General features: G+C 42.0%; 1 protein-coding gene across 1 annotated transcript; it reads right to left on the reverse strand.

Moving 5' to 3' along the window:
- Nucleotides 1-1,603: 1,603 nt before the first annotated feature.
- Nucleotides 1,604-55,073, reverse strand: LOC140738147 (transmembrane protease serine 9-like). Its single transcript, XM_073065291.1, has 11 exons — nt 54,980-55,073; nt 52,253-52,412; nt 51,344-51,497; nt 50,062-50,319; nt 48,545-48,712; nt 28,468-28,540; nt 8,318-8,389; nt 5,493-5,652; nt 4,585-4,738; nt 3,280-3,537; nt 1,604-1,927 (listed from the first exon to the last, which is right to left on the reverse strand). Exons 1-11 carry the CDS (start codon nt 55,005-55,007, stop codon nt 1,748-1,750), a joined length of 1,665 nt encoding a protein of 554 aa, XP_072921392.1. The 5' UTR covers nt 55,008-55,073; the 3' UTR covers nt 1,604-1,747.
- Nucleotides 55,074-72,089: the final 17,016 nt, after the last annotated feature.

Consider the following 72,089-nt stretch of genomic DNA (forward strand, 5'->3'; position numbering starts at 1 on the left):
AGTGGTGCATGAGAGCTCCATTTCAACGTTTCAGAGAAGATTGGATAAGTACAGGGATGGTAGGGGTATGGAGGACTATGGTCACAGTTCAGCGCAATGAGACTAGGTAGCTTAAATGGTTTCTGCATGGACTAGATTGGCCAAAGGCCTTGTTTCTGTGTTGTACTTCTCTATGACTCTACCACAGCAACTAGACTCTCCTCCATGGACTCTCCATACTTCTCGCTACCTCAGTAAACCAGCCAGCATAATTAAAGTTCCCATCAGACAGAGGTTTAATAAGGCTGATAGCATGTAGCACCAGGCTCAAGGACATTTTCTACCCTGACGTTATAAGGCTATTAAATGTTTCTCTAGTACAAGGAGACAGACTCTTGACCTCAGAGTCTACTTTGTTACGATCTTGCACCTTCTATCTTTACCTACACTGCCTTTCCCTGTAATTGTTTCACTTTATTCTGCATTCTGTTCTTGCTTTACCATGTTCTATCGCAATGCCGTGTGTAATGATTTGATCTGTATGAACAGTATGCAGTACAAGCTTTTCACTGCACCTCAGTACATTTGACAACAATAAACCAATCCAAATCCAATTAAATGAACAGTCTGACTGTCAGATGTTAACAGGATTATGAATATTACAGGTGAGGTAGCAAGAAATGAGCGTAATTTCCTCCTGACAAAAATAGAGCCAGATAAATGAATTTGAATTATCATTGTACAATTCAGCACGGATTGGTTTGTCATTATAGAATCATGAAATCCAGTAATTAGGTTCCGCAAATAAGATATTTGCAGCTTGGGAATTGGAATAGCAGCTGCTCCATCTCACAGTGCAGAGGTTCTCATTGAGTTAACCGTCCCATGGGAGGAAGGAGTGGAGGCTGCCCATGAGCAGAACAGGCTGAAGTACTCAGTCCTAGCAGCTGAGTGTAAGACATGAGGCAATCATCTACCCTGACAAGGTTACCCTGTGATAGGGCAGTGACAGGAATGAGGCTCAGGAGGGCCACCAGAGAGCTGGCTGAAGAGGCAGAAAAGGGCAGCTTTTGGCTGTGGCTGAGGAGCAAGGACATAATTGAGGGACCAACTAACCCCACTGGAAGCTGCAGGCGGTGACAGGGAGGCCCGTGTCACTGCTGTGTCACCAGGAGATGGACCAGGGCTAAGGGAGAGAAATATCAATGAGTGGTGGTCCCGGCTGATGACCCTGCAGCTGACCTAAGGTCACTGTTGGAGTTGTGACAGTTAGCAATGAGAAGCAGGAAACAACATCTTCCTGTAAATCTCATTCGATCATTGGTAGTGCAAGAGGAGCATTCAGTTCCAAAGTTACATATTTACTTGATAGAACAAGGAACTTCACAGCACCGGGCAGCCCCTTCTGTCCATGAAGATGCGACAACCTCTATAAAGCTACTCCACCATCAATCTGTGATATTTTAATGCAAATCCTAATGATCTCACAATCTGATTGCCTCCACTATCGACATCTCTATGGTGCAAAGCAAGTCACTGCTGCTAGTCTAAAATGTCACCTACGTGTGGTTCAGTTCACTTTCATAACTTACATCAGTGGACAGGGATTTCACAAGGCAAGGAATTTGATAATTATTGTTTTTTATTGCACTTTGCTGTAACATTTTATGCAAAACAGAAAAGGTAAGGATAGAGGCAAGCCGGCCCTCTAGGCCAATTAACTGAGCATCAGTGTGAGTAAAGCAGAGTGAAGCAGGATTGTGATAACTCAGTACAGCTCTTCAGCATTCTTCAGCGGGTAACAAATTGTATCCCGAATCCAATCAATGTATTTCTTTGTTAGTAAAGTGTACACCGCAGGCGTTTGGGGATCTGGACAACCTTCTTCGCCAAAGGACACGATCCCAGTATACATTTTGTCGCATATCAAAGGGCCGCCTGAATCACCCTGGAAGAGAGAGAAAAAGATGAAGGTGACAATTGAGCAGAATTAGCTAAAGTGACAGACTGCAAACTGTCAGTTTGACATCACATCACAATTCATTATCCGTGCCCAGCTGTACCGAGGAGGTGTGAGTTTACTTTAGGAGCAAATGTAGGTAACTGGACTCACAAAGAGCCTTTTCATGGAATGTTTCCCATGGCCTGGATTGAGTTTATTCCTAAATTAGCCATTGTGTAGAAAACCATCAGCCATCTGCAATCTGTACTTCAGTTTGACTTCAAATTCTGGTGGAATGTGGAAGTTCAGAATGAAACAGATGTCAAATGCTGGTGTAGCTGTTCCTCCACTCTGCCACTCAACTCTCCACTGAACCCAGCTCGTGCATCTGGCCAGATTCACTTTGTACCCGACCCCCTGCATTTAAGCAAGACTAACTGACACAAGAACAGCAACCTCCTTCACTGAATGGAGTCACTGATCTGTGAAATAACTAAATAACAGGAAGTGGTCTGTTAAATTTACTTTATTTTAACTTTTTTAATTATTTGCTATTATGTTCAGTTGTCTTTAAACAATTTTTATTAAATATGCTTGTATAGTTTTTAATCATCTCTGGCATTTTTCACTGTGAACTGTTGAAGGCTGTCAGGATATTCATGGAGGCAAATCCTCAGGATCCAATTCCTGATTCTGCTCAGCGTCCCGAGCCTGGCCTGTCTCACAGGGCACCTCATGGGTACAGAGTGTCAGACAGACTGATCCACTCTGTCCCAACTGGATGTTAGGATCAGACACAGCACTAGATCTAGCATGATCCTTATTTTCAAATTGACACGATTTAGAATAAATTCTCTTTACATTTTAGACATGTCAATACATTACATTTCTCCGGATTGACTCTGTTATCTTGCATCTGCCCATTTCATCATCACACTGACAGTAGACAAAGTTTATTGCTAGAGAAATCATAGCGAGTTATGTTGACATCTAAATTCAGGGCCTAGATATGAGATTCTAGAAAATGCGAGAAAATGGTTCCTCCATAATCAACACATACACATTTTCTTATCTGATTATTACTTTTTTTAATCCACCTGGGGATGTGGACATTGCCTGTAAGTGTAGCATTTATAGCCTAATCTAGTTTCCCTTATCTTCCCTAAGGTAATGTCTGGACTTTTTTAATGCAACTGATTAGCTCTTCAGAAAGCAGGTAAGAGTCATTCACAGTAACACTGAGGAAGGGTGGAAAGTTTCAATCTGTAGAAGGCACCAGTGAATCACTGGGATTTTTATACTTAATCCAGTAGCTTTATAGAAATGTTACTGATAATGTGACTACACAGCATACTCACATGACATGCATTCTTTCTGCCTTCACTGTCACCAACACAGATCATGTCCTGGGTTATTATAGATCCATATATGTCTTTGCATTCTCCGCGATCAATTACCTTGACCTCCACCTCTTGAAGTGTGCCAGAGTAATTGTTTATTTTTGTTTTTCCCCATCCTGCCACAGTGCACCTTGTTCCAGATTTCATGTTGGTGATTCCTCCTTTGGGAAGGTTGAGCACATTCACATACTGGTTGATTTTTGCATCAGTCTCGAGCTGTTGACACAAAAACACTGAATTCACGCATTTGTGATCCTAAAAGTGAAGGGTAACTTGAATGATCTCTTTACTCCTGAAGATATTTGTTAGTTTATATATTTAAGTATTTTGTTTTCCAGAAATCTGTACTTTGCAGATAAGCTACTTTCTTTTTTTTTCAGATAATCAAAGGGACAGAGACTCAATTAAAAATGACCAATAAAATTAAATATCAATTACATTTCATATGATGGAATCGATAATTCATCATGAAAACCGTGTTCTGGATGATGATCATAAAGCACTGATCCTACTGTGAAGGTTCTTCACTCTAACTCTTCCTTTGTTAATGATGAAACTCCAATAAGTCAGACTTAGCAGCTGTCACATTTTTAATTAAAGTTTATATTTAATTTAGTTTAAAGACACAACACAGTAACAGGCCCTTCGAGCCCAATGAACCCAGCCCCCCAATTATACTCAAGTTCCTAATTAACTTACTAAACCTTTGTATGTCAAGGACAAGGTTAACTGTGATATTGCCCAGGTTCAGACTGCTCAAGTTCAAGTTTAGTTTATTGTCATTCAATCGTACACATGTATTCAGCCAAACAAAACAACTTTCCTCTTGACCAAAGTCACAACACAGTACGTATACTGTACCTCATACACGTAACACATGAAGTAATATGACCACAATTAAATTAACAAATAATAAGTTGCACAGTTAAAAAGTAAAGAGTACGAGCTACTGACGCTTCATAACTGATGAGACCTGGGTGGTGGCAGGGAGTTGAGTCATGTTACAGCCTCGGGGAAGAAACTGTTTCTCATCCTCACAGTTCTTGTCGTATTTCTATCGAACCGCCTGCCTGACGGAAGGGAATCAAGGAGACTGTTGGACGGATGGGAGGGATCATTGCCAATACTAATATTCTCCACAATCAATAATTCTCATCCAAGTCACAAAAACCATTCAACAGTTGTTGTTCAGTAAAGTAAACATTGCTAATAAACAAATTAAAGATTTTAAACACTGTGCAAGAATGAGAAAAACATTCATACTTGCAGCAGCATGATATCATCTTTCATGGTCAGATTGTTGAATTTTGTAATGGGAATCTGCCTGATGATGCGCAGTCTTTGTTGACTTGTCTCATTCTTTGAACAAACATGGGCTCCAAGAACTGCTAGAAGATCCTGGCCTGATGCAATTGTTCTGTTACCAATCGAAAATAAAGATAATTATTTGCACTTTACTTAAAAAATAGTTTACAGAAATTCATCAGGAAAGCAACAATCAAATAGTAAACTTTATGGAAATATACAATTCAGCAACATTATATTTGGTAGTTAATGTGCAAATTCCAAAAGCCAATCAGTGTCCAAGCAAGGACCAAGACTATACTCCTAATTGAAATTGTTTCAAAGTGTTCATCAGACAACCTCATTGTAAATCACTCCTTGCAGACATGGTCAAGAGATTCAGTTGTTGTTCAGACTAAATATCAGAATGGGTAAGAAATGTGATCTAAGTGAATTTGACTGTGGAATGGTTGTTGGTGCCAGACAGGGTGGTTTGAGTATCTGCTCGTCCCCTGAGATTTTCGGGTAAAACACTCTCTAGCTTTTACAGAGAATGGTGTGATAAAGAAGAAAAAGCATCCAGTGAGTAGAAGTTCTGTCAGCAAAAATGCTTTGTTAAGGAGAGAGGGAAGATGAGAATGGCCAGACTGGTTCAAGCAGACAGGAAGTCGACAGTAACTCAAATAACCACGCGTTACAACAGTGGTGTTCAGAAGAGCATCTCAGAAGAGCTAATAAAGATAAATGCCAATAATACAGTGATACACATACTAATCAAGATGTGACAACAGTGTAAAAGGAATTATTTTATGAAAACTAGGATTGGGAGCTAAGCACTTGTATGTTAATCACAAAAAAAGTTTTTATTCATAAACCACATAGCTTACATTTCACAGTGTGCTGCAGTTAGCACCCAGTTTGGTCTGATCAAAGCACCTCCACAATAGCGACCATACTTTCTGTTCCCAAAATCTATTTGGAGAGATGCCATATAAGGTCTTGAATGCGGTTTAACTTCATGACCTCCAATAATTTCAGCTCCGGGATCTGCATAATATAGAAGATACTGACATTTTATTTCACATACATGTTTATTCACACACAGGATGTGAACATCACTGACAATGCCAGCAATTATTAGCCATCTCTAATTACCCTTGACAGGGATAACCCTAGAGTAGTTGTAGCATGGCCTTGCACAACAATTCGATTGTACAAGAGTGTAAGAAGGTGCAGAGAGTAATGGACTCAGCCCAATATGACACTGGATTGATCGCTGTAGAAAGCGGGGGGTGGGGGGAGGTAAAGATATGATTAGTGGTAGGTTTCCTTTACAGATGGTGTACATTGTGGAGGATAATGTGTTGGATGCAGAGGCTGATGGGCGAGTAGGCAAGGACAAGAGGAACTCTATCACTATTACGGCAGAGGGAAGATGGAGTGAGTGTAGATGTACAGGAAATGGAGGAGATTCGGGTGAGGGGAGCATCAATAGTAGAGGGAGAGAAACCCAAAACTGCATCCCGGGAATAGATGTGTCGAAGGTGTTAGAGGGAATTTTGGGATTAGCAATTTACATTTAACAAATGACTTTGGTTACAAGTGTCCATATCTGAATATGCATTGTGGATTTAATTTGGAGAGCATCTCTGAACAATGGGTTCATAAAAGTCATGAACCCCAGACTAGACAATGTTGATAAAAATTCATTAAAATCAGATGTCTGTGGTGTGCATGCAAATCAGGAGGTGTGAAGTTTGGGCATAGTTTCAAAGAAAGTATTGTTCATACATTGTAAATATAGAGTTGTCCTTTGATGTTGAGCACATAAAATATTGAGCCCCATGTTGGGCCTGGAGATCTTTCGACCAAAAGCGTCTCCGAATGATGCCTGCTGCACCTTGTTTTGTCGAATAAGGAAGCTGCTTTGTATCTACCAGTAATTTTCTCCAGCGATTTCATTCACGCAACTACATTTGGTGTCAGGAGTGGGATACCTTCCTGACCCATCGTGTGGCCAGTGATTTCAGCAGTCTGACTGGGTGAGTATTTTAAGAAATAGCACTTACACTTGGATCTGTTCAGGTCGGTGGTACACGGGAACGTGAGAAATCACAAACACGGAGAGCTGAACTGGTAGGTATAAATGTGGTGTGTGTGTGTGCCTGTTTGTTTATGTAAGAGACAAAACTTTGCATGTTAATTTGGTGAGATGAAGCCACCATTTGTGAAGGGTGGTTATTGACGTTTCACGACGCCAGAGTGGGGACGTGGAAACTCATTCGATCGAGGAGCTGCATTTCAGAGTACACGTTTTGCGAGTGTGATGTGAAGGAACACAGCAGATGTCATGTGTTCAGGTACTCAAAAGTGGCAGATTGCGGAGTACATACTCTGCGGTTTTAAGTATGTGCTGTTTAGCTGGTACCCGTCATTTCTATTTCGCATAGTGTGGGAATTATTGTGGAGATATTTGAGGGAGAGGTTCACCAGATGCACACTAAAGATATACACATGTTGGTAAAAGGGAAGTGCCCAAGGAATACGTGGAAGTGTCTGACCCAGGGGGTGCGGGATGGTCCATGGGCAACTACTGGGAACGCCAAACAATGAAGAAAGATATCGCTCTTTTAAAGGGTAAGTGAGGCAGTGACTGGAAGGAGGTGGGGGTAACCGGGGAACGATAATGGCAGTGAGCTGATGAGACAGTCATAGAAACACAGAAAACCTACAGCACAATACAGGACCTTTGGCCCACAAAGCTGTGCCAAACATGTCCTTACCTTAGAAATTACCTAGGCTTCACCCATATCCCTCTATTTTTCTAAGCTCCATGTAGCCATCCAGGAGTCTCTTAAAAGATCCCATCATTTCCACCTCCATCACCGCCGCCGGCAGCCCATCCCACACACTCACCACTCTCTGTGTAAAAAACTTACCCCAACATCTCCTCTGTACCTACTTCCAAGCACCTTAAAACTATGCCCTCTCCTGCTATCTATTTCAGCCTCTGTCTATCTACATGATCAATGCCTCTCATCATCTTGTACACCTCTATCAGGTCACTTCTCATCCTCCATCACTCCAAGGAAAAAAGGCCAAGTTCACTCAACCTATTCTCAATAGACATGCTCCCCAATCCAGGCAACATCCTTGTAAATCTCCTCTGGACCCTTTCTATGGTTTCCACATCCTCCCTGTCGTGAGGCGACCAAAGTTTGGCGCAGTACTCCAAGTGGGGTCGGACCAGTACCCTACATAGCTGCAAAATTAAATTCAACAGCTTCTGACTAATCCTCAAAATAGTACTTAGTTAAAAATTAAATATTACGAAGTAGATTTACAGGAGAAGTTGATAGTAGTACAAGGAGACAGAAGAAACAGCAAATGCCACAGGCTGGAGAAACAATAAGCCGACACTTCTACAATTTCCTTCCCTACATAGATACTGCTTGACATGTTGCTCATTGAAATTTTATAACCACATTTTATATAGTTGTCCTCTCCAAATAAGAAATAAAATTACAATGAAAAACAATGAAGTAGAGATCTATTGGCATATATAGAAGATAAACATTAATGTCGCTAAAACAGAAAATATACAGTACTTACCATAAACCATGCTTATAATGTGCAGCATACATTAAATATAATTAAAATAAATGCTTTCATGAATGGGAAGTATTTAAGTATTCGTTATTTTGTTACTTACACGCTGGAGCTAGGAAGATGACAATTAATGAAACAAGTGGATTGTGCAGTGAAGGATTCATTGTTGTTTCTTCTGTGATAACACCAAAGTTATTGAATTTATAGTGAACTTGGAGGGAAGTGGTTTATTTATTTCAGTGTCCCACCAACACCCTAAACCAATAATGAACATGAAGATTTGCAAATCGACTGTTCTGAATCAACATCACATAACAGGGTCAAAGTGAACCAGAAATTTTCAGCAAACATTATGGGTTTCTGAGAGGGATTGTTTTTAATTCTGATGTCCATCTCCTTACATTTCATTGAAATCCTGTAACCTGAGAACACGTAGAAAATATTTATTCAGATCCTATGTGAATGCAGACTAAATGATGTCTTAACAGACCAATTAAGTTTGAGAAACGTCATTTGAATACTCCACTTTATTGAATTTACTTTCAAATATTGACAATCCAAATGATATTATTACACTGGATTAATATAGATGGCATCCTTTTATTCACAGATTTGTGAAGATTGTAAAGAGCTGATGGCAATATCCATCTCCCAGATGGTAGTTGGGGATATGTTTGTTGGAATGATAGGGCCAATAGCACCAGACATCAAAGATTTTGTTTCCTGAATACTATCTTATGGTTGTTGGGCTGCAGATCATGAAAATCAGTGTGAAACGTGCCTAACACACAGCATTTCTTGAAATCACCTGTATTTGTTATTTCTGTTCAAAGGTTTCAAAGGTACATTTAATGTCAGAGAAATGTATACAATATACATCCTGAAATGCTTTTTCTTCACAGCCATTCACGAAAAGAGGAATGCCTCAAAGAATGAACGACAGTCACATGTTAGAACCCCAAAGTCCCCCCCACTCCCCTCCCTCCTGCACGTAATCGGCAGAAAGCAACAATACCACTCTCCCACCGGCAAAAAAAGCATCGGCACCCGCCACCGAGCACTCAAGTGTGAGCAAAGCAACAGTAAAGACACAGACTTGCAGTTACCCCAAAGACTACAGTCATGCCCCGTTCAAACCACTGAACCCATGGATTATGCAGAATGTAAATACTGACTGTATGAGGAATATTCAGGGTTGAATAATCCAGGGAGGGACGACCCAGTCTTCCTAAAAGTTCTGATGGAAGACCTGCGCTCAGCCCACCAGGAAGGTTTAGATTTCGGGATAACAGTGGGGTCGGCCTACTCTGTGATAGTTCTGAGGGCCTGTGAGATAGACTGAAGAAAGTGCAAGAGAAATTGTAAAGCAGCTGTAGTAGATGCAGCTACTGTGATGTGTTCTGTTTGCCGGCAGCCAGCTCACGGAGCATGGAACTGTTCGAGTAGATGTGGGAGGGTAAAGGAGTTCATATGCTACAGATGTGACCGATACAGACATACATGGTTGAAGGCAGTGTCCAAAAAAGAGGAAAGAGGAACAAGTGAATGTCACAGCAGACACACAATCGCTCACCCCATCAGCACCCAGTGTGACCAAACTGACCATCGATCAGATCCTAGAACTGTGAAGACGCCGCCTGGGTCAGTAAAAGATGTGGCGATGGCCACCACTGCCTGCGCTGGTGACCTGCGGATGTTCGGGTGTAGTGAAGGAACTAAAACACCTGGGGAACTCAGAGAGACTGCGGCAACTACTAACTCGGCTATATGGTCAGTAAACAAACCCGATGGATCATATCCGTTAACAAAAGACGATCCGGCCCTTTAAAAATCCATGCCGAGATTGCATCCCATTGTGGCAAGACCTGCAACAATCCTGAATAGCTTGTCTCCACAACATACAGATTTTTTCAGTCCTGGAATTGGTAATGGATTTTGCAGGCTCCCTTGACACCTGAGTCTCAAGAACGATTTGCCTTCACCCTGGGTGGGCAGCAGTATACATGGACCAGACTCCACCAGGGTTTCCACAATAGCCCAGCCATTTTTCATAAGGTCGTGGCACAGACTTTGGAAGAGCTCTATCTAATGTCGTACGGATCGACCAGCTTAGACAATATGCAGATGATCTACTAATTGCTTCGGCAGATGAAGCAGGGATGGGCGGGCTATTGAGAGATTCTGCCACCATTGTTTCAAATGTGCCCAGCGTAACTCTGGTAAGGGCATAAATCTACAGGTGGCAAATCAGTCACAGCCAAAGGGACCCTGGGGAAACATCCAGATTGACTTCTTGAGACCCCGACCCAAAAGCAGGGGGAATAGCTACAGTCTAGTAATTCCCGATCACTTCACCCGGTGGGTAGTGGCTTTCCCAACAAGGATGGATTCCAGTTCAGGAAATCCTCCCAAGGTGGGGAACCCCAGTCCAGCTGGACTCGGATCAGGGAGCACATTTCACAGGGAAAGTGATGAAGGAAATATGCCAACTGTTAGGGGTGGATGAGACCACAGATGGTACTTTTAACACGTAACACTTGCGTCTGTGTGCAGACTCAGCGAGGCAGCCACTGGAAACACAGGACTGTGGTTAAACCACCTTCCTGTTGCTCAAATGTACAGAGAGATGAACATCAGCCGGCCACACCAGACCTGAGCACAGTTGATGAAAACACACACAGGAAATGCAAAGGCAGAAGACACAGAGAGCGTGACAGAAACCTGTGAATAGCATGCTAAAATGAAATTGTGATTGTTCTACATAGAACATAGAACATAAGCCTACTTGTACATAGTTCTTTCCTTTTGCTTGTTTTTTCTTTCCACTCTTTTCTATAAGTGTATACCCCAAATAAATACTTTGTGGAGATTTTGTGATATATATGATTATATGACGTATATGTACAATGTCTGAAATACATCTTATGGAAATGTTTGTTTGATGAACTTCAATAAAAAATTAATTACAAAAAAAAATATAGAACATAGAAATCTACAGCACATTACAGGCCCTCAGCCCACAATGTTGTACCGACCATGTAACCTACTCTAGAGACTGCCTAGAATTTCCCTACTGCATAGCCCTCTATTTCTCTAAGCTCCATCTACTTATCTGAGAGGTTTTTAAAAGACACTATTGTATCCGATTCCACCACCGCCACCAGCAGTGCATTCCACACACCCACCACTCTCTGTGTGGAAAAACTTACCCCTGACATCCCCTTCGTACCTATTTCCAAGCACCTCAAAAAACGATGCCCCCTTGTGTTAGCCATTTCAGCCCTGGGAAAAAGCCTCTGGCTATCTACACAATCAATGCCCCTCATCATCTTATACACCTCTATCAGGTCACCTCTCATCCTCCGTCACTCCAAAGAAAAGGCCAAGTACATTCAACCTATTCTCATAACCTATTCCCTCCATCCTTGTAAATCTCCTTTGCACTCTCTCTATAGTATCCACATCCTTCCTGTAGTGAGGTGACCAGAACTGAACACACTACTCCAAGTGGGGTCTGACCAAAGTCTTATATAACTGTAACATTACCTCACGGTTCTTGAGCTCAATCCCATGGTTGATAACGGCAAACATACCATACACCTTCTTAACAACACTGCCAACCTGCTCAGCAGCTATGAGTGTCCTATCGACATGGACAAGATCTCTCAGATCCTCCACACTGCCAAGAGTCTTGTCATTAATGCTATCTTCTGCCATCATATTTGACTTTCCAAAATGAACCACCTCATACTTATCTGGGCTGAATTCCACCTGCCACTTCTCAGACCAGTTCTGCATCCTATCAACGTCCCGCTATAAACTTTGACAGCCCTCCACACTATCCACGACACCCCCAACCTTTGTGTCATCAGCAAATTTACTAACCTATCCCTCCACTTCCTCATCTAGGTCATTTATAAAAATCACGAAGAGAAGGGGTCCCAGAACAGATCCCTGAGGCACATCACTGGTCACCGGCCTCCATGCCGAATATGACCCATCTACAACCACTCTTTGCCTTCTGTGGGCAAGCCTGTTCTGAATCCATAAAGCAATGTCCCCCTCCTACTGAGAGACCTGATACCTGACAAGGTTCATTTCCCAATACACCCTATCCTCATTTTATGTGTCTTCAGACAATGCGGATTCACAGTTATGCGTCAAACCTATTTCTACCAACTTCTCCATATATCTGTCCAAAACTCATAGTTATGCGAGGCTGTTGGGATGAGAAGGACCGCTTTCCCGCCAATACAAGTCCCATGCACACGCCTCACAGTCTCACTCCCGCCAATCTCCAATTGGTTTTGGCAGCGTGTGGATGTGCGATCTTGTGCTCTTAAAGTTTTGTTGTTATTACCTACAGTGCACTGATTTTGTGCTTGAAATATTTAACTATGCCTCCTAAGCCTGGGCCAATTCCTGGGCCATCAGCTCTAACAATTGAAAAAGGTTGGAAATTATAAACAGGGCCACGTCAGGTGAAGGTAAGACAGCTCTAGGACGCTACCTCGACCTGGGTGAGTCCACAATCAGAAAAAAAAAGAAAAATGCTGAGAAAATATAAAGTGCAGTGACTGATTCATCACAAGTGTCTTCAAAGATTGTTATCAAAGTGCGTAACCTGATTATGACAAAAATGGAGAAAATGTTGAGTTTGTACATTGAGCATGAAATAAAGAAAAAGCAACACTCTGTTCCAAACATCTTCGTGTGAAAGCTTTGAAAATTTATGGTTCAATTTGTTCAGAGGTTAGTGAGGAAGTGTCAAGTGATATTGTTAGCTTTAATGCAAGTAGGGGATGGGTTTCTAAGTTTGCTAATCGTCACAGGCTTCACAACTTAGCTGGGTGTGGTGAGCAAGCTAGTGCTGACCACGAAGCTGCTGAACGCTGCCCTTTGCAGTTGCGGACTCTGATAGCTGAGTTAGGCATCACACCAAAGCAGGTGTTTAATGCAGACGAGACCGGGCTTTTATGGGAGCTAATGCCGAAACACACTTACATAAGTAAGGATGAAAAGTCTGCGTTAACTTTCTATGATTTAATACATTAAATATTACCTTAAATTGATGAAATGTAATACGAATGTTGCCCTGTGGTACTGCTTTTGTGTTGTATTGGTTTGATGGGCTGAATGTCCGGCTCCTGCTTCCATTTGCTTAAATTCTTATTATCTGTTGTACTGTACAACCTCTGAATTGCCTGAAGAATATATCCTCAGGGCTGTCTTTAATTTTGATCCACACACCACCCTATGCTTGCAACAATGAAAACAAACAGGGTTCAGATACATGTTGATGCATGTATTACCTCACAACCACCTCAGCCGAATCCTCCGGTGTCCCTCAAGTTGTCAAAGGGTCCATACAACAGACATCTGAACAGTAAACATCCAAACGTACAATTTATGATGGAGATGGAGAAGAATGGTTGCCTCCTGTTCCTGGACGTTCTAAGGTGACATAAGCTGGACGGTAGCCTCAGACATGGCTTCCATTGAGAACTCACTAACACTGACTTATACCTTAATATTAACGGCCACCATTACGTCTCCCAATGTAGAGTGGTTCTTTCTAATTGGATTAACTGTGCAAACATATGGAGAGAGAGAGAGAGAAAGTTGCAGTATTTAACAACTTCAACCATTTATTACCAGTTACGACTGATTCTTGCATTCAGAATATAAAAGTCTCCTCTGTTGAAGTGAAAGGGAATTTCATTTTCCATAGTCTCCATAGATAAAACTATACATTTTGATAAAGGTTTATACATGCTAAGCTAAACCAGGAAAACCTGCAGGTTAGGATAATGACTTGCATTGCCAGTGGAGTATGTTTTATTCCATCATGCTGACCGTCTCCTTTGCTTTGTTCAGAAAGAATATGTGTACGACTTTCCGATCAGATTATCAGGAAATCCAAGGCCTGAATAATTTGTGAATTCAATGCAATGGGAGGTATTGTTAACTGGAGGGCATTAAAGGGTCTAAAGTTTAAAGGGGGGAATTTAAAGGAGATTTACGAGGGAAGTCTTTTTCAACATCACAGTATGTGCCTGGAACACTCTTCCAGGGAGGTGATGGGAGTAGATATTATAGCAATGTTTCGGAGCCATTTGGACAGACACATGAACAGGCAGACAATGAAAAGATGTGGACAGCTTAAAGCAGATGTACATTGTCAATTGGCACAATGAACAGCACAGACTTAGTGTCCTGAGGACTTTGCTATTCTGCTCTATATTCTGTGCAAGGGTCATGGTAGCAAGAAAATTGTAGAAGGACATGGAGTTTTAAAAGGAATCTGAGAGAAACATATTAGATAGCATGAAGATCAGAAAATTGTGAAAAGATAACAGAGTGGCAGATGGTGATGCAGGAACAATTGATATCGTTCAGGACTGGTGTGAAAAGCATTTGTGCACATTTTGTGAGATCATGCAAATAGTACTGGAACTGTGCTAAGGAGTGGGCAGCTATCAACAAAATGATAGTCTGGATGAATAAAATGGCTTCACTGTATTTAAGCAATTTATAATCGGATTTAAAAGATACTTTTCATCCTTTAATAATATAAAGTTTCAAAACTTCTATACCCAGACCTTGCCTACCACAGTAGTAAGAATATAGAAGCTGGCATTTCAGTTGATGGACTACAGTTCATAGAGTTTATTATTGATTGGAGGCATGAGTCTGAATCCCATCCTGGCAGCTGGAGAGTTTACGCTGCTAAAGTTATTGTAAAGTGACAGTTGCCTTCAGCTCTGGTGACCATAAAGTTGTCAAATCTCCATCAGAAACCATTCTGGTTCACTCATGTCCTTCAAGCAAAACTGATCTGGCATCATTACCTGTTTGGACCTGCTTGGGAGTCCAGGCCACTGACAGGGTTAATTTGTAATTGCCTCTTGAGGTGGGCTGGGTAAGAGGGCAGTTTGGAGTGGACAATAAATCCCAGTTTTTCCAATGATAGTCACACTCTGTCCATCTCACTTATTCCATTTATCAGTTTACCCAGCTTTATTAGATTTTCTCTAATCCTCCTAAACTCACCGGGCTACAGAGGTTTTTGGAATGATAACAAGGAGGAACTTGCAAGAGTCTTTCATGTTTCAAGGATTGAAGATGTTCGTTCCAAAGTGTTTCATAGTATTGCTCAGACACCAACTGAACTCTGCTATTCTTCTCTGAATAGGGCCATTGTCAATTTTATGTTTACTTGAGAATCTAATAAGAGTCTTCGTTTGACATCTCTTCTAAAAGTTGACGCCATCAACAAGAGAACCCTTCATTTCATTGCTCTGGACTGTTGGCCTGCTTTACTGACCCCAGGTTGATTTACCAGTGAGTGAGAATGATTATATCAACTGGATTTGATCAGAACAGAGCCTATTCCTTTCCAGAAGGGTACAATTTCCAGGATCTGTTGCCTAACAATAGTCAGAAACAGGAATCCTGAAGAAAATACACTGCTAGTTATTCAGCAGCTTCAGTCGAATTGCACTGGAAACAATTTATTTTCAAAAATGTTGCTTCCTCAGATTTTTTTTGTTTATGACAGAACATTTGAATCTGAACACAAATGTAGGAATTTGGAGAAACAAGAAAATAACATTTATTAAGTATAATGCATTTAATGGTGCTGGCACTTTGCAATAATTCAACTAAGCTAACAAATGTTTTGCTGATGAATTTTGTTTTTACTCAGTGATTAGAGGGTTCTCACTGAAGTGTCCGACAATAATCAGCCAGTATTGATAGATTCCAGCTGGCTTGATAGCGTTTCTCCATAACCACAATGTCCTGGTGAAACGTTTCACCATGCTCATCACTGACAGCAACAGGATTTGCAGGCAAGAGTCTAATTGTGAATGCAGAAAATGTATCTTCAGTGGCACACTGCACTTCATGGTTTTGTATGCTTGAACCAGCTATATAGTTTGATACTCTGTAGTTGCCCAGAAAATTTTCAACCTTCTTCAATATCTTCCATGTGATTTTCTCCAGTACTACTAGAAAATCTTCAAATTGCCTATCTTTGTATGCGTGTTAAAATTGTTGACCAACAAAAACAGCGTCCTTACTTTTGACATCAGTTATTCTGTCTTGAATGATGAATAGAAATAACAAGTATAGGTGATTTCAAGAAAAGCTGCATGTTAAGGAAATTTCATGTTGATTTTCATGATCTGCAGCCCAAAATCCATAAGATACCCCCAGAAGTATTTAGGAAGCAAAATCTTTGATGTCTGGTGTTATTAGCCCTTTCATTCCAGCAAATGTATCCCCAACTACAAACACGAGGAAATCTGCAGATGCTGGAAATTCAAGCAACACTCACAAAATGCTGGTGGAACACAGCAGGCCAGGCAGCATCTATAAGGAGAAGCCCTGTCGACATTTCGGGCCGAGACCCTTCGTCAGGACTAACTGAAAGGAAAGATAGTAAGAGATTTGAAAGTAGCAGGGGGAGGGGAAAATGTGAAATGGTAGGAGAAGACCGGAGGGGGTGGGGTGAAGCTAAGAACCGGAAAGGTGATTGGCAAAAGGGATACAGAGCTGGAGAAGGGAAAGGATCATTGGATGGGAGGCATAGGGAGAAAGAAAGGGGGAGGGGAGCACCAGAGGGAGAGGGAGAACAGGCAGAATGATGGGCAGAAAGAGAGAAAAAAAAGAAGGGGGGAAAATACTAAATATATCAGGGATGGGGTAAGAAGGGGAGGAGGGCATTAACGGAAGTTAGAGAAGTCAATGTTCATGCCATCAGGTTGGAGGCTACCCAGCCAATATATAAGGTGCTGTTCCTCCAACCTGGGTGTGGCTTCATCTTGACAGTAGAGGAGGCCATGGATAGACATATCAGAATGGGAATGGGACGTGGAATTGAAATGTGTGGCCACTGGGAGATCCTGCTTTCTCTGGTGGACAGAGCGTAGGTGTTCAGCGAAACGGTCTCCCAGTCTGCGTCGGGTCTCACCAATATATAAAAGGCCACTCTGGGAGCACCGGACACAGTATACCACACCAGCCGACTCACAGGTGAAGTGTCACCTCACCTGGAAGGACTGTCTGGGGCCCTGAATGGTGGTGAGGGAGGAAGTGTAAGGGCAGGTGTAGCACTTGTTCTGCTTACAAGGATAAGTGCCAGGAGGGAGATCGGTGGGAAGGGATGGGGGGGGGGCGAGTGGACAAGGGAGTCGCGTAGAGAGCAATCCCTGCAGAAAGCAGAAAGGGGGGGAGGAAAAGATGTGCTTGGTAGTGGGATCCCGTTGGAGTTGGCGGAAGTTACAGAGAATTATACGTTGGACCCGGAGGCTGGTGGGGTGGTAGGTGAGGACAAGGGGAACCCTATCCCAAGAGGGGTGGTGGGTGGATAGAGTGAGGGCAGATGTGCAGGAAATGGGAGAGATGCATTTGAGAGCAGAGTTGATGGTGGAAGAAGGGAATCCCCTTTGTTTAAAAAAGAAAGACATCTCCTTCAGCCTGGAATGAAAAGCCTCATCCTGAGAGCCGATGCGGCAGAGATGGAGGAATTATGAGAAGGGGATAGCATTTTTGCAAGAGACAGGGTGGGAAGAGGAATAGTCCAGGTAGCTGTGAGAATCTGTAGGCTTATAGTAGATATCAGTAGATAGGCCATCTCCAGAGATGGAGACAGAAAGATCAAGAAAGGGGAGGGAGGTGTCAGAAATGGACGCATCTCTCCCATTTCTTGCACATCTGCCCTCACCCCATCCGCCCACCTCCCCACTCGGGATAGGGTTCCCCTTGTCCTCACCTACCACCCCACCAGCCGCCGGATCCAACGTATAATTCTCCATAAATTCCGCCACCTCCAACGGGATCCCGCTACCAAGCACATCTTTTCCTCCCCCCCCCCCCCTTTCTGCTTTCCGCAGGGATCGCTCCCTACGCAACTCCCTTGTCCACTCCCACCCCCCCCCCCCCATTCCTTCCCACCGATCTCCTTCCTGGCACTTATCCTTGTCAGCGGAACAAGTGCTACACCTGCCCTTACACTTCCTCCCTCACCACCATTCAGGGCCCCAGACAGTCCTTCCAGGTGAGGCGACACTTCACCTGTGAGTCGGCTGGTGTGGTATACTGTGTCCGGTACTCCCGGTGTGGCCTTTTATATATTGGTGAGACCCGACGCAGACTGGGAGACCGTTTCACTGAACGCCTACGCTCGGTCCGCCAGTAAAAGCAGGATCTCCCAGTGGCCACACATTTTAATTCCACGTCCCATTCCCATTCTGATATGTCTATCCATGGCCTCCTCTACTGTCAAGATGAAGCCACACTCAGGCTGGAGGAACAACACCTTATATACCGGCTGGGTAGCCTCCAACCTGATGGCATGAACATTGACTTCTCTAATTTCTGTTAATGCCCCTCCTCCCCTTCTTACCCAATCCCTGATAGATTTAGTTTTTTTCCTCCCTCCTTTTTTTTCTCTCTCTCTGCCCAGCCTGTTCTCCCTCTCCCTCTGGTGCTCCCCTCCCCCTTTCTTTCTCCCTAGACCTCCCGTCCCATGATCCTTTCCCTTCTCCAGCTCTGTATCCCTTTTGCCAATCACCTTTCCGGCTCTCAGCTTCACCCCACCCCCTCCGGTATTCTCCTATCATTTCGCATTTTCTCCTCCCCCTCCTACTTTCAAATCTCTTACTACCTTTCCTTTCAGTTAGTCCTGATGAAGGGTCTCGGCCCGGAACGTCGACAGTGCTTCTCCCTATAGATGCTGCCTGGCCTGCTGCATTCCACTATCCCCAACTACCATTTGTTTGATGGATATTCCTATCTGCTCTTTACAATCTTCACAAGTCTATGAACAAATGGATGCCATCTATATTAATCCAGTGTAATAATATCTTTTGGCCTTGGATTGTCAATATTTGAAAGTAAATGAAATAAAGTGGCATATTCAAATGATGCTTCTCAAATTTAATGATCTTTAAAGACATCATTTAGTATGCACTCACATAGGATCTAAATAAATATATCCTGCATGTTATCAGGCTACAGCATTTCAATGAAATGTAAAGAGATAGGCATCAGAATTAAAAGCAATACCTCTCTGAAACCGATAATGTTGGTTGAAAATTTCTGGCTCACTTTGACCCTGTTATGTGGCTTTCTATAACTGCTGCTGGGTCAGAACAGTTGATTTGCAAATCTTCATGTTCATTATTGGTTTAGGGCGTTGGTGGGACACTGAAATAAATAAACCACTTCCCTCTAATTCATGATAAATTCCATAACTTTGGTGTTAGTTCAATAACAATATAAATAAGCCATTTCTAAAATCTGCAGACAGATCATCGCAAACTCCATGTCGTCAATTGTGTCTGGATCAGAAACCAGGAAAGGAAATGTGATTGTGCACGATCGTGAAATATACTTAACATGCTAGCGAGGTAGAGAGTGACAACCTTTTGTGCAGTTTTAAATTCCTTTCTGCGTGAGTAGCAAAAGATGTATGCACGCTCACACGTACACCCATCAGGTTGGAGGAACAACACCTTATATTCTGTCCAGGTAGCCTCCGACCTGATGGCACGAACATTGATTTCTCAAATTTCTTTTAATGCCCCTCCCCTTCACCATTCCACATCCCCTTTCCCCGCTCACCTTACCTCCTTGCCTGCTCATCACCTCCTGCTGGTGCTCCTCGCCCCCTTTTCTTTCTTCCATGGCCTTCTGTCCTCTCCAATTAGATTCCCCCTTCTCTAGCCCTGTTCCTCCTTCACCAAACAACTTTCCTGCACTTCACTTCATCCCTTCCCTTATCAGTTTCACTGATCACCTTGTGTTTCTCTCTCCCCTCCCCTCCCCTCACCTTTTACATCTACTCATCTTTTTTCTCCAGTCCTGCCGAAGGGCCTCAGATCGAAACACGTCTGTACTTTTTTCCATAGATGCTGCCCGGCCTGCAGAGTTCCTCCAGCATTTTGTGTGTATTGCTCAAATTGTATACATAATTGTTTGGTATACGTGTATGTACAGTCAGATGTACAATCAGATCAATGTGTATCGATCAGTCTGATGGCCTGGTGAAAGAAGCTGTCCCAGAGCCTGTTGGTCCTGGCTTTTATGCTGTGGTCCCGTTTGCCTGATGGAAGGAGCTGAAACAGTTGATGGTTGGGGTGACTGGAGTCTCTCATGATCCTCCAGGCCCTTTTTATGCACCTGCTGGTGTAATGTCCTGAATAAAGGAAAGTTCCCGTACACCTTTGCGTTGGGCTCTCCGCACCACTCTCTGCAGTGCCCTGCAACTGAGGGTAGTACAGTTCCCATCCCAGGCGGTGACACAGCCTGTCAGGATGCTCTCGATGGTGCCTCTGTAGAAAGTCCTGAGGATTTGAGGACTCATGCTGAAACTCTTTAGTATACTCTCTACCACACACCTATAGGAAGTCTGTCAAAAGTTTAAATGCCATGCCGAATCAGTATTGCCAAAGCCTTGCTATCATTCTTAAATTGTGATCCTATAAAGAACATAATCATACAAATAATTCCATCTGTAGTTTTTTATAAAATTCAGCATGATTCCTTACTTCTGCATTCTATTAGTCTAATATTAAGCTCAAGCATACTGTACACTTTGTTATGAGAAGTCTTCCTAACTTGCCCTGCCACCTATAAATTATAGTCCTGTACCTGACACTTTTATTATACTTGCAACAGGGGCAGCCAGTGCTTGGGAACATCACAACATTTTTCAGCTTGATGTTTACCTTTAAGTCATAGCATGCAGTTGTAAAAAGTATATCATCTTTCCTTCATCATCGCTGGGTTATAATTCTGAAAGCTCTAATTTATTGACTGTAGGGAATATCTTTGCCACAAAGATCAGGTGAACTTCAGGAAGGATATTGCCTCCAATTCCTTCTTGTAAGGAAAAATATAACTGGCCAAATTGTTCTCTAAAATGTTACAAGAAATCCAGCAAAAATGGGTTAAATAATCTGAAGAGCTGCTACTACATTAGGCAGCCACCTACTGGTAGATGTTCTACATGACAAGCAACATTACCGTCAAACAAAAATTGGGAAATTCACTGCACTCTGACAGGCAATTATAGAATGGAAATGGTGTCATATATTCAATATGCACAAACTTGTTAGTAAGAACAGTGAGATTATTTGTTCTGCTAACTATTGCATAAATATGTATTGGTGTTCACTTTTGCAAGAGATTTTGATGATTGGATTTAAATATGCAAATAACACAAACCTGAATGAACTAAATCATCCACATCAATGAATAATTTTTTTTATTTAACAGACATCAAAAGGACTTGAAAAAGAATTCCAACACAATATTTATGACAGAAATTCAGCAGAAGTTGTGAGAGAAATGGTTGCTCATTACCGCTTACAAAATTTCACCTGGAGTTAAAAAAGTTTGAAAGTCATTGGATCAAGCACAGAAAAGGGGATCCAACTGCAAATTTACACATTCCAAAGGATTCAAGTGAAAATAGAAAAATGGTATATGACAAATCAGCTAACAATTTATATATCGGAAGAGGGTCACATTAAAGTATAATACCCCAGAGTTAACAGCCAGAGTTACAGTGAAGGACTTTCCTTTTAGTCTTAAAGAAGGTTCCAAACGAAGATTCTGTGATCTCTGCAGCAAGGATTTCTGCCTTGAGGCTATTGGCCTGCAGTTCAAAGTTACCATGGTGATCAACAGCTACTCATTTTAAGGAGTTCCCACAGACAGAAAACCTAGAAGCAATTTTTATTTAGCTTTCAAAACGTAATTTTGCAGACTTCTGTATCAAACTTAGAACAAACCGATTATAAGGAAAAATCATATTTCAATCAAAAGGGTTATTACATTAAAATTCATAAATTCCAAAAAAGTACTTAAATAAGCTACAATATAAATTTCATATAGGTTTCTGTGGTCAGACAATTTGCCAAGAATTACTTATGGGTTAGTTTGTCTTTCTCACATTTCAAGATGGTGGCGCATCCAGTCACAGAGGCCTCTCCAGCTGTAGCAAATGGTGAGGCAAGACAACCTAACCTCAGGCATTTATTAAGATCAAAGTTGTATACATCTTACACGTATGAAGCCAGGAAAAGGTTGATTTTTCACCGCGGAATCCAGTGGTTGTTAGCAAGGGGCTGATGAGCTGTGTCTAGAGACACCCAGTAAAAGGGGGTTTCATACAGAATGTTTTGAAGGTTCGAAGATCAAAATTCAATATCGAACTACATTTATGTCACCGTTTACAACGCTGAGATTTATTTTTTTGTGGGGACACTCGATAAATCTAATAACCATGATAGAATGAGTCCTGAACATAAGAACATAAGAGATAGGAGCAGGAGTAGGCCAATCGGCCCCTCAAGCCTGCACCGCCATTCAACAAGATCATGGCTGATCCAATCTTAACTCTAGTTTTCACCGAATCCCACAAGGCAACAGTGCCAACCAACAGGGCACCATGCCGCCCATTTTATTTTATTATTCATCCCGCCCAAACCCATGTGATCACCCAGGGAAAAAAAACCGAGTTGCCAATTGAGGAGAAAAAATCTGGAAAATTCCTCTCCGACCCATCCAGGCTATCGAAAACTGGTCCAGGAGATCACATGGCTGATCTAAACCTAGCCTCATGTCCACTTACCTGCTCGCTCACCGTATCCCCTAATGCCATTTTTATCCAGGAAAATGTCTATCTCCATTTTGAATTTATTGAGTGTAGTAGCTTCCACAGCTCTCTGGGGCAGTAAATTCCACAGCCCCACTACCCTCCGAGTGAAGAAATTTCTCCGCATCTCAGTCCTGGAACGGCATCCCCTTATTTTAAGACTATGCCCCCTAGTCCTAGTTTCACCCATCATTGGGAACATTCTCCCCGCATCCACCCGATCAAGCCCCTTCACAATCTTATATGTTTCAATAAGATCACCTCTCATTCTTCGGAACTCCAATGAGTAGAGTCCCAATCTACTCAACCTCTCATCATACATCAACCCACCCATCCCCGGAATTAACCTAGTGAACCTTCTCTGCACTGCCTCGAGAACCAGTATGTCCTTTCTTAAATATGGACACCAGAACTGCACGCAGTACTCCAGGTGTGGTCTCACCAATACCCGGTACAACTGCAGTAAGACCTCCCTGTTCTTATACTCCATCCCCCTAGCGATAAAAGCCAGCATTCCATTGGCCTTCTTGACCACCTGCTGCACTTGCATACTAACTTTTTGTGTTTCCTGCACCAGGACCCCCAGATCCCTTTGCACAGAAGCACTTTCCAGTTTCTCTCCATTTAGATAATAATTTGCTCTATTATTTTTCCTGCCAAAGTGCAAGACCTCACACTTGTCAGTATTATATTTCATCTGCCAAATGTCTGCCCAATCACTCAGCCTATCTACGTCCCCCTGCAGGGTTTCAATGTCCTCCGCACTCATTACACGCCCTCCCAACTTTGTGTCATCAGCAAACTTCGATACGTTGCACTTAGTCCCTTTCTCCAAATCATTAATATAGATTGTAAAGAGTTGGGGTCCCAACACCGACCCCTGCGGAACACCACTAGTCACCAACTGCCAGTCTGAGAATAAACCATTTATCCCAACTCTCTGTTTTCTGTTAGAAAGCCAATCCTCCACCCATGCCAGAATATTATCCCCAATCCCATGATTTTTTACTTTAAGTAATAATCTTTGGTGTGGCACCTTGTCAAATGCCTTTTGGAAGTCCAAATACACCACATCTACTAGTTCCCCTTTATCTACCCTATATGTTATGTCCTCAAAGAACTCCAACAAGTTTGTCAAACATGACTTCCCTTTTGTAAAGCCATGCTGACTTTGTCCTATTAAGCTATGTTTATCCAAATGCCCTGTTACTGTTTCCTTAATTATCGATTCCAACATTTTGCCAACCACAGATGTTAGGCTAACTGGCCTATAATTCCCAGCCTTCTGTCTATTGCCCTTTTTAAATAAAGGAGTTACATTAGCATTTTTCCAATCTGCCGGGACCATTGCCGAGTCCAGCGAGTTTTGAAAAATTATCACTAATGCATCCACAATCCCGACCGCCACTTCCCTTAAGACCCTAGGATGCAAGCCATCCGGTCCAGGGGATTTATCCACCTTCAGTCCCATTAATTTATCAAGTACCATTTCCTTGGTGATTTGAATCGTAGTTAGCTTCTCTCCCCCTAGAGCCCCCTGTTTATCCAGTGTTGGGATATTTTGAATGTCCTCTACTGTAAAAACTGATACAAAATATTTGTTCAGCATTTCCACCATCTCCATGTCCCCTACCATTAATTTCCCAGTCTCATCTTCTAGGGGACCAACATTTACTTTAGCCACCCTTTTTCTTTTTATGTAACTATAAAAACTCTTACTATCTGCTTTTATGTTTTTCGCCAATCTACTTTCATAATCTATCTTCCCCTTCTTAATCAATCTTTTTGTTATTTGCTGCTGATCTTTAAAAGCTTCTCGATCTTCAATCTTCCCACTAGATTTAGCTACCTTATATAACTTTCTTTTTAGTCGTATACTTTGCTTTATTTCTTTACTTAGCCACGGATAACTATTTTTTCTTTAACACCCTTTTTTCTTCAGTGGAATATATTTTTCTTGATAGTTGTAAAATAACTCCTTAAATATACACCACTGATCAAGTACCGATCTACCCTTTAATCTATTTTCCCAATCCATCTTAAGCAATTCCGCTCTCATACCATCATAGTCTCCTTTATTTAAGCTCAGTACGCTTGTTTGAGATCCAACCCTCTCATCCTCTAATTGAATATGGAATTCATCCATGTTATGGTCACTCATTCCAAGGGGATCCTTTACTAGGACATTTTTTATTAGTCCTGTCTCATTACACAGGACCAGATCTAAGACTGCTTGCCCCCTTGTCGGCTCAGTAACGTATTGTTCAAGGAACCCAACCCGAATACACTCAATAAACTCTTCTTCAAGGCTGCCGTGTCCGACTTGATTAGTCCAGTCAATATGAAAGTTAAAATCCCCCATAATTATAGCTGTTCCCTTATTACAAGCCCCAACTATTTCCTGATTTATGCTCCGACCAACTGAGTTACAGCTGGTTGGAGGCCTATAGACTACTCCCACCACTGCTTTTTTCCCTTTACTATTTCTTATTTCTACCCAAATTGTTTTGTTATCCTGATTCTTTGAGCCAATATCATTTCGCTTTATTGCAGTGATTTCTTGCTTTATTAACATAGCCACCCCACCTCCTTTTCCTTCTTGCCTGTCTCTCCTAATTGTCGAATACCCTTGTATGTTTAATTCCCAGTCCTGGTCACCCTGCAGCCATGTTTCCGTAATTGCCACAATATCATAACCATACGTAATTATTTGTACCGTCAACTCATCAATTTTATTCCTAATACTACGTGCATTCAAATAAAGGACTTTCAAATATGTTTGACACTTATTTCCTACCTTTTCCTTTTCCGTTTCCTTTTGTACAACTTTACGCTTATCTCCGTACATTCTTTCCCCTCCTGACACACTCTGTCTTTTTATTCCTCCACTTTTACCTACATCCATTACCTTCTCCATTGTCTTTTTAATTATTTGCTCTCTAGAATCCTCCCCCCCACTAGTTAGTTTAAAGACCTCTCTGCAGCCCTAGTTATATGATTCGCCAGGACACTAACCCCAGCCCGGTTCAGGTGAAGCCCGTCCCTCCAGAACAGTTCTCTCCTGTCCCAGTACTGGTGCCAGTGTCCCAAGAAGCAAAACCCACTTCTCCCACACCAGTCTTTGAGCCACTGTAACTGAGCCACTGAGGCTCCTGTAACTTCCTCCTGATGGCAGCAATGAGAAGAGAGCATGATCTGGGTGGTGAGAGTCCCTGATGATGGATCCGCTACTTTTTGTAGGATTTTCCATTACAGACAAGGTGTTACATATCAGGCTGTGATGCAGCTAATATCACACATCTACAGAAGTGTGTCAAAGTTTTAGTCGTCATGCCGAGTCTTTGCAATCTCCTAAGGAAGTCGAGGCACTGCCATGCTTTCTTCATAATTACACTTACTCACTGGGCCCAGGACAGATCCACTGAAATGATAGCACTAAGGAATTTAAAGTTGCTGACCCTCTCCACCTCTGATCCCCCAATTAGGACTGGCTTATGGACCTCTGGTTTCCTTCTCCTGAAGTCAATAATCATCTCCTTGGTCTTGGTGACATTGAGTAAGAGGTTGTTGTTGTGCCACCACTCAGTCAGATTTTAATACCCCCTTCTATATGCTGATACGTCACCATCTTTGATTTGCCTCTGACAGTGGTGACATCAGCAAAGATAAACATGGCACTGGAGTTGTGCATAGCCATAGTCATCAGTGTAAAGAGAGTAGAGCAGGGAGCAAAGCACACAGCTTTGTGGAGCACTTGTGCATATGGAGATTATGGAGGAGATATTGTTACCAATCTGAACTGACTGGATTTTGTAAGTGAGGAAAACGAGGATCCAATTGCACAGGAAGGTATTAAGTCCAACATCTTGAAACTTACTGATTAGTTTTGAGAGGATGGGAGCATTGAATACCGAGCTGTAGTCAATAAGGAGCATCCTGATGTGTGTGCCTTTGCTGTCCAGATGTTCCAGGGTTGAGTGAAGAGCCAATGAAATAGCATCTGCTGTGGACTTGTGCTGGTCGGTAAATTGGAGTGGATCCAAGTTGCTTCTCAGGCAGGAGTTGACACATTTCATCAGCAACCTCTCAAAAAGCGTCATCACGGTGGACGTAATTGCTACTGGACGATAGTCATTGAGGCAGGTTACCATGGACTGGAATATGCTCAGGGAGTGGCTATCTATAAACATGACATTAACGTCAATGTATATGCAAGATCTGTGACTGGCTCTATAGAGAAGTGCACTGAAGACGTCTCTGTTAATAAACGGATCTATGTGAGTGCAAATCTGAAGCCAGGGGCCCAGGCAGAGCTGAGAAATCGTGACACTGCCTTCAGGACGGAGAATAAGACAACTCTCAGGTGAGCAAGAGCTGTGCTTTCCCGTGCCATCAGGAAGACAAAATGGGATTATTCTCAGAGAATTCACAGCCATTTCTGTGACACCAGAGACATAAGGCACATGAGATTCTAACAAACATCTTCAATATCTCTCTGGAGCAGTTCACTGTCCCCACAGGCTTTAAGGTGACCACCATCATCCCGGTGCCCAAGAATACGACAGTAACCTGCCTCAGCACTGACCATCCAGTGGCACTGACGCCAACAATAATGAAGTGCTTTGACTTGCTGGGTATGGATCATATTAAACCCCATCTTTCTGCTACATTGCATCCTTTCCAGTTCACTTTTCACTCCAATCAGTCCACTGATGATGTCATAGCCTCTACACTCCACTCTGTCCTGTCCCACCTGGAAAATGGTGCCTCAAATGCCAGGATGCTCTAGATCCTGGAATTCTTGACAGTAAGGTCACAGTCAGTTCATGAGGGCAGAAACATCTCTAGCTTCATACGTTGAGCACCAGCACTCTCAGGGCTGTGTGTTCAGCCCGTTTCTGTCCACACTGTTGACACATGACTGATCAAACCAAATCATCAAGTTCACTGATGACACAACAGTGGTTGGCATCAACAATGATAATGAGACGCGTACAGAGAGGAGGTAGAGTGGTTGGTAGAACGGTACAAGCACAGCAACTTGAGTCTCAACATGGACAAGACCAAATAAATGATTGTGCAATTTCAGAAGGTGCAGGCTGATCACTCCTCACTGTACATACTCTTATGATGCAGCAACAATGAATATAGAACTGAGACAGGTTTTTTTATAAATAAATAAAACATTTATTTAAACACTGCTCAATAAAAATGAAAAGTAAACAAACGACTAACTTATCCGGAAGTTAACTGCTCTACGGCAACTCAAACAGTTCTTAAAGCGATAAATGCAAACACAGTTCTTAAAAGTGGTAAATGCAAAAGTTCAGATGAGTTACAGTCAATTAGGAGAGACTTTCCTGAAGTAACGAATTCCTCGACGATGTGATGTTACTGCTGATTCCAGTCAAAATATGCCTTGCTAGAAGGATTTACGACAAAGGAAATAAAACTTAAAGGCACTGACCTTTCCTTGGCGAAACACTGTGTCCAGCTCTTTCTACTTTCACAATGCAGGAGCTATCTCAGATGCAGGTCACTACCCTCTGAATGAGGATTCAATAAGGTCAATTCTGTATTACCGATGACGACACCAACTTTACTCGACCCTTCGGGTTTTCCGTACTTCGGTAAATTCTTCATTCTCCGGCTGGACTGCAAAGATAGAAATCAATACTGGCAGCGTTTGTTGAGGTTATAACCTGGCAATTTTTGCTGGCAATAACCTTTGAGACTTAAGACAGAAAGCAAAACTCCACTTTAAAACAAAAGTGCATCATGAGATGAATACGCAGCATAACGGAGTCACTGACAAATTAAGCCACGAACTGACCAATCACAGCAAGGCTTTCCCCTTTTATACCTGTTGAAACAGGCTAACACATGACCTCTCACTGGCGGGAAAATTACATCATGTGACCTAACACTGGCGGGAAATTACATCACCCCACCATCACAAGGCCATTACATCATGTTACCCAGATACTCAATTGCATCATGGTCATCTGAAAGTCACAAGATACCCACGGGGTACGTAACAATACACAACTCCTCCGTGGAGAGAGTTAGGAGCTCCAAGATCTGGGAATGCTCATAATGGACAATCTCACCTGGCCCCTCAAGGCCTCCTGTCTGATCAAGAAAGCTCAACAGTAACTCCACATCATGAGGAGATTGAGGCAAGTGAAGCTCCCCACCATTTAACCAATTTTTACAGGAGCCCCATTGAGAATGTCCTGACCAGCTGAGCTGCATCACACATGGTACAGGAATTGCAAGAGATCTGACCACAAGTCCCTACAAAGGATTGTGAGGACTGCTGAGAGGATCATCGGGGTCTCTCAATCACCCATCTGAAATATTTATCAGGAGCACTGCATATGCAGGGCCCTTAGCCTTGTCAATGATCCCTCCCGTTCGTCTAACAATCTCTTTAACCACTATCCAGCTTTATATCATCATAATGACAAAGGCATCACTGGCAGGTAGATGCACAGTGACTGATCGGAAATTAAGTTTATTGTACACTGAGTAAATAGAAACTTAACAGAGCTGATTGTATATCTAAGTTGTGCAGAAAACATTTTCAGAATATATGAATCCACAGTGCAAACATATAGAATGTATCCAGTGGTAATACTTATAATCCAGTCTGTTTTGTCTGTTAATTTGAACAGTTGGCCCGTAAAGCTGTTCTGAACAAGTACGTGTCAACATTGGAACTTCCTAAATCAGGCACCGATGTCAAAGCTGGAACCAAGTGCAGTGTTGCATGATGGGAACAACTAAACGTAAAGCCTGAAAGCACAACAGTGGCTATATTTCATTAGGAGTTTGATGAGATTTCGTGTGTCACCAAAGACACTCACAAATTTCTACAGATTTACCGTGGAGAGTAGTCTAACTGGCTGCATGGGACTGCACAGGATCACAATAACCTGCAGAGAGTTGTATAATTAGTCAGCTCCATCATGGGTACTAGCCTCCATCTCAAGGAGCGATGCTTCATAAGGTGGCATCCATCACCCAGGACATGCCCTGTTCTCATTGCGACCATCAGGAAGGAGGTACAGGAGCCTGAAGGCACACACTCAACAATTCAGGAACAGCTTCATCCCCTCTGCCATCCAATTTCTGAATGGACATTGAACCCGTGAAGACCATCTCATCACTTCTTGTATTTTTATTTTTGCACTACTTATATTTACTGTAATTCATGCTTTTTCCCTCCATTCTTCTGTATTCATTTGTACTGCTGCCTCAATGACAAAATATTTCCCGACCGATGCTGGTGATATTAAACCTGATTCTGATTCTGAGAGGGTGGCCACTTGAGGGAGCACTTTGAAAGCTTTCTTGAGTCCATCTCACAACAATATTATCTGCTGCAATTATTGCTGTGTTCCAGCTGCCCAGAGAATGAAAGGGTCTTTCAGTCATCGATAAAAGAAGGCTTTGACAGCTGATAAAATTCCAATAAAGAATTAAAACATGACAGTGAAGAACTTCCGGTAGAAATTTATAACATCTTTCATTTCTGGGAAGGGAAGAACATGCTAGAAGGCTTTGCTTTTGTAGACAATATAACCATCACCTTCTTCAAGATAGGAGATGTCTATTTGTGGCAACTGAATAGAGGATTCCCTCCTCTTTCCTGAAACACTGTATAATAAACACAGTAATCACTGTGTACCAGTTTCATAATACAGGTAGAGTGCAGCACCCACAGGGAAGGCCTGTGAATGTTCATCCTGATAGGAGGATTGAGAAGGGAGTGAGCTCATGGAGGTGGTCCTAAAACTGATGGATTAAACTGGGAAAAATCAAGGAGCCAGTTGCTGAATTAGAACACACAGCAGTGATTGGCCTTATCAAGAATGATGGCAAGACAGAGTATGGGGAGGAAGTGGTGCGGCTGATGGATTGGTGTGAGAAGGACAATCTAAGCCTGAATGTGGAGAATACAAAGGAAATGATTGTGGACTTCTGGAAGGTACAGATGAACCATTGCCCTCTGCAGATACATTGCTCCTTTGTGGAGAGAGTTAAATGCACCAAGTTCCAGGGAGTTCACATTACGGAAGACCTCACCTGGTTCCTTAATATCACCTCCCTGAACAAGAAGGCAGAGCAACGCCTATAATTCCTAAGATTGAAGCAAGCAAGGCTCCCAATCCACAACTGAACTACATTTTACAGGAGCACCATTGAGAGCTTCCTGACAAGATACATCTCCATCTGGAATAGGAGATGTTGAGCATCGGACCGGAAGTCCCTACAAAGGACAGTGAGAGCTGCTGAGAGGGTCATAGGGGTCTCCCTACCATCAATTGTGTCATTTATCAGAAGTGCCGCATTCGTGGGTCCCTTAGTATTATTAAGGCACCCACCCATCCATCCAGCATCTTCTTTGACTTTCTACCATCAGGTAGGAAACTACGATGCATAAAAACAAGAATGGTCAAGATGAGAAACAGTTTCATCCCCCAGCCATTAGATTCTGAACAGCCAACCACATCATACTCAAAGTGTCACTGGTTAATTGGTTCCATACCCTACAATATTTTGTATTAATGAACTTCAGTTTGTTATTTATGTGTGATTCATGTGCAGATTTTATCCATACCTTCATAAGTTATCATGTGTTATGTGACTTCATGGTTTTATATGTTGTATACATGTCAATGCCAATAAACCTCACTTGACAATCCTCAGCTATGTGGAATAATAGATAGGAGATCTAAATGAAATGTGCAGAATGGTGCACTCGATCAACAAATTATAATTCATGGATAGTTTATTGAACCATTTTTCCTGGCCAAAAAGTGGCTTCAAATAGCTTGTGTTTTTCAGGGCAGAAATTATCTAATGGAGAAGGTAAAGGAAATAATCACTTCCTGGTGGAACACTTTTCCATTAAACCAGTTACTTCCATGTGCTGTTCATATTGATGAACCTGCTTTTCCCCATCTTGAGGCACGTACCAAATCACAGGAAGAGCAACAACAGATTTCACTATTTACACAAACCCAATGACAATGCATGTTGGAGCTTTCAGATGAAACGATGATCATTGTTGAACAGTCACAGTGCAACTACAAGTCTGTCACCCTACTTGGTTGATTTAAGCACGACTACTGAAAGGAACACACTGCCAACATCATGACACCTAACTGGGCAGTTACAAAATGGACTCGAGCCAGCAACTTTCTAAAATGTGTTAGATTATTTTTAGTTATTTAATGGATTGTTTTAGGATAAAGGTGTTTCTGGCAATGACAGCTTTATTGCCCATTCCCTAACTGGCCTTGAGAGAGTTTTGACAAGAGTAATAGTAATCGCATCACTTGTTAGGCCACGACAGAGGACATTTATGAGTCAGCTAAACAGTGTGGAATGGATCTGAGTCTGAATTCACACGTAGGGCAGGTCAGTATGACAGACATTTTTTCTCCAGAAGACATTAGAGATCAGAGCCATCATTGTGAAGACTAGTTTCTGTTCAACCCCTAATATTCCTTAATATGAAGTGAAGTTAAATTCCACAGCTACTGTGCTGAACTCAGGTCCAGCACTCTGGATTGGGTCAAGGGTTATTAGTTTAGCATGTGGCCAACCTATTGGTCATTGGATTTCACACCTTTTGGGAGGGGAGAGGATTTTTTTTCTTGATTGGGCAGTTCTTTTGAAGGATTTTTTTTTTCTCGTAAATACGTCATTCCTTCTGGTTGTATCCGTGCCTTTTGGTTTAATCTGTGCTTGCATAACATCTCTTTTATATAATATTAAATTCAATTTTAAACATGGATATTAATAAAATTAATATAATATCTTGAAATTGGAACGGTGTGAATCACCCCATTAAGTGTAAAAAGATTTTTCGGAAACTAAAAACACTTAACGCAGATATTATTTTTGCACAAGAAAACCATATACGGAAACAGGATGAGGACAGATTTTTTCAATTGTGGAAAGGCCCTTTGTACCATTCGCTGTCGGATAATAAAATAAGAGGCGTATCTATCTTTCTTAGCCCCAAAATCCCTTTTGTACACCTTAATACTATTATTGATTCGATTGGAAGATACTTAATTGTTACTGTTTATTATGCGAACAAAAGGTAGCTCTGGTGTGTGTATACGCACTTAATGTAGATAATTCTGATTTTTTTTTTAAGAAATTTTTTCTGAGTTACTGAATTTGAATGAATATAAGTTGATCATGGGTGGCGACTTTAATTGTTGTTTAAACCCGGTGATTGACATATCATCAACCAATCCGTCACTTCCTAATAAAGCGGCAGCCTGTATTAATTATTTTTTATTAGAATATGGCCTGGTCGATATCTGGAGATATAAACACCGCAACAATAAAGATTTCTCTTTTTTCTCACGTAAATATTCATCATAAATATTCTCGAATTGATTACTTTTTTTTAGACACACGTTTGTTATATTCCGTTGTTGAGTGTGCGTATCAGATCATTGCACTCTCAGATCACGCACCTTTAAAGTTAACCCTGAAGCTTTCGGATAGCTTTTTGAAAATGTTGCAGGGGAGACTGAATCCTGTATTGTTACATGATCCAGCTTTTGTTAGTTGTATTAAGGAGTAAATTTCTATATTTTTTTAATTTAATACAACTGAAGGAATGTCAAACCTGATTATATTATTATCCACCATTGGTAAGCTGAAAATTGCAGTAATAGGATGAGGTTGCAATTTGATATTCAAAACTGTTGAAATAATGCCAAATATCTTCCCAGTAATTTTGCAAACAAGGTCAAGACCAAAACATGTGAGTCAATGAGGCAACTTCAGAGTGACATCTGTCACAGATCGGATTAACATGAGAATAAAATCGAGCAAGTTTGCCCTTGGACATCTGAGCCCTATGGACAACCTTGAATTGTATTAGGGCATGTTTGGCACAAATGGAAGAAGAGTTAACTAACTGTAGAACTTTCTCCCACTGCTCTGTAGGTAAAGGACAATGAAGTTCTTTTTCCCATTCCTTCTTAATTTTATCTGACATCCCTGGTTGTATTTTCATGATCATATTATAAATGACGGCTACTAAACCCTTCTGACAGGGATTCAAACCTAGATATTTTTCCGTAATGTCGATTGGGCATAAATTCGGAAATGACTGTAACATATTATTCAAAAACTTTCTAATTTGTAAGTATATAAAAATGGGTTTTAGACAAATTATATTTATTGGACAACTGTTCAAAGGACATAAAGCAATTATCTAAAAATAAATCACGAAAACATGTTATACCTAATGTTTTCCATAGCACAAAGGCTTGGTCCATAAAAGAGGGCTGAAAAAGAAAGTTAGATATAATAGTGCTTGATAAGATGAACTTATTCAAACCAAAGAATTTACGAAATTGAAACCGTATTCATAATGTATTTTTAACTATAGGGTTTGTTATTTGTTTATTCAGTTTAGATAAAAGAAAGGGAAGCGAAGATCCTAAAATAGAGAACAATGAAAAGCCTTGTACAGATTTACACTCCAAATTTACCCATTGTGGGCTTTGTAATGTCGCTGATTCCTGTGTCCAAAATTTTAAATATCGAATATTAACTGCCCAATAGTAAAATCTTAGGTTTGGCAAAGCCAAACCACCTTCCTTCTTAGGCTTCTGTACGTATTATTTACTTAAACTAGGATTTTTATTCTGCCACACATACAAGAATATTTTGGAGTCAATAATGTCAAAAAAAGATTTAGGAATAAAAATTGGTAGTGCTTGAAATAAATATAAAAAATTAAGTAAAACTATCATCTTAATAGCATTGATTCAACCAACCAATGACAAAGACAATGGGGACTATCTAGTAACAAGTTGCTTGATTTGGTCAATTAAAGGTAAAAGGTTAACTTTAAATAAATCCTTACATTTCTTGGTGATTTTAATACCAAAATAAGTAACATTATCTGTAACTACTTTAAATGGTGGATGTTTATAGATTGGAACTTGCATATTTAATGGGAATAATTCACTCTTATTAAAATTCAGTTTATAGCTAGTTTATAGCCTCGTGCCACGAAACAGCTGAAAAAAGGGAGATCTTTGATTATCGGTAAAAACCAAAGGCTTATAATATATTAATTTAATCCATGATATAAATGTAGGGCTGAAGTTAAAATTCTGCTGCGTATTAAATAAATATGGCCATTCAACTCTGTCAAATGTTTTTTCAGCATCTAAGGAAATGACATATTCTGGGATTCTAGATGAAGGAGTGTAAACTATATTAATTAATTTTCTAATGTTAAAAGATGAATAATGATTTTAATAAATCCAGTCTGGTCCTCCGAAATAATTTGATGTAATATATTTTCCAATCTAGTGGCCAAAATTTTGGTAAAAATCTTGGAATCCGTATTCAGCAAAGATATAGGCCGATATGATGCACATTCAATAGGGTCTTTATTTCTTTTAAGAATTAAAGAAATGGAAGTGTCATAAAAAGATTATGGTAGTTTACCTACAGTTAATGGGTCCTTAAAAATTTTACATAATCAAGCAGAGAGTAAAGAGGAAAAAGATTTAAAGAATTCCACAGTATAACCGTCCTGACTGGGGGCTTTACCTGAATTCATTGAAAAAATAGCCTCTTTTATTTCAGTTTCCGTAATAGGTGCATATAATGATACACAATCCTCGGCTGTTAATTTTGGGATATTCAGTTTCTTTAAAAATTCATACATTATGGAAGAATCATCAGAAAATTCTGATTGATATAGAGAGTTATAAAAATCTTGAAAGGCTTTATTTATCTCTTTATGATCAATCATCAAAGTGCCATCTCGTTTACGAATCTTATCAAGACATCTTATTCAAACATGAAATTTATTTTTGCATTACTTCATTGAAAGCAGCATGTATCCCATGAAGAAGGAAAATGGAGTCTCCTCCTGCCATGTATTCTAGTACACTGGATCTTCTTGTTGCCTCGGACTTCTGAGTTCCTTTGAAGAATTTGGGGAGCTCTCACTTTTCTGCAACCTCTTGGCCTCCTTGGTTTCATAATCTGTGCATTTACTGACTGACTGCGATGGGGTGTCTGCATTTGAGAAACAATACCCTTCTCTGCTGATTAAATTTGAGCCTGGTTCTATCAGTAAGAATTTTATGATCAGTATTTACATTTGTACACGTCTTAAGAGTATTCCAGCCATTTAGCAGTAAAAAACAAGAGTCAACAAGAAAGGAAGTTATTAACCTAACAAATCAGACCAGCACATCATCAAGATCATTGAAACATATTAGAAACTACAGAAGCTGCAGCACTACTCTCTACTGAAAACCACTAGATGTTGCATATTTTACCCACATCTAATATTCCATTTTTGCATGGAACAGCATCTGTGCAATCCGTCACCATTTTGTACATAAATTGATTCCTTCTTAAAGATGATTCAGCTCTTCTTTTACCCAGATTTCCCTGTAATTTGTGAACAAATGGCTCTTGTACAGCCAAACCAAACCTCATTTAATCAGTCTAAACAATAAGCCAACTGAATTCAACAATATGCTTCACTCAGTGAGCAAACTCTATTTAGTGATCTCAAGATATCTTAAAGGATTCAACAATAACTTAAATGCAAGAGATTTCAATTAGAAACAGAGAACGCAGTAAACATACTGCTGATCGGTTTGCAAATTATTGAGAAGGATGAGTCATCCTTTGGGTGGAGGAGGCTCAGCAGATCAGTGTGCTGTGTTTCTCACCCTGTGAAATATACTTCAGGTAAATGGTCATATGTTCCTTGGCAGCAAGTGGCTCGTCACCCTTCCCAGAGCTGAATGTTTCATTAATAATGAAACCCACCAGTACCATCAAACTGACCTTCAAAAGTGAGCTTCAAAACAACCTTCTTCACAACTTGTAATGATATTTTAAATTTCTGTCACTTTACTGAAACTTTTTGCAATGATCTGTTCATGTTGTCTTGTAAAGTAATCAAAACACAAATGAAGTCCATCTAACACTACTGCTTTATTGGTTTATTGTCAGATGCACTGAGATATAATAAAAAGATTGCATTTGCTTGCTATCCAGACATCGTATCATACATAAGTACATTGAGGAGGTAAAACGAGAAACAGAATGCATTGTATTGCAGTTCCAGAGAAAGTGCCGGTAGACAAATGAGGTGCAAAGGTCATTGACAAAGTAGATTGGGAAATCAAGAGTTCATGTTTTAGTGTATGGAAGGTCTGTTCAAGAGTCAGTGGGATGGAAACCATCACAGAGATTGCTACCACAAGGGCAGGAATGGCTGCTGGATGTTGTGGGTTTAGACGTTTCAAACGGGACAGAAAATGAGGTAAAAGAGATGGAGGACTGGGATTGCTAATCAGGGATGGTATCACAGATACAGAAAGGGAGGATGTCCTGGAGGGATCGTTTACTGAGTTGTGTAGATGGAAGTCAGAAACAGGAAGGGAGTAATCACTCTTTTGGGGGTATTCTGCAGACAACCCCCCTCCCAACCCGGTAGCAACAGGGTCACTGAGGAGCAGATCTATAGGTAAGTAGATTTTGGAAAGGGGTAAAAATAACAGTGCTGTTGTCAAGGGTGACTTTAACTTCCTTTGTATTTATTGGCATCTCCTTAGTGCAAGAGTTTTAAAGGGACAGATTTTGTTAGATGTATCCAAGAAAAATTCCTGACACAATATGTATACAGGCCGACTGGAGGAGTGGCCTTATTGGATCTAGAACCAGACAAGGAACATAATCATGTGACAGATCTCTTGGTGAGTGAGCATTTTGGAGATAGCAACCACAACTTCATGACTTTTATTACTCCCTGACCTTTTTCTTTTTCTTCTTTTAGTTTTTGCACAGTTTCTTGTCTTTTGCACATTGTTAGTTTGTCCATCTTGTAGTGGGTGGCTTTTCATTGATTCTATTGTGTTTCTTTGTATTTACTGTGAATGCCCAAAAAAAAGGAATTTCAAGGTGACATATATGTACTCTGATAATAAATTTACTTCGAACTTTGATAGCCTGGTCAGAAATAGGAGCAGACACTATGGGGAAGTATTTAATTGGAGAAAGGTCAATTGCGATGCTATTAGACAGGAACTTAGAAACATATTTATATCTGCATTTGCAGAGTTTGTTGTTCATTGATCCTGCTTACAGTTACTGTTCTATAGATTTGCTAACACCCTCACCGGGCCTCATAGAAAAAGAATCTTATGAGGTGACATGTATGTACTCTGATAATAAATTTTACTCAGAATTTTGTACTTTGATCTTTAAATTGGAAACAGATGTTCTCAGGGAAATGCACATTGGAAATGTGGAGATTCTTTAGGGAGCACCTACACGGGGTTCCGGACAGGTTTGTCCCATCGAGGCAAGGAAAGGATGATAAGTGAAGCGACCCTGGATGACAAGAAGTGTGGAACATCTGATAAAGAGGAAGAAGGAAATATACTTAAGGATGTGGAAGCAAAGATCAGGCGGGGCTCCATTGTGGCAACTTTATAACAGAGTTACAAGGTAGCTAGGAGGTAGTTTAAGAACGGATTTAGGAAAGTTAGAAGACCTGAGAAGGCCTTGGCAAATAGATAAGGGAAAACCGTAGGTGAAGAACAGAAGCATGACCACAGTGTGTGTAGGGTCATTCAGGGTTAAAAGAGGAAACATGCGCCTGGCATCAGTGGAAGTGGGGGAGGCCCTTCACGAATACTTTGTTTCAGTATTCACTAGTGAGAGAACCCTGACACCTGACAACTTTCAGCAGTTTGCCTTTCTGTTCTCCTTCTGTGCAGAGTTCTCCTACCAGGTGTAGTTCTGTGTCAGACTCCGGGTCAACACGTACTTCATGCCCTAAAGGAAGAAGGTGATTCTGATGGAGAATTTTGACAGGACCATTCCCATCTTCTGGTTTCACTTGGAAACTGGTAAATTGGCATCTGGCTCTCCACTACGTAAGGTGTGGACACCCAACGGTCGGCCAATGCATGCATACCTGGTAGCTCCAAATTTCTTATTAACACTCTGTCTCCAGGCATCAGTTCTGTGAAACTAATCTTTTGATCATTTATCCTCTTGTTTCTGTTGTGACAGAAACCACTGTTAGATAATAAGCTCTTTGTGGTCCTTTCTTCATGCCAGACACATACTTTCAGTTACTTTTTCTGCAGTAAGTCTTCACTGTTGGCTCAAAAACAGATATACACTGGTAATCTCGCTTCATGTCTGAATGTCAAATAGTATGGCAAGTAGCCAGTAGCTTCATTCTGTGTACAGTTGTAGCAGTGTACCAAATGCTCTATATGCTGACTCCACTTGTTCTTTCTGTTGGCATCCAGAGTTTCAAGCATGTCTAACAATGTCCCGTTGAAACTTTTAGGCTGAGGATGACCCTGAGGGTGATACGGCGTGGTCCTTGACTTCTCAGCTCCCAGCATGCTCAGTAACCCATGTAGGAGCTGACTCACAAAAATCCCTTCCCTGATCACTGTGTACTATTCCTGGGAGGCCGTAAACAACAAAATACTTTGCCCAGAACATTTTGGCAACTGTGGCTGCTCTCTGATCCTTTGTGGGGAGCCTTGAGCATTTCAGGTGTGGGGATCCAAGACAATTCCAACATTACTGGAATCAGGCTCTGTGGAGAGGAGATCCAAACACACTAACTAAAGTGGTCCCGTGCTTTGTAAATGAGGTAATGGAGCAACTCTCGTAGACAGTGTCTTCCTCCAAACGCATCAGATGCACGACTTACAGTATTCTTCAACCTCAGGTTTCATTCGGGGCCAATAGCACCGGTCTCGTACCAATCTGCGGGTCTTGTCAAACCCCAGATGACCTGAATAATCATGAAGTCACTTTAGTACAATACTCCGGTACTTCTCAGGCAAAACCAACTGGGAACGCCGAGGCCTGTCTGGAGGAGACATGACCCTGTATAAAACTTTCTTCCTCAACTCCCGTTTGTCCCATTCTCTCGTCAGTAAGGGTATTGCAGGGTGTTTTGTCTTCTCACCTTGGGCCATATCCCCTTTGATAACAGATGACCAAATGGCACCTATTCAAGGGACATCTTGGGCTCTGCCAATTCTACAGGACTCAAGGCAGGCAACTGCTTCATATCCAGAGTGATCAAGTTGCAATATGCTTGTGGAATGACATGACTAGAAGCTCCCAAATGATCCACAGCTCTACCATGCCAAATTCCTGCCTCTTATTTCCCCTCTGTGGAAAACAATCACATTGCTGTAACCCCAGAGGCAGGAATGCCCTTCCTCTCTCCGTCCATTTCCGGCACCTCATTCAAACATCAGGACAATGCATCTGCATCAATGTTCCGACTCCATGCCGATATTTAAGGCTGAAATCATCAGCATACAATACCACCAACCAGTGAAAACCTGTGGCATCCAACTTTGTTGCGATCAGGATGTAAACCAGTGGATTCGTGTTAGTCCTCACCTCAAATGTGGCACCATATCGATAGTCACTAAACTTAGTTACCACTGTTACATACCCGTCACGTGACCGTGATGTAATTGAGGCTATGTTGGACATGAGGTAATGGTCTTGTGATGGGGGAGTGACGTCATTTCCCCGCCAGTGAGAGGTCATGTGATAGTTTTTTTCAACGGGGTATAAAAGGAGAACCCCACCCTGTGACGTGGGCAGTTCATGGCTGAATTTGCCACTGACTCCATGCTGCTGTGTATCCCGATATTATGACGCAGTTTCATTTAAAAATAGAGTTTTACTTTCTGTTCTAAGTCTCAAAGGTTATTGCCGGCAGTTTCGCTATAATGCTGCCAGTTTGGTCAGTGGAGAGTGAAGATTTTAAAGGAGTTCGGAAATCCCTTCACATTTTGCATCCCATCTTTCCCTGAAAGGCTCCGAATGGCTAAGATCAACCTTGCCTTCTTTTCTTCTCATTCTCCTCCCTTTCTTCCCCGAGGGTGGGTAACCACACAGAATCTGATTCACAGAGTGGCTTTCTCTGGAGTAGTCCTTCACAAATCTCCAGTGGTACCCTCAAAATCCAAGGAATGAACGTAGTGCACTCACATTCTTGGGCCTTGGCCATGTGGTCACCTCCTCTATCCTGGACGGTCAGTAGCCACTCCATCCTGTGAGACATTGAGTCCGACATAGTTGACTGACATCTTACAGAACTGGCACTGGTTCCGTGACAGTTTGAACTCTTCTCTTCAGCTTTCAGGTGGTCTAACACCAGCTGTAACCTCATCACATGCTTGTCCAGTGTGGACCCGAACACTACGAAGTCACCCAGGTCTCCGTATGTCTAGGGTAGATGTGACCGGGGTCCTGCCAAACCCGTGAGGTTGGAAAGTCTCACCCACCCGAACACCGGTTTGTGTGAATAATGTGTAATTTACCGTTCCATGCGATCAACTGTTGGCAAGAAATAACAATTCATACACTGCATACAACAATAAAGAAAGTATATTTATGAACATTAACTTAACCAAAGAGTCACTAAAGAAAAGAAAAGAAACCAAAAGGCCTATTATAATTAAACAGTCAAATGTGCTCGAGTGGCGCTCAAATTTTCCAAAAGCCAAGACGGCACCATCACATACTCTCCGACACCCGGTCGAGTTCCCTCTCTTGGCCTCCGTCAAATCTTCCTTCACAGTGTCCTTCAGCTTCCACGGATGTTGCCAAATATCCTCCATCTCTGTGGTGCCAATCACCAAGACATTTCTCGGAAACGAGTGTCCTCTGTCACTCGGATGGTGTGGCGAGTACTCTTGGAACAACCCACATCAAACCCATCCATAGAAAAGACATCTTCAAACTTCAACATCTTCTCTGTCAGTCTCCTTTTCCAGCTTCCAGGCACCAGGAGTCACCAAAGTTGAATGACTTGGCCGTCAAATTTCCTGCTCCAGGAGATGTTCCCTCACCTGCTTTTCTCACAGGAAAACTAGAGATTACAGTCACTGGGAAAAGATGTGCCATTGGCATCCCCTCCTGAGTGTGACCTCCCTCTCTGAGGTGATCCTGGCAATCACTGTCATCCTGTTTACCTGTACAACCGATGGCTTCTACAGTTCGGGCCTCACCAATACCCCAGCAGTAAACGTGACTCCTTTTCGAGGTTTTCCAGGGCATCCACCAGGAGGGCCTTAGCATCAGGCATTCGGTGAAATTTGGGTGTTTCCTGTCACTCTAGCTACATTCCCAGGCCATTACACGATGGGTTTCGACTGAGTGTATCACACAGTTCCTTGTCTGTGCTCATCATCTGGCCTAGGATGGACTTGTACATTCTCAAAAACAGCACTGAACACCAGGTGAATGGGCAGGGTTTTCAGAAAGCTCTCTCCAATTCTTTCCTTGCAGGTTCCCACTCACCTCCTCACAATAGTATTTGTTCTCACAAGAACTGATGCTTCACCCTTCCCAACCGGGTCCAGACAGACCAACATTAACATATCAGGGATCTCAGCTACTCCCACATCTGCCTCTGAAAACTCCAACTTCAACGACAAGTAACCCTGATGTGGGTAGTCATCAGTACTAAGGCCTCAGAGCTCGAGGGCACTGAGCGGCGTCAACGGTAAATACCGTTGTAGAAGGATCTGTACAGCAGAGTAGCCTGAGAACCTGTGTCAATATGGCTCTTGCATCAGTCCCCTCGATCCTTTACAGAACTGCACAGATCTGTATATCGGCGAGACAAGACAACCACCTCACAAACGGATGGCCCAACATAGGAGGCTCACACCTCAGGTCAAGCCTCAGCTGTATGTCGGCACCTAAAGGACAAGGGACACTCCTTTGATGACAGCAATGTGCACATTTTGGACAGGGAGGATGGGTGGTTTGAAAGTAGGGTTAAGGAAGGCATCTTTGTCAAAGTGGAACAATCATGCTTGAACAGAGGGGGTGGGGCACAACACCACCTATCAGCGACTTACAATGCAGTCCCTACGTCTCTACCCCAGTGTCTCCACAATAGTTCACAACTTCTTTCCCAGAAAGATAAGACTGATGACCCTCTCATTTCCTCTACAACTCTTAACAGTATAGCAGGTGATCGCTATACCTTTATACAGCTCACAGAGTTTATAAGCCAGAAAACTGCCCTCCAAGGATCAGAATGGAAGAAACCTCTTGGATGAGAGGTGAAATGGCCTCTGGACAACACAGCAAGTCCAGTTGCCTTGATTTGCTACTGCTTGACCTGGATGACTGAGAATCTTCATAGAGAATGAGAGGAAACCTGCCAGTGGAGTTTAAAATGATGAGAAACATAGATAGTGGACAGTGAGTGCCATTGTGGCAATGTTTAATATGAGGGGATATAATTGAACATGACTGAAGGAAAGTACAGGGGAAAATGTCAGAGACAGGTTTTCTACACAGTTGGGTGGTTACTGCATAGAATGCACCGCTGGGTGTGGAGGTAGAGGCAGTTACATTAGGGATATTTAAGATAATCAGGTACGCACATGGAAAAAAGGAAAATGAAGGACTATATGGGAGAGAAGATCTAAATGGATCTTGGAGTAGGTGAGAAGGTCGGCACAACATCACTGGTCAAAGGGCCTGTACTGTGCTGTACTATTCTGTGTTCTTTGGAGACATAGCAAATCTTCTCAACTCTCAATGAAATGGAGCCACTGCTGTGCTTTCTTCACGACTGCATCAGTGTTTTAGGTGCAAGATAGATCCTCAGAGATATCAATGTGTAGGAACTGGAAGCCGCTCATCCTTTCCACAGCTGACTCCTCAATGAGAACTGGTGTGTCTCATCCCAACTTCCCCTTCTTGAAACCCACAATCAATTCCCTGGTCTTGCTGATGTTGAGTATGAAGTGGCCGTTGTGACACCAGTCAGGGGGCCAATCTATCTCATTTGTATAAGCCTTCAGAAATTATATTTCCTTCAGAAATTCTGCCAACAACAGCTACTGACTGAGGAATCACCTGTACATTCCTACTCTCTTTGTTATGTCATTTAAAGCCAAGCACTAAAATTCAAACTTTTGTTTTCATTTTGATTGTTCATGTGATAGCAGTTGCCATATGATTAATATGTTACCAGCTTTAGTCATAACTATGTAATTGATTTTAAAAAAAACAAGTGTTTATTTCTAATGATCACAGCAATAGAAATCTGCCCTGAATCAAATTGATTTTCAAAGGCAGAACATAATTCAAGAATGGAACCATATTTTCCAGAAGAAAAGCTGAATGGATTACTTTACTTGGCACTATGTTCCTGGCAACACTTACCTACACTGAGTGCGATGAATAGAAAATCAATATTTCACTCTGATGAGGAAGAAAGAAACGTTTGTCCTCCAGACCCAGCTCAGCCATTCAATGAAGTTATAGTTGGCCCAACTTTCCTCAACTCTACTTTCCTGTCCTATCACAAAATCTCTTAATTCCATTACTGATTAAAATTCTTTCTGTCCCAACACAGCTTTCTTGGTCAAGGAATTCCAAATTTCCTCCAACATACTGCACTATTTGAAAATAGACAATGTCTAACCAGCCTTTGATTCAATCTGATGTTCTTACCTTCTTTAAGAAGGCAACCAACATCCCAGTACCTAAAAAAACCCAAAATAAAACATACCTTAATGACTATTAAGTCCTGATGATTGGAATCCTGATGATTCCAACATCCAGAGTCAGGAAGTGCTTTGAGAGGCTTGTTATAGTGCCATTAACTCCAGCCTCCCAGACAAACTTGATGCTATAATTCACTACTTCTAAAAAGGGTCTTCAGCAAATGCCATCTCCTGGAGAATCTGGACAGTAAATACAACTAGGTTTGACTATTATTTATTGTTTACAGCTCCATCTTCATTGCTATAAATCCAAGCAAACTTATCTCCAAACTCCTCGATCTGGGACTCAGCACCTCCCTTTGCATCTGGATCCTTGACTTCCTGACCAACAAACTGGAACCAGTAGGGTAGGCTCAACACCTTCATCATGATTATTCTCATTTCACAAGGCTGTGTCCTCAGCCCCCTACTTGCACAGGGTCCTCAGATCCCCGTACACTCAAACTCTGTGGCCAGGTTCTGCTCTACCTCCACCATGGTGGCCCCTATCTCAAATGATGATGAACTCGGATACAGGAAGGAGACTGAGAGCTTAGTAACATGTTGTCATGACAACAATCTTTTCCTCAGTTCAGCAGAACAAAAGAGCTGGTCATTGACGTCATGAAGGAGGGTTTTGATCAGCTGCTATCTTCATCAACAATGCTGAGGTTGAGAAGGTTGAGACCTGCAAGTTCCTAGGAGTGAACATCACCTGTTCTGGACCAACAGCTATACACCATGACCAAAAAGCTCATGAATACCTCTACTTCCTCAGGAGGTGACAGAAATTTGGTAGGTACCCTTTGAACCTTGCCTATTTTTATTGATGCAGCGTAGAAAGCATTCTGTCTTGATGCGTTATGGCAGCTGCACTGCTCGTGGCCACAAGGAACTACAGAGAGTTGTGGAGACAGCTCAGCTCATCCAGACAGGATAGTTGAATGCTCCTCTTGTGGGATGTCAGAAGGCAGGGAGACTACCAGTGTCCACCTGCAGATTCTAACAATCCACGTGAAAGAGTTGGAGATGGAACACTGGATCATTTGGGAGGCTGAAGGGGTTATAGATAGGATATATGGACAGATGGGAAGCAGAATGCCAGAATAGTTAGTGGAGAGGTTGTGGATGCAGATATCGGAAAGACCTCAGACAAAGTCAGAAATCAAAGATTGAGCAGGGTGTGACTAGTGTCATCAGCTCTGTATATTTCAATGCAAGAAGTATCATAGGAAAGGTGGATGAGCTCAGGGCCTGGATCAACACATGGAATTATGCTGTTGTAGTCATTAGTGATACTTTGTTGCAAGAGAAGCAATATTCCGGGGTTCTGTTGTTTCAGATGTGAAGGAGCAGGAGGGATTAAAGGAGGAGGGGTGGTGTTAGGGAAAATGTCTCGACAGTGGTCCATCAGGACAAACTGCAGAACTCAACTAGTGATCCCTTATGGGTGGAACTGAAAAATAGGAAAGGTATGACCACATTAATGGCTATATTACAGATCTCTCAACGGTCTGAGGGATTTAGAGGACAAATTTGTAAAGAGATCACAGACTGTTGCAAGAAACATCAGGTTTTTATAGTAGGTGATTTTAGCTTTCCAGATAGTGACTGGGAATCACATACTGTAAAATGACGAGATTGGATAGAGTTTGTCAAACATGCTCTGAAAAGTTCCCTCCATCAGTCCATAGAAGTGCCAATGAGAGAGTGTACAATGCTGAATCTGCTATCAGGGATGAGACAGGGCAGGTGACAAAAGGTTCTGTAGGGGAACACTTTGAATCCAGTGACCACATTTCTAAGTAAATATGTTAAAAGATAGGTCCAGTGCACAGGTTGAGATTCTAAATTAGAAAAAGGCCAATTTTGATGGAATCAGAAATGATGTGGTGAGTGTGGATTGGGTCAGGCTGTTTCAGGCAAAGGTGTACTTGGAAAGTGAGAGGCCTTCAAAAACAAAATTGAGAGAAAAAAAGCTTGTCTGTGCCTGTCAGAATAAAATGTAAGGATAATAAGTGTAGGGATCCTTGGTTTTCAAGAGATGTTGAGGCCCGGGTTTTGAGAAAAAAAGGAGGTGCATAGCAGGTATAGGCAAGTAGGAACACATGAGGTGCTCATGGAGAACAAGAAATGCAAGGGAACACTTGTGTGGAATGAGCTGTCAGCATCAGTGGTGCATGAGAGCTCCATTCCAACGTTTCAGAGAAGATTGGATAAGTACATGGATGGTAGGAGTATGAAGGACTATGGTCGCAGTTCAGCTCAATGGGACTAGGCAGCTTAAGTGGTTTCTGCATGGACTAGATCGACCGAAGGCCTTGTTTCTGTGCTGTACTTCTCTATGACTCTACCACAGCAACTAGACTCTCCTCCATGGACTCTCCATACTTCTCGCAACCTCAGTAAACCAGCCAGCATAATTAAAGTTCCCATCAGACAGAGGTTTAATAAGGCTGATAGCATGTAGCACCAGGATCAAGGACATTTTCTACCCTGAGGTTATAAGGCTATTAAATGTTTCTCTAGTACAAGGAGACAGACTCTTGACCTCACAATCTACTTTGTTACGATCTTGCACCTTCTATCTTTACCTACACTGCCTTTCCCTGTAATTGTTTCACTTTATTCTGCATTCTCTTGCTTTACCATGTTCTATCGCAATGCCGTGTGTAATGATTTGATCTGTATGAACAGTATGCAGTACAAGCTTTCACTGCACCTCAGTACATTTGACAACAATAAACCAATCCAAATCCAATTAAATGAACAGTCTGACTGTCAGATGTTAACAGGATTATGAATATTATAGGTGAGGTAGCAAGAAATGAGTGCAATTTCCTCCTGACAAAAATAGAGCCAGATAAATGAATTTGAATTATCATCGTACAATTCAGCACAGATTGGTTTGTCATTATAGAATCGTGAAATCCAGTAATGAGGTTCCGCAAATAAGATATTTGCAGTTTGGGAATTGCAAAGTTCCTTAGACTTTTTATGCCATTCTGTGAAACATTTGGAGAGTTGAGATAATTCTTCAACTAATGAGGCATCTGGATATCATGGAGACATTAGACTTCTGTTATATAGGCAAATTAAGCTGAGACAATTGATAAATTGAGAGCAGCTGCTCCATCTCACAGTGCAGAGGTTCTCATTGAGTTAACTGTCCCATGGGAAGAAGGAGTGGAGGCTGCCCATGAGCGGAAGAGGCTGAAGTACTCAGTCCTAGCAGCTGAGTGTAAGACATGAGGCAATCATCTACCCTGACAAGGTTACCCTGTGATAGGGCAGTGACAGGAATGAGGCTCAGGAGGCCCACCAGAGAGCTGGCTGAAGAGGCAGAAAAGGGCAGCTTTTGGCTGTGGCTGAGGAGGAAGGACATAATTGAGGGACCAACTAACCCCACTGAAGCTGCAGGCGGTGACAGTGAGGCCCATGACACTGCTGTGCCACCAGGAGATGGACCAGGGCTAAGGGAGAGAAATATCAATGAGTGGTGGTCCCGGCTGATGACCCTGCAGCTGACCTGAGGTCACTGTTGGAGTTGTGACAGTTAGCAATGAGAAGCAGGAAACAACATCTTCCTGTAAATCTCATTCGATCATTGGTAGTGCAAGAGGAGCATTCAGTTCCAAAGTTAAATATTTACTTGATAGAACAAGGAAAATTGAACATTCCAGCACAGGGCATTGTGTTAATGATGTTGTGTCAACCTCTATAAAGCTACTCCACCATCAATCTGTGATATTTTAATGCAAATCCTAATGATCTCACAATCTGATTGCCTCCACTATCGACATCTCTATGGTGCAAAGCAAGTCACTGCTGCTAGTCTAAAATGTCAGCTACATGTGGTTCAGTTCACTTTCATAACTTACATCAGTGGACAGGGATTTCACAAGGCAAGGAATTTGATAATTATTGTTTTTTATTGCACTTCGCAGTAACATTTTATGCAAAACAGAAAAGGTAAGGATAGAGGCAAGCCGGCCCTCTAGGCCAATTAACTGAGCATCAGTGTAAGTAAAGCAGAGTGAAGCAGGATTGTGATAACTCAGTACAGCTCTTCAGCATTCTTCAGCGGGTAACCAATTGTATCCCGAATCCAATCAATGTATTTCTTTGTTAGTAAAGTGTACACTGCAGGATATTGGCAGTCTATTGTGCCAAAGGACACGATCCCAGTGTACATTTTGTCGCATATCAAAGGGCCGCCTGAATCACCCTGGAAGAGAGAGAAAAAGATGAAGGTGACAATTGAGCAGAATTAGCTAAAGTGACAGACTGCAAACTGTCAGTTTGACATCACATCACAATTCATTATCCGTGCCCAGCTGTACCGAGGAGGTGTGAGTTTACTTTAGGAGCAAATGTAGGTAACTAGACTCACAAAGAGTCTTCTCATGGAATGTTTCCCATGGCCTGGGTTGAGTTTATTCCTAAATTAGCCATTGTGTAGAAAACTGTCAGCCATCTGCAATCTGCACTTCAGTTTGACTTCAAATTCTGGAGGAATGTGGAAGTTCAGAATGAAACAGATGTCAAATGCTGGTGTAGCTGTCCCTCCACTCTGCCACTCGACTCTCCACTGAACCCAGCTCGTGCATCTGGCCAGATTCACTTTGTACCCGACCCCCTGCTTTTAAGCAAGACCAGCTGACACAAGAACAGTAACCTCCTTCACTGAATGGAGTACCTGATCTGTGAAACAACTAAATAACGGGAAATGGTCTATTAAATTTATTTATTTTAACCTTTTTAATTATTTGCTATTATGTTCAGTTGTCTTTAAACAAGTTTTATTCAATATATTTGTATAGTTTTTAATCATCTCTGGCATTTTTCACTGTGAGCTGTTGAAGGCTGTCAGGATATTCATGGAGGCAAATCCTCAGGATCCAATTCCTGATTCTGCTCAGCGTCCCGAGCCTGGCCTGTCTCACAGGACACCTCATGGGTACAGAGCGTCAGACAGTCTGATCCACTCTGTCCCAACTGGATGTTCGGATCAGACAGAGCACTAGATCTAGCATGATCCTTATTTTCAAATTGACACGATTTAGAATAAATTCTCTTTACATTTTAGACATGTCAATACGTTACATTTCTCTGGATTGACTCTATTATCTTGCATCTGCCCATTTCATCATCACACTGATGGTAGACAAAGTTTATTGGCAGAGAAGTCATAGCAAGTTATGTTGACAGCTAAATTCAGGGCCTAGATATGAGATTCTAGAACATGCAAGAAAATGATTCCTTCATAATCAACACATACACATTTTCTTATCTGATTATTATGTTTTTAATCCACCTGGGGATGTGGACATTATCTGTAAGTGTAGCATTTATGGCCTAATCTAGATTCCCTTAGCTTCCCTAAGGTAATGTCTGGACTTCTTAATGCAACTGATTAGCTCTTCAGAAAGCAGGTAAGAGTCAGTCACAATAACACTGAGGAGGGGTTGAAAGTTTCAATCTATAGAAGGCACAAGTGAATCACTGGGATTTTTATACTTAATCCAATCGCTTGACAGAAATGTTACTGATAATGTGACTACACAGCATACTCACCTTACATGAATTCTTTCTGCCTTCGCTGTCACCAATGCAGATCATGTCCTGGGTTATTTTAGTTCGATACATGCCTTTGCATTTTTTCCGATCAATTACCTCGACCTCCACCTCTTGAAGTGTGCCAGAGTAATTGATAGTTTTTGTTCTTCCCCATCCTGCCACGGTGCACGTTGTTCCAGATTTCATGTCGGTGATTCCTCGTTTGGGAAGGTTGAGTACTTTCACATACTGGTTGATTTTTGCATCAGTCTCGAGCTGTTGACACAAAAACATTGAATTCACATATTTGTGATCCTAAAAGTGAAGGATAACTTGAATAATCTCTTTACTCCTGAAGATATTTGTTAGTTTATATAAGTATTTTGTTTTCCAGAATTCTGTACTTTGCAGATAAGCTGCTTTCTTTTTTTTTCAGATGATCAAAGGGACAGAGACTCGATTAAAAGTGACCAATAAATTTAAATATCAATTACATTTCATATGATGGAATCGATAATTCGTCATGAAAACCATGTTGTGGATGATGGTCATAAAGCACTAATCCTACTGTGAAGGTTCTTCACTCTAACTCTTCCTTTGTTAATGATGAAACTCCAATAAGTCAGACTTAGCAGCTGTCACACTTTTAATTAAAGTTTATATTTAATTTAGTTTAAAGACACAACACAGTAACAGGCCCTTCCAGCCAAATGAACCCAGCCCCACAATTAACTTACTAACCCTTTGTATGTCAAGGACAAAGTAAACTGTGATATTGTCCAGGCTTAGACAGCTCAAGTTCAAGTTTAGTTTATTGTCATTCAATCGTACACATGTATTCAGCCAAACAAAACAACCTTCCTCCTGACCAAGGTCACAACACAGTACATATACTGTACCTCATACACATAACACATGAAGTAATATGACCACAATTAAATTAACAAATAATAAGTTGCACAGTTAAAAAGTAAAGAGTACGAGCTACTGGCGCTTCATAACTGATGAGACCTGGGTGGTGGCAGGGAGTTGAGTCATGTTACAGCCTCGGGGAAGAAGCTGTTTCTCATCCTCACAGTTCTTGTCGTATTTCTATCGAACCGCCTGCCTGACGGAAGGGAATCAAGGAGACTGTTGGACGGATGGAGGGATCATTGCCAATACTAATATTCTCCACAATCAATAATTCTCATCCAAGTCACAAAAGCCATTCAACAGTTGTTGTTCAGTAAAATAAACATCGCTAATAAGCAAATTAAAGATTTTAAACACTGCGTAAGAATGAGAAAAACATTCATACTTGCAGCAGCATGATATCATCTTTCTTAGTCTTCTTGTTGTATTTTGTAATGGGAATCTGTCTGATGATACGCAGTCTTTGTTGACTTGTCTCATTCTTTGAACAAACATGGGCTCCAAGAACTGCTAGAAGATCCTGGCCTGATCCAATTGTTCTGTTACCAATCGAAAATAAAGATAATTATTTGCACTTTACTTAAAAAATAGTTTACAGAAATTCATCAGGAAAGCAACAATCAAATAGTAAACTTTATGGAAATATACAATTCAGCAGTGCTATATTTGGTAGTTAATGTGCGAATTCCAAAAGCCAATCGGTGTTCAAGCAAGGACCAAGACTATACTCCTGATTGAAATTGTTTCAAAGTGTTCATCAGACAAGCTCATTGTAAATCACTCCTTGCAGATATGATCAAGAGGTTCAGTTGTTGTTCAGTCTAAATATCAGAATGGGTAAGAAATGTGATCTAAGTGAATTTGACCGTGGAATGTTTGTTGGTGCCAGATGGGATGGTTTGAGTATCTGCTGGTCTCCTGGGATTTTCGGGTAAAACATTCTCTAGCTTTTACAGAGAATGGTGTGATAAAGAAGAAAAAGCATCCAGTGAGTAGAAGTTCTGTTGGCAAAAACGCTTTGTTGATGAGAGAGGGAAGATGAGAATGACCAGACTGGTTCAAGCAGACAGGAAGTCGACAGTAACTCAAATAACCACGTGTTACAACAGTGGTTTTCAGAAGAGCGTCTCAGAAGAGCTAATAAAGATAAATGCCAATAATACAGTGATACACATACTAATGAAGATGTGACAACAGTGTAAAAGGAATTATTTTATGAAAGCTAGGATTGAGAGCTAAGCACTTGTATGTTAATCACAAAATATCTTTTTCACTCATACACCACATAGCTTACTTTTCACAGTGTGCTGCAGTTAGTACCCAGTTTGGTCTGATCAAAGCACCTCCGCAATAGTGAAAATATTTACTGTTCCTGCTAAGTCGTTGGAGAGATGCCATATAAGGTCTTGAATGCGGTTTGACTTCATGACCTCCAATAATTTCAGCTCCGGGATCTGCAATATATAGAAGATACTGACATTTTATTTCACATACATGTTTATTCACACACAGGTTGTGAACATCACTGACAATGCCAGCAATTATTAGCCATCTCTAATTACCCTTGACAGGGTAGTTGTACCCTGTAACTACTTTAGTTCCCGTAGAGTAGTTGTACCATGGCCTTGCACAGCAATTCGATTGTACAAGAGTGTAAGAAGGTGCAGAGAGTAATGGACTCAGCCCAATATGGCACTGGATCGATCGCTGTAGAAAGTGGGGGGTGGGGGGAGGTAAAGATATGATTAGTGGTAGGTTTCCTTTACAGATGGTGTACATTGCAGAGGATAATGTGTTGGATGCAGAGGCTGATGGGTGAGTAGACAAGGACAATAGGAACTCTATCACTATTACAGCAGAGGGAAGATGGAGTGAGTGTAGATGTACAGGAAATGGAGGAGATTCGGGTGAGAGGAGCATCAATAGTAGAGGGAGAGAAACCCAAAATCGCATCCTATGAATAGATCTGTCGAACGTGTTAGAGGGAATTTGGGGATTAGCACATTTACACTTAACAAATGACTTTGGTTATAGGTGTACGTATCTGAATATGCATTGTGGATTTAATTTGGAGAGCATCTCTGAACAATGGGTTCATAAAAGTCATGAACCCCAGACTAGACAATGTTGATAAAAATTCATTAAAATCAGATGGCTGTCGTGTGCATGCAAATCAGGAAGTGTGAAGTTTGGGCATAGTTTCAAAGAAAGTATTATTCATACATTGTAAATATAAAGTTGTCCTTTGATGTTGAGCACATAAAATATTGAGCCCCATGTTGGGCCTGGAGATCTTTCGACCTAAAGCGTCTCCGAATGATGCCTGCTGCACCTTGTTTTGTCGAATAAGGAAGCTGCTTTGTATCTACCAGTAATTTTCTCCAGCGATTTCATTCACGCAACAACATTTGGTGTCAGGAGTGGGATACCTTCCTGACCCATCATGTGGCCAGTGATTTCAGCAGTCTAACTGGGTGAGTATTTTAAGAAATAGCACTTACACTTGGATCTGTTCAGGTTGGTGGTACACGGGAACACGGGTAATCACAAACACGGAGAGCTGAACTGGTAGGTGTCAATGTGATATGTGTGTGTGTGCATGTTTGTTTATGTAAGAGACAAAACTTTGCGTGTTAATTTGGTGAGATGAAGCCACCAGTTGTGAAGGGTGGTTATTGACATTTCACGACGCCAGAGTGGGGACGTGGAAACTCATTCGATCGAGGAGCTGCATTTCAGAGTACACGTTTTGCGAGTGTGATGTGAAGGAATACAGCAGACGTCATGAGTTCAGGTACTCAAAAGTGGCAGATTGCGGAGTATATACTCTGCGGTTTTAAGTAAGTGCTGTTTAGCTGGTACCCGTCATTTCTATTTCGCGTAGTGTGGGAATTATTGTGGAGATATTTCAGGGAGAGGTTCACCAGATGCACACTAAAGATATACACATGTTGGTAGAAGCGAAGTGCCCAAGGAATACGTGGAACCGTCTGGCCCAGGGGGTGCGGGATGGTCCATGGGCAACTACTGGGAATGCCAAACAATGAAGAAAGAAATCGCTATTTTAAAGTGGAAGTGAGGAAGTGACTGGGGGGAGCTGGGAATAACCGGGGAACGATAATGGCAGTGAGCTGATGAGACAGTCATAGAAACATAGAAAACCTACAGCACAATACAGGCCCTTTAGCCCACAAAGCTGTGCCAAACATGTCCTTACTTTAGAACTACCTCAGCTTCACCCATATCCCTCTATTTTTCTAAGCACCATGTTGCCATCCAGGAGCCTCCGGCAGCCCATCCTACTCACTCACCACTCTCTGTGTAAAAAACTTACCCCTGACATTTCCTCTGTACTTACTTCCAAGCACCTTATAACTATGCCCTCTCCTGCTATCTATTTCAGCCCTGGGGAAAAGCCTCTGACTATCTACATGATCAATGCCTCTCATCATCTTGTACACCTCTATCAGGTCACTTCTCATCCTCCATCGCTCCAAGGAAAAAAGGCCAAGTTCACTCAACCTATTCTCAATAGGCATGCTCCCCAATCCAGGCAACATCCTTGTCAATCTCCTCTGGACCCTTTCTATGGTTTCCGCATCCTCCCTGTAGTGAGGCGACCAAAGTTTGGCACAGTACTCCAAGTTGGGTCTGACCAGTACCCTACATAGCTGCAAAATTAAATTCAACAGCTTCTGATTAATCCTCAAAATAGTACTTAGTTAAAAATTAAATATTACAAAGTAGACTTACAGGAGAAATTGATAGTAGTACAAGGAGACACAAGAAACAGCAGATGCCACAGGCTGGAGAAACAATAAGCCGACACTTCTACAATTTCCTTCCCTCCGTAGATGCTGCTTGACATGTTGCTCATTGAAATTTTATAACCACATTTTATATAGTTGTCCTCTCCAAATAAGAAATAAAATTACAAGGAAAAACAATGAAGTAGAGATCTATTGGCATATATAGAAGATAAATATTAATGTAGCTAAAACAGTAAATGTACAGTACTTACCATAAACCATGATTATAATCTGCATCATAAATTAAATATAATTAAAATAAATGCTTTCATGAATGGAAAGTATTTAAGTATTCCTTATTTTGCTACTTACACGCTGGAGCTAGGAAGACGACAATTAACAAAACAAGTGCATTGTATAGTGAAGGATTCATCATTGTTTCTTCTGTGATAACACCAAAGTTATTGAATTTATAACGAACTTGGAGGGAAGTGGTTTATTTATTTCAGTGTCGCACTAACACCCTAAACCAATAATGAATGTGAAGATTTGCAAATCGACTGTTCTGAATCAACATCACATGACAGGGTCAAAGTGAACCAGAAATTTTCAGCAAACATTATGGGTTTCAGAGAGGGATTGTTTTTAATTCTGATGTCCATCTCCTTACATTTCATTGAAATCCTGTAACCTGAGAACATATAGAAAATATCTATTCAGATCCTATGTGAATGCATACTAAATGATGTCTTAACAGACCAATTAAGTTTGAGAAATGTCATTTGAATACTCCACTTTATTGAATTTACTTTCAACTATTGACAATCCAAATTCAAATGATATTATTACACTGGATTAATATAGATGGCATCCTTTTATTCACAAATTTATGAAGATTGTAAAGAGCCGATGGCAATATCCATCACCCAGATGGTAGTTGGGGATACGTTTGTTGGAATGATAGGGCCAATAGCACCAGACATCAAAGATTTTGTATCCTGAATACTGTCTTATGGATGTTGGGCTGCAGATCATGAAAATCAGCGTGAAACATGCCTAAAACGCAGCATTTCTTGAAATCTCCAGTATTTGTTATTTCTGTTGGAAGGTACGTTTAATGTCAGAGAAATGTATACAATATACATCCTGAAATGCTTTTTCTTCACAGCCATTCACGAAAAGAGGAATGCCTCAAAGAATGAATGACAGTCACATGTTAGAACCCCAAAGTCCCCCCCACTCCCCTCCCTCCTGCACGTAATCGGCAGAAAGCGACAATACCACTCTCCCACTGGCAAAAAAACCATCGGCACCCGCCACCGAGCACTCAAGTGTGAGCAAAGCAACAGTAAAGACACAGACTTGCAGTTACCCCAAAGACTACAGTCATGCCCCGTTCAAACCACTGAACCCATGGATTATGCAGAATGTAAATACTGACTGTATGAGGAATATTCAGGGTTGAATAATCCAGGGAGAGACGACCCAGTCTTCCTAAAAATTCTGATGGAAGACCTGCGCTCAGCCCACCAGGAAGGTTTAGATTTCGGGATAACAGTGGGGTCGGCCTACTCTGTGATAGTTCTGAGGGCCTGTGAGATAGATCGAAGAAAGTGCAAGAGAAATTGTAAAGCGGCTGTAGTAGATGCAGCTACTGTGATGCGTTCTGTTTGCCGGCGGCCAGCTCACGGAGCATGGAACTGCTCGAGTAGATGTGGGAGGGTAAAGGAGTTCATATGCTACAGATGTGACTGATACGGACATACATGGTTGAAGGCAGTGTCCAAAAAAGAGGAAAGAGGAACAAGTGAATGTCACAGCGGACACGTAATTGCCCACCCCATCAACACACAGTCTGAACAAACTGACTGTTGATCAGATCCTAGAACAGTGAAGGTGCCGCCTAGGTCAGTAAAAGATGTGGCAATGGCCCCCACTGCCTGCGCTGGTGACCTGCGGATGTTCGGGTGTAGTGAAGGAACTAAAACACCTTGGGAAATCAGAGAGACTGCGGCAACTACTACTCGGCTATATGGTCAGTAAACAAACCCAATGGATCATATCCATTAACAAAAGACAATCCCACTCTTTAAAAATCCATGCCGAGATTGCACCCCATTGTGGCAAGACCTGCAACAATCCTGAATAGCTTGTCTCCACAACATACAGATTTTTTCAGTCCTGGATATCGCTAATGCAGTTTGGGTGCTCCCCTTGACACCTGAGTCTCAAGAACGATTTGCCTTCACCCTGGGTGGGCAGCAGTATACATGGACCAGACTCCCCCAGGGTTTCCACAATAGCCCAGCCATTTTTCCATAAGGTCGTGGCACAGACTTTGGAAAAGCTCTATCTAATGTCGTACGGATCGACCAGCTTAGACAATATGCAGATGATCTACTAATTGCTTCAGCAGATGAAGCAGGGATGGGCGGGCTGCTGAGAAATTTTGCCACCATTGGTTCAAATGTGCCCTGCATAACTCTGGTAAGGGCTTAAATCTACATTTGGCAAATCAGTCACAGCCAAAGGGACCCTGGGGAAACATCCAGATTGACTTCTTGGGACCCCGACCCAAAAGCAGGGGGAATAGCTACAGTCTAGTAATTCCCGATCACTTCACCCGCTGGGTAGTGGCTTTCCCAACAAGGATGGATTCTACTGCATGGATTCCAGTTCAGGAAATCCTCCCAAGGTGGGGAACCCAGTCCAGCTGGACTCGGATCAGGGAGCACATTTCACAGGGAAAGTGATGAAGGAAATATGCCAACTGTTAGGGGTGGATGAGACCACAGATGGTACTTTTAACACGTAACACTTGCGTCTGTGTGCAGACTCGGTGAGGCAGTCACTGGAAACACAGGACTGTGGTTAAACCACCTTCCTGTTGCTCAAATGTACAGAGAACCTAAGAGATGAACATCAGCCGACCACACCAGACCTGAGCACAGTTGATGGAAACACACTCACAGGAAATGCAAAGGCAGAAGACACAGAGAGCATGACAGAAACCTGTGATTAGCATGCTAAAGTGAAATTGTGACAGTTCTACATAGAATATAGAACATAGAAATTTACAGCACATTACAGGCCTTTTGGCCCACAATGTTATACCGACCATAACATTGACTCTACTGACTGCCAAGGATTTCGGTAGCTCATAGCCCTCTATTTCTCTAAGCTCCATCTACTTATCTGAGAGGATTTTAAAAGACACTGTTGTATCAGCCTCCACCACTGCCACCAGCTGTGCATTCCACACACCCACCACTCTCTGTGTGGAAAAACTTACCCCTGGCATCCCCTTCGTACCCATTTCCAAGCACCTTAAAACTATGCCCCCTTGTGTTAGCCATTTCAGCCCTGAGAAAAAGCCTCTGGCCATCCACACGAGCAATGCCCCTCATCATCTTATACACCTCTATCAGGTCACCTCTCATCCTCCGTCACTCCAAGGAGAAAAGGCCAAGTACACTCAAATTATTCCACAAGGTACGCCCTCCATCCTTGTAAATCTCCTTTGCACTCTCTCTCTATAGTATCCACATCCTTTCTGTAGTGAGGTGACCAGAACTGAACACACTACTCCAAGTGGGGTCTGACCAAGGTCTTATATAACTGTAACATTACCTCACGGCTCTTGAGCTCAATCCCATGGCTGATAACGGCAAACATACCATACACCTTCTTAACAACACTGACAACCTGTTCAGCAGCTATGAGTGTCCTGTCGACATGGACCCCAAGATCTCTCAGATCCTCCACACTGCCAAGAGTCTTGTCATTAATGCTATCTTCTACCATCATATTTGACTTACCAAAATGAGCCACCTCATACTTATCTGGGCTGAATTCCACCTGCCACTTCTCAGACCAGTTCTGCATCCTATCAACGTCCCGCTATAAACTTTGACAGCCCTCCACACTATCCACGACACCCCCAACCTTTGTGTCATCAGCAAATTTACTAACCTATCCCTCCACTTCCTCATCTAGCTCATTTATAAAAATCACGAAGAGAAGGGGTCCCAGAACAGATCCCTGAGGCACATCACAGGTCACCAGCCTCCATGCCGAATATGACCAATCTACAAACACTCTCTGCCTTCTGTGGGCAAGCCTGTTCTGAATCCACAAAGCAATGTCCCCCTCCTACTGAGAGACCTGATACCTGACAAGGTTCATTTCCCAATACACCCTATCCTCATTTTATGTGTTTTCAGACAATGCGGATTCACAGTTATGCATCAAACCTATTTCTACCAACTTCTCCATATATCTGTCCAAAACTCACAGTTATGCGAGGCTATTGGGATGAGAAGCACCGCTTTCCCGCCAATACAAGTCCCATGCACACGCCTCACAGTCTCACTCCCGCCAATCTCCAATTGGTTTTGGCAGCGTGTGGATGTGCGATCTTGTGCTCTTAAAGTTTTGTTGTTATTACCTACAGTGCACTGATTTTGTGCTTGAAATATTTAACTATGCCTCCTAAGCATTCTATGTCAATTCCTGGGCCATCAGCTCTAACAATTCAAAAAAAGTTGGAAATTATAAACAGGGCCACATCAGGTAAAGGTAAGACAGCTCTAGGACGCTACCTCGACCTGGGTGAGTCCACAATCAGAAACAAAGAAAAATTCTGAGAAAATATAAAGTGCAGTGATTGATTCATCACAAGTATCTTCAAAGATTGTAACCAAAGTGCATAACCCGATTATGACAAAAATGGAGAAAATGTTGAGTTTGTACATTGAGCATGAAACCAAGGAAAAGCAACACTCTGTTCCAAACATCTTCGTGTGAAAGCTTTGGAAATTTATGGTTGAATTTGTTCAGAGGCTAGTGAGGAAGTGTCAAGTGATATTGTTAGCTTTAATGCAAGTAGGGGATGGGTTTCTAAGTTTGTTAATTGTCACAGGCTTCACAACTTACCTGGGTGTGGTGAGCAAGCTAGTGCTGACCACGAAGCTGCTGAACGCTGCCCTTTGCAGTTGCGGACTCTGATAGCTGAGTTAGGCATCACAACAAAGCAGGTGTTTAATGCAGACGAGACCGGGCTTTTTATGGGAGCTAATGCCGAAACACACTTACATAAGTAAGGATGAAAAGTCTGCGTTAACTTTCTATGATTTATTATGTTGAATATTACCTTAAATTGATGAAATGTAATACGAATGTTGCCCTGTGGTACTGCTTTTGTGTTGTATTGGTTTGATGGGCCGAATCTCCAGCTCCTGCTTTCATTTGCTTAAATTCTTATGATCTGTTGTACTGTACAACCTCTGAATTGCCTGAAAAATATATCCTCGGGGCTGTCTTTCATTTTGATCCACACACCACCCTTTGCTTGCAACAATGAAAACAAACAGGGTTCAGATACATATTGATGTATGTATTACCTCACAACCACCCCAGCCGAATCCTCCGGTGTCCCTCAAGTTGTCAAAGGGTCCATACAACAGACATCTGAACAATAAACATCCAAATGTACAATTTATGATGGAGATGGAGAAGAATGGTTTCCTCCTGTTCCTGGACATTCTAAGGTGACAGAAGCTGGACGGTAGCCTCAGACATGGCTTCCATTAAGAACTCACTAACACTGACTTATACCTTAATATTAACAGCCACCATTACGTCTCCCAATGTAGAGTGGTTCTTTCTAATTGGATTAACTGTGCAAACATATGGAGAGAGAGAGAGAGAAAGTTGCAGTTTGTTACCACTCAACCATTTATTACCAGTTACAGCTGATTCTTGCATTCAGAATATAAAAGTATCCTCTGTTCAAGTGAATGGGAATTTCATTTTCCATAGTCTCCATAGATAAAACTATACATTTTGATAAAGGTTTATACATGCTAAGCTAAACCAGGAAAGCCTGCAGGTTAGGATAATGACTTGCATTGCCAGTGGAGTATGTTTTATTCCATCATGCTGAACGTCTCCTTTGCTTTGTTCAGAAAGAATATGTAAACGACTTTCAAATCAGATTATCAGGAAATCCAAGGCCTGAATGATTTGTGAACTCAATGCAATGTGAGGTATTGTTAACTGGAGGGCATTAAAGGGTCTAAAGTTTAAAGGGGGGAATTTAAAGGAGATTTACGAGGGAAGTCTTTTTCAACATCACAGTATATTCCTGGAACACTCTTCCAGGGAGGTGATGGGAGTAGATATTATAGCAATGTTTCGGAGCCATTTGGACAGACACATGAACAGGCAGACAATGAAAAGATGTGGACAGCTTAAAGCAGACGTACAGTGCAAATTGGCACCATGAACAGCACAGACTTAGTGTCCTGAGGACTTTGCTATTCTGCTCCATATTCTGTGCAAGGGTCATGGTAGCAAGAAAATTGTAGAAGGACATTGACTTTTAAAAGGAATCTGAGAGAAACATATTAGATAGCATGAAGATCAGAAAACTGTGAAAAGATAACAGAGTGGCAGATGGTGATGTGGGAACAATTGTTATCGTTCAGGACTGGTGTGAAAAGCATTTGTGCACATTTTGTGAGATCATGCAAATAGTGCTGGAACTGTGCTAAGGAGTGGGCAGCTATCAACAAAATGATAGTCTGGATGAATAAAATGGCTTCACTGTATTTAAGCAATTTATAATCAGATTTAAAAGATACTTTTCATCCTTTAATAATATAAAGTTTCAAAACTTCTATACCCAGACCTTGCCTACCACAGTAGTAAGAATATAGAAGCTGGCATTTCAGTTGGAGAACTACAGTTCATAGAGTTTATTATTGATTGGAGGCATGAGTCTGAATCCCATCCTAGCAGCTGGAGAGTTTATGCTGCTAAAGTTATTGTAAAGTGACAGTTGCCTTCAGCTCTGGTGACCATAAAGTTGTCAAATCTCCATCAGAAACCATTCTGGTTCACTCATGTCCTTCAAGCAAAAGTGATCTGGCGTCATTACCTGTTTGGGCCTGCTTGGGAGTCCAGGCCACTGACAGGGTTAATTTGTAATTGCCTCTTGAGGTGGGCTGGGTAAGAGGGCAGTTTGGAGTGGACAATAAATCCCAGTTTTTCCAATGATAGACACACTCTGTCCATCTCACTTATTCCATTTATCAGTTTACCCAGCTTTATTAGATTATCTCTAATCTTCCTAAACTCACCGGGCTACGGAGGTTTTTGGAATGATAACAAGGAGGAACTTGCAAGAGTCTTTCATGTTTCAAGGATTGAAGATGTTCGTTTCAAAGTGTTTCATTGTATTGCTCAGACACCAACTGAACTCTGCTGTTCTTCTCTGAATAGGGCCATTGTCAATTTTATGTCTACTTGAGAAGCTTGTAAGAGTCTTCGTTTTACATCTCTTCTAAAAGTTGATGCCATCAACAAGAGACCCCTTCATTTCATTGCTCTGGACTGTTGGCCTGGTTTACTGACCCCAGGTTGATTTACCAGTGAGTGAGAATGATTATATGAACTGGATTTGATCAGAACAGAGCCTCGTCCTTTCCAGAAGGGTACAATTTCCAGGATCTGTTGCCTGACAATAGTCAGAAACAGGAATCCTGAAGAAAATACACTGCTAGTTATTCAGCAGCTTCAGTCGAATTGCACTGGAAACAATTTATTTTCAAAAATGTTGCTTCCTCAGATTTTTTTTGTTTATGACAGGCCATTTGAAGCTAAACACAAATGTAGGAATTTGGAGAAACAAGAAAATAACATTTATTAAGTATAATGCATTTAATGGTGCTGGCACTTTGCAATAATTCAACTAAGCTAACAAATGTTTTGCTGATGAATTTTGTTTTTACTCAGTGATTAGAGGGTTCTCACTGAAGTGTCCGACAATAATCAGCCAGTATTGATAGATTCCAGTTGGCTTGATAGCGTTTCTCCATAACCACAATGTCCTGGTGAAACGTTTCACCATGCTCATCACTGACAGCACCAGGATTTGCAGGCAAGAAGTCTAATTGTGAATGCAGAAAATGTATCTTCAGTGGCACGTTGCACATCTTGGTTTTGTATGCTTGAACCAGCTATACAGTTTGGTACTCTGTAGTTGCCCAGAAAATTTTCAACCTTCTTCAATATCTTCCATGTGATTTTCTCCAGTACTACTAGAAAATCTTCAAATTGCCTATCTTTGTATGCGTGTTAAAATTGTTGACCAACAAAAACAGGTTCCTTACTTTTGACATCAGTTATTCTGTCTTGAATAATGAATAGAAATAACAAATATAGGTGATTTCAAGAAAAGCTGCATGTTAGGGAAATTTCATGTTGATTTTCATGATCTGCAGCCCAAAATCCATAAGATACCCCCAGAAGTATTTAGGAAGCAAAATCTTTGATGTCTGGTGTTATTCCAACAAATGTATCCCCAACTACAAACACGAGGAAATCTGCAGATGCTGGAAATTCAAGCAACACTCACAAAATGCTGGTGGAACACAGCAGGCCAGGCAGCATCTATAAGGAGAAGCCCTGTCGACATTTCGGGCCGAGACCCTTCGTCAGGACTAACTGAAAGGAAAGATAGTAAGAGATTTGAAAGTAGCAGGGGGAGGGGAAAATGTGAAATGATAGGAGAAGACCGGAGGGGGTGGGGTGAAGCTAAGAACCGGAAAGGTGATTGGCAAAAGGGATACAGAGCTGGAGAAGGGAAAGGATCATTGGATGGGAGGTGTAGGGAGAAAGAAAGGGGGAGGGGAGCACCAGAGGGAGAGGGAGTACGGGCAGAGTGATGGGCAGAAAGAGAGAAAAAAAAGAGGGGGGGAAAAACTAAATCTATCAGGGATGGGGTAAGAAGGGGAGGGGGGCATTAACAGAAGTTAGAGAAGTCAATGTTCATGCCATCAGGTTGGAGGCTACCCAGCCGATATATAAGGTGCTGTTCCTCCAACCTGAGTTTGGATTCATTTTGACAGTAGAGGAGCCATGGATAGACATATCAGAATGGGAATGGGACGTGAAATTAAAATGTGTGGCCACTGGGAGATCCTGCTTTCTCTGGCGGACAGAGCATAGGTGTTCAGCGAAATGGTCTCCCAGTCTGCGTCGGGTCTCACCAATATATAAAAGGCCACACCGGGAGCACCGGACGCAGTATACCACACCAGCCGACTCACAGGTGAAGTGTCGCCTCACCTGGAAGGACTGTCTGGGGCCCTGAATGGTGGTGAGGGAGGAAGTGTAAGGGCAGGTGTAGCACTTGTTCCGCTTGCAAGGATAAGTGCCAGGAGGGAGATCGATGGGAAGGGATGGGGGGGGGGGGGTAAGAGTGGACAAGGGAGTCGCGTAGGGAGCAATCCCTGCAGAAAGCAGAAGGGCGGCCGGGGAAGATGTGCTTGGTAGTGGGGTCCCCGTTGGAGGTGGCGGAAGCTACAGAGAATTATACGTTGGACCCGGAGGCTGGTGGGGTGGTAGGTGAGGACAAGGGGAACCCTATCCCGAGTGGGGTGGCGGGCAGATGGGGTGAGGGCAGATGTGTGGGAAATGGGAGAGATGCGTTTGAGAGCAGAGTTGATGGTGGAAGAAGGGAATCCACTTTGTTTAAAAAAGAAAGACATCTCCTTCGTCCTGGAATGAAAAGCCTCATCCTGAGAGCCGATGCGGCAGAGACGGAGGAATTGTGAGAAGGGGATAGCATTTTTGCAAGAGACAAGAGTGGGAAGAGGAATAGTCCAGGTAGCTGTGAGAATCTGTAGGCTTATAGTAGATATCAGTTGATAGGCCATCTCCAGAGACAGAAAGATCAAGAAAGGGGAGGGAGGTGTCAGAAATGGACCAGGTAAATTGGTAATATACATCTCTCCCATTTCCTGCACATCTGCCCTCACCCCATTCGGGATAGGGTTCCTCTTGTCCACCCCACCAGCCTCTGGGTATAATTCTCCATAAATTCCGCCACCTCCAACGGGATCCCACTACCAAGCACATCTTTCCCTCCCCCCCCTTTTCTGCTTTCCGCAGGGATCACTCCCTACGCGACTCCCTTGTCCATTCATCCCCCCATCCCTTCCCACTGATCTCCCTCCTGGCACTTATCCTTGTAAGTGGAACAAGTGCTACACCTGCCCTTACACTTCCTCCCTCATCACCATTCAGGGCCCCAGACAGTCCTTACAGGTGAGGCAACACTTCACCTGTGAGTCGGCTGGTGTGATATACTGCGTCCGGTGCTCCCGGTGTGGCCTTTTATATATTGATGAGACCCGATGTAGACTGGGAGACCGTTTCACTGAACACCTACGCTCAGTCCGCCAGAGAAAGCAGGATCTCCCAGTGGCCACACATTTCAATTCCACGTCCCATTCCCATTCTGATATGTCTATCCATGGCCTCCTCTACTGTCAAGATGAAGGCACACTCAGGTTGGAGGAACAACACCTTATATACCGGCTGGGTAGCCTCCAACCTGATGGCATGAACATTGACTTCTCTAACTTCCGTTAATGCCCCTCCTCCCCTTCTTACCCAATCCCTGATAGATTTAGTTTTTTTCCCCCCTCCTTTTTTTTTCTCTCTCTCTGCCCATCATTCTGCCTGTTCTCCCTCTCCCTCTGGTGCTCCCCTCCCCCTTTCTTTCTCCCTAGGCCTCCCGTCCCATGATCCTTTCCCTTCTCCAGCTCTGTATCCCTTTAGCCAATCACCTTTCCGGCTCTCAGCTTCACCCCACCCCCTCCGGTATTCTCCTATCATTTCACATTTTCCCCTCCCCCTGCTACTTTCAAATCTCTTACTATCTTTCCTTTCAGTTAGTCCTGACAAAGGGTCTCGGCCCGGAACATCGACAGTGCTTCTCCCTATAGATGCTGCCTGGCCTGCTGCATTCCACTATCCCCAACTACCATTTGTTTGATGGATATTGCCATCTGCTCTTTACAATCTTCACAAGTCTATGAACAAATGGATGCCATCTATATTAATCCAGTGTAATAATATCATTTGGCCTTGGATTGTCAATATTTGAAAGTAAATGAAATAAAGTGGCATATTCAAATGATGCTTCTCAAATTTAATGATCTTTAAAGACATCATTTAGTATGCATTCACATAGGATCTAAATAAATATATCCTGCATGTTATCAGGCTACAGCATTTCAATGAAATGTAAAGAGATAGGCAGAATTAAAAGCAATACCTTTCTGAAACCGATAATATTGGTTGAAAATTTCTGGTTCACTTTGACCCTGTTATGTGACTTTCCATAATTGATTTTGGTTCAGAACAGTAGATTCCATAACTCTGGTGTTAGTTCAATAACAATATAAATAAGCCATTTCTAAAATCTGCAGACAGATCATCGCAAACTCCATGTTGTCAATTGCATCTGCATCAGAAACCAGAAAAGGAAATGTGATTGTGTATGATCGTGAAATATACTTAACATGCCAGTGAGATAGAGAGTGACAACCTTTTGTGCACAGTTTAAATTCCTTTCTGCGTGAGTAGCAAAAGATGTGTGCACACTCACACGCACACCCATCAGGTTGGAGGAACAACACCTTATATTCTGTCCAGGTAGCCTCCGACCTGATGGCACAAACATTGATTTCTCAAATTTCTTTTAATGTCCCTCCCCTTCACCATTCCGCATCCCCTTTCCTCCCGCTCACCTTACCTCCTTGCCTGCTCATTGCTTCCTGCTGGTGCTCGTCGCCCCCTTTTCTTTCTTCCATGGCCTTCTGTCTTCTCCAGTTAGATTCTCCCTTCTCTGTCCCTGTTCCTCCTTCACCAAACAACTTTCCTGCACTTCACTTCATCCCTTCCCTTATCAGTTTCACTTATCACCTTGTGTTTCTCTCTCCCCTCCCCTCCCTCACCTTTTACATCTACTCATTTGCTGCACAAATCACTCTCTCACCTAGAGGGGGTCAGTTGTGCTGTGAGGATTACATTCCTTGACTTCTCTAGTGCCTTTAACACCATCCAGCCCAAGATCTTAAGGCACAAACTAACGGAGATGGGAGTAGACTCTCACATGGTGGATTGGATAGTGGACTACTTGACAGATAGACCTCAGTATGTGCGGTTGGGAGACTGTAGGTCTGACACGGTGGTCAGCAGCACAGGGGCGCCGCAGGGAACCGTACTCTCTCCGGTCCTGTTCACCCTGTACACATCAGACTTCCAATATAACTCGGAGTCCTGCCATGTGCAGAAGTTCGCTGATGACACGGCCATAGTGGGGTGTGTCAGAAATGGACAGGAGGAGGAGTATAGGAAACTGATACAGGACTTTGTGATATGGTGCAACTCAAACTACCTGCGTCTCAATATCACCAAGACCAAGGAGATGGTGGTGGACTTTAGGAGATCTAGGCCTCATATGGAGCCAGTGATCATTAATGGAGAATGTGTGGAGCAGGTTAAGACCTACTAGTATCTGGGAGTACAGTTAGACGAGAAGCTAGACTGGACTGCCAACACAGATGCCTTGTGCAGGAAGGCACAGAGTTGACTGTACTTCCTAAGAAGGTTGGCGTCATTCAATGTCTGTAGTGAGATGCTGAAGATGTTCTATAGGTCAGTTGTGGAGAGCGCCCTCTTCTTTGTGGTGGCGTGTTGGGGAGGAAGCATTAAGAAGAGGGACGCCTCACGTCTTAATAAGCTGGTAAGGAAGGCGGGCTCTGTCGTGGGCAAAGTACTGGAGAGTTTAACATCGGTAGCTGAGCGAAGGGCGCTGAGTAGGCTACGGTCAATTATGGATAACTCTGAACATCCTCTACATAGCACCATCCAGAGACAGAGAAGCAGTTTCAGCGACAGGTTACTATCGATGCAATGCTCCTCAGACAGGATGAAGAGGTCAATACTCCCCAATGCCATTAGGCTTTACAATTCTACCGCCAGGACTTAAGAACTTTTTAAAAGCTATTATTAATGCTTTTTGAGATAGTGATTTAGATGCATATCATATTTTTTTACTGAGTTAAGTATTGTATGTAATTAGTTTTGCTACAACAAGTGTATGGGACATTGGAAAAAAGTTGAATTTCCCCATGGGGATGAATAAAGTATCTATCTATCTATCTATCTATCTTTTTCCTCCAGTCCTGCCAAAGGGCCTCAGACCGAAACATCTCTGTACTTTTTTCCATAGATGCTGCCCGGCCCGTGGAGTTCCTCCAGCATTTTGTGTGTATTGCTCAAATTGTATACATAATTGTTTGGTATACGTGTATGTACAGTCAGATGTACAATCAGATCAATGTGTATCAATCAGTCTGATGGCCTGGTGAAAGAAGCTGTCCCAGAGCCTGTTGGTCCTGGATTTTATGCTGTGGTACTGTTTGCCTGATGGAAGGAGCTGAAACAGTTGATGGTTGCGGTAACTGGAGTCTCTCATGATCCTCCAGGCCCTTTTTATGCACCTGCTGGTGTAATGTCCTGAATAACGGAAAGTTCCCGTACACCTTTGCGTTGGGCTCTCCGCACCACTCTCTGCAGTTGTAGAGAAATATCTACAACAGGAATTCAAGTAGCTTAGAGCTAGAAATGGGTTTTACTGAGAATAAATCTAAAACTTAGCAATTATTTTTAGCAATTTTATTATTTCGTGCACATCTTTTGGTGAATGTTATCTTCTTTCACATTAATCTGTTCTCAATTTTAAAAAATGTTCAATGAGTCAAACTAGGAAAGAAGGACTTTTGTTCTGCAGTCGTTCCGTAACTGTTCAATACACGTTTGATACTTGTTTGATTCTGAGGTGCCAGGCATCTGCACCAGTGGTGCGTCGCAGGTATTTGCCAGTCAGTTTACAACTGACACTCGTGCGCTACGGAGTTGTGCTTTGTTCATCCTTTGCGAACATTTGCAGTTTTGTACTTTATTAAGCCTTGTTTTTACATTTAATTACCCATCACAGTGCAAAAAAAAGAGCAAGTGAAAAGCAGAAAGTGATAGTAATTCAAAGAACAGTGGGAAAATGAGTTCTTATTTATAGTGGGTCCGTCAGGAAAACCGTTGTGCATTGTTTGTGAAAACACTTTCTCTCAGAATGGAAGACATGATCTTAATAGACACTATAAAACACAACATCAGACTGAAATAGAAGGAAAACTGAAGCTAATGCTTGCGTCTGAGTTACAGAAAGAATATGTGATTAAGAAAAAGGAAGAAATCAAAAGAAGACAAAATATATTTGTTAAAAGTCTCATTAAGGTAAGTAATGTTTATCTTGTCTTTATATTAAATCAATTTATCAAGTAAAAATGCTAAATATGTCTATAGTAACATTTTTACAAGAATTGACTGGGGGTACAAGAGTTGTATGGCGCATCTGAATACATGCGTGAAAAAATTGATGCATGGAATGTAAAAGGTTGGCCACCCCTGGGCAAGTCTGTCTCTGCTCCTCCTGTAATCCACGATCAACTGCTTCGTTCTTTCAATATCGAGGGAGATGTTGTAGGCTGAGATTGTAACAGCAGGGACTGTTATTTTCAAACTCATTTTATTGTTTTAATTTTAATAACTTCTTTCTGTATTAAAACATCTGAAACAGATAAAGGAATTAAAAACAAAAATTATTTGTTGTCTTGAGTGTGCTCACTTTCCACCACACATCTATAGACATTTGCCAAGGTTTTCGGTGACATGCTGAACCTCCGCAGACTCTGAGGAAGTAGAGGTGCTGTTGTGCTTTCTTTGTAAGCATATTTATATAATGGGTCCAGGATAGGTCCTCTGAGATAGTGACACCCAGGAATTTAGAGATACTGACTAATTTAGTGATTCTCTAATGATTACTGCTCATGGACCTCTGGTTTCCCTCTCCTGAAGTCTACAATTAGTTCCTCTGTCTTATTGACATTGAGTGAGAGGCTGTTGTTATTACTCCACTCAGACAAGTTTTCAAACTCACTCCTGTATGCTGAATCATCACCTCTTTGATACGGCCCACAGCAGTGGTGTCATCAGCAAACTTGTATATGGTGTTGGAGCTGTACTTAGCCACACAGTCACAGGTGTAAAGTGAGTAGAGCAGGGGGCTAAGTACACATCCCTGTGGTGCTCCTGTGCTGATGGAGATTGTGGAGGAGATGCTTTTGCCAATCCGAACCGACTGGGGTCGACAAGTGAGGAAATCCAGGATCCAATTGTACAAAAGGAGTATTGAGGCCCAGGTCTTGGAGTTTGCTGATTAGTTTTGAGGGGATGATAGTGTTAAATGCCAAGCTGTAATCGATAAAGAGCATCCTGATGTATGCATCTTTGCTGTCCAGATGTTGTAGGGTTGTGTGAAGAGCCAGTGAGATAGCATCTGCTGTAGACCTGTTGCTTCAGTAGGCAAATTGGAGCAGATCCAAGTGACCATTCAGACAGGAGTGGATATGCTTCAACACCAACTTCCCAAAACACTTCAACACTGTGGATGTAAGTGTCACTGGGCAATAGTCATTCAGACAGGTTGACACCCTCTTCCTGGGCACTGGTATGATTAAAGCCTGCTTGAAACAGTCACTGAGGTTGAGAAGGTTGAGACCTTCAAGTTGCTCAGAGTGAACATCACCTATCCTAGGCCAACAGATATACACCATGGCTCATGAACACCTCTACTTCCTCAGGAGGCACAAGAAATTTGGTAGGTACCATTTGAGTCTTGCCTATTTTTATTGATGCAGCATAGAAGCATCCTGGCTTGGTGCATTATGACCACAAGGAACTGCAGGAAGTGGCGGAGACAGCTCAGCTCATCCAGACAGGATAGTTGAATGCTCCTCTTGTGGGATACAAGAAGGCAGGGAGCCCACCAGTCTCCCTGACCACTACAACTGTGAGAAGTGCATCCACCTGCAGCTTCTGATAATCCATGTTAAGGAGTTGGAGATGGCACTGAATGATCTCCAGATTATTCGGGAGCCTGAAGGGGTGATAGATAAGACATATAGAGAGTTCATTGCACCCAAGGTGCATGACACAGAAAACTGGGTGACATTCAGGAAGGGAAAAGGGGTTAAACAGCCAGTACCCGTGGCCATCCCACTCAACAGCAGATATATTACTTTGGAGAATGTTAGGAAGGATAATGTTGAGGGTGTTCCGCACAAGGACTCACAAATCCCTTTCAATCTCAGATTTTTTGATTTTCTACCTATTTAGAAAATGGTCTGCAGATTTATTTCTACTACCAAAGCACATGACCATACATTTTCCAACATGGTATTTCATTTGCCAAGTTTTTGCCCATTCTCCTAATCTTTCTAAGTCCTCCTGCAGTTTACCTGTTTCCTCAACACTACCTAACCCATTTCCAATCTTCATATCATTTGCAAGCTTGGTAACAAGGCCACTGACATCATTGATATATCGTATAGAAAGACAAGGTCCCAACACCGACCCCTGCGGAACGCCACTAGTCACTGGCAGCCAACCCCTAGTAAAGGATCCTTTTCTTCACACTCATTGCATCCTACCGATCAGCCAATGCTCAACCATACCAGTAACTTTCCTGTAATACCATGGGTCTTAACTTGGTAAGCAGTCTCATGAGTGGCACCTTGTCAAAGGCCGTCTGAAAGTCCAAATATACAACATCCACTGCATCCCCTTCATCTATCCTACTTGTAATTTCCTCAAAGAATTCCAACAGGTTCATCAGGCAAGATTTTCCCTAAGGAAACCATGCTGACTTTGTCCTATCTTGTCCTGTGTCACCAAGTACTTCATAACCTCATCTTTAACAATTGACTCCATTATCTTCTCAACCACTGAGGTCAGGGTAACTGGTCAACAATTTCCTTTCTGCTGCCTTCCTCCTTTCTTAAAGAGTGGAGTCACATTTGCAATTTTCCTGTGCTCCAGAACCATGCGCAAGTCCAATGATTTTTGAAAGATCAATACGAATGCCCCCTCAAACTCTAACACTACCTCTTTCAGAACCAAAGGGTGCAGTTCATCTGGTCCGGATGTCTTATGTACCCTTAGCTATTTCAGCTTTTTGAGCACCTCCTCCCTTGTGATAGTAAATGAACTCACTTCTCTTCCCTCACACCCTTCAACATCTGGCACACTGCTGGTGTCCTCACTCAGTGAAAACTGATGCAAAATACTCATATAGTTCACCTACCACCTCTTCATCCATCAATACTATTTCTCCAGCCTCACTTTCTAGCAGTCCTATATCCACTCTCATCTTTATTTTATTTTTTTGCATACATGAAAAATTGTTACTGTCCACTTTGATATTGTTTGCTACCTTGCTTTCATATTCCATCTTTTCCTTTCTAATGGCTCTCTTAGTTGCTCTTTCTAGGTTTTTAAAAGCTCCCCAATCCTGTATTCCTGTTAATTTTTGCTTGGTTGTATGCCTTCTCCTTTGTTTTTCCTTTGTTTTTCCACCCCCTCTGCCTACTTTCCAATCCCTCCAACACAACGTATAACCTTGGA

This window comes from Hemitrygon akajei, chromosome 13 (genome assembly GCF_048418815.1).
Source record: "Hemitrygon akajei chromosome 13, sHemAka1.3, whole genome shotgun sequence".
NCBI classification, from domain to species: Eukaryota; Metazoa; Chordata; class Chondrichthyes; order Myliobatiformes; family Dasyatidae; genus Hemitrygon; species Hemitrygon akajei.

Coding starts and splice junctions, on each gene's coding strand:
- LOC140738147 (XM_073065291.1), bottom strand. CDS start 55,007: ATGATGCAGATTATAATCATGGTTTATG. Junction 48,713..50,061: donor GCAGAAAGAATTCATGTAAG/GTGAGTATGCTG, acceptor TCTCTCTTCCAG/GGTGATTCAGGCGGCCCTTT. Junction 28,541..48,544: donor AGAATGCTGAAGAGCTGTAC/TGAGTTATCACA, acceptor CTATCTTTGCAG/TCCAGCCGGAGAATGAAGAA.